The sequence below is a fragment of the Castanea sativa genome, chromosome 3, assembly GCF_040712315.1.
Source record: "Castanea sativa cultivar Marrone di Chiusa Pesio chromosome 3, ASM4071231v1".
Lineage (NCBI taxonomy): Eukaryota > Viridiplantae > Streptophyta > Magnoliopsida > Fagales > Fagaceae > Castanea > Castanea sativa.
This window is the reverse complement of record NC_134015.1, coordinates 13,599,954-13,672,042: the sequence shown is the minus strand read 5'-3', so window position 1 is coordinate 13,672,042 and position 72,089 is coordinate 13,599,954. Positions and strand designations below refer to the sequence as shown.

The 72,089-nt window shown below is 35.3% G+C and overlaps 2 protein-coding genes across 2 annotated transcripts; both read right to left on the bottom strand.

Moving 5' to 3' along the window:
* Nucleotides 1-26,908: 26,908 nt before the first annotated feature.
* Nucleotides 26,909-34,046, bottom strand: LOC142626752 (uncharacterized). Its single transcript, XM_075800458.1, has 4 exons — nucleotides 32,817-34,046; nucleotides 30,980-32,678; nucleotides 27,394-27,795; nucleotides 26,909-27,284 (listed from the first exon to the last, which is right to left on the bottom strand). The coding sequence occupies exons 1-3, from the start codon at nucleotides 34,044-34,046 to the stop codon at nucleotides 27,422-27,424; spliced, it is 3,303 nt and encodes a 1,100-aa protein (XP_075656573.1). The 3' UTR covers nucleotides 26,909-27,284; nucleotides 27,394-27,421.
* Nucleotides 34,047-61,307: 27,261 nt separating this feature from the next.
* On the bottom strand, nucleotides 61,308-68,808 carry LOC142626928 (uncharacterized). The gene is made up of 3 exons (XM_075800657.1): nucleotides 67,076-68,808; nucleotides 64,953-66,787; nucleotides 61,308-61,690 (listed from the first exon to the last, which is right to left on the bottom strand). The coding sequence occupies exons 1-3, from the start codon at nucleotides 68,806-68,808 to the stop codon at nucleotides 61,308-61,310; spliced, it is 3,951 nt and encodes a 1,316-aa protein (XP_075656772.1).
* Between the last annotated feature and the right edge of the window lie 3,281 nt (nucleotides 68,809-72,089).

Here is a 72,089-nt window from a genome sequence, read left to right as displayed (position 1 = left end):
TTACATCCCTAAATTTTGCATGATGTTTAGGGATTAAAATCAAAATTCATTCAAATTTTAGGAATGAAAATAATATTTACCATGTATACAAAAGAACATAAAGAAGTTAAAGAGACGTAGAAAAGAAAAAGTGGAAAGTAAAAGATAGAGCTCTTGTTTTGTTTTAGTTTTGACGATTTTTAGGTTTGGGAAAGTTTTATGAGCGTTATATATATATAACATCCGAATTGTTTTGAATGGAAATATTTTATTTCAATATATAAAAGGTTTGCGAAACTAAATTTAAAAATTTAAGACTTTCATTGAGAGGGTTAGAGGATTGAAAAGATTGAGAGGATAGAAAAGATTTAACTTTCCACCTTTTGTGCTTGATATGTAGAATGAAAAAGTAAAAAAGGGAAAGATAGAAGGAATATTTTGCAATTTGTTATTTCTAAATGCTATTTCTCCACCCATTTATTTCTAATTTGGATAAAAAAAAAATTGGTGGGAAACTCTAACTCCTCATTTCCTTTTCTCTTATTTTTCACTCCAATGGAATAATAGAAAATCAAAATTTCCTCTCCACTTCCTTTTTCTATTTTTCATCATTTTTCTTTCATCCTGACCAAACACGGATAAATGTGATTGTCAAAAAGGCACAAATCATGTTAAATATCCTTTTGTTTTTACTTTCTCACGTGTGATTAATTAGTTAGAGATGACTTATGAGCTATGACCATTGCTTTAATTCGTGTCTCTCTCTACTTGTCACTAATATAAAACCATTTCCTGCAGAGCTATAAATATTTTCCTGTAACAAAATTCAATCTTATAATAAATGTTCAATAAGTTTGCTGAGCTCAATTAATCCTCGTTCCCGTACCTGCTGCCTATTTGCAATGGTGAATTCTTGGAGTATTTTCTTTGACATTCTGAAATCCCAATTTCAGATCCTCACTTGGTCTCTTTTACCGGTTTTTCCTTTTTTGGGGGCATATTACCATGGCAGACGTCTCTTATGCTTTGTTTTTGTATTCTTATCTCTCTTGTGGTTAATAAATAAATTTATAATACCAATCGTATCATCAAATTAAATTAAATTAAATGATTTATTTACCCAATTTAGCACATGCCCAAATCACACAATTGCCATTGTTTCCTTGAGAAAACGCGGTGGACAAGCCAGTAGAAATTATCAAGGATTGTTTGATCGATCGTGGATGCTTTAATGCATGCAATTCTAGTTATCATGTGCAAACTTATACTAATTTTAAATAATTGTGGACTTCAGTTAGTTCAACTGCTAAAATATTTAATGGTTGAATATGAGATTTGGGGGTTCAATTTCCACCTATACCAAAAACTAACTAGTGTCTTAATCTGATGATAAAATAGCACAATCATAAAAAACAGACACTATATGTTGAAACTCTAAAAAAAAATATTAGAATAATTATTTAGTATTCTAGGAGTACAATAAATGTGTGCTACTCCATCTCACAAGATAGTTGGTCTCACTAATTAAACTCATGATAAGAACCATTAATCATGTGAGAGAGGAGAGCACACATTTTTTGTGCTCTAGGACCACTAAATAATTATACATAATATTATCATTTTACAGGTTTGTGGAACATCAACTTGTGAAGAAAATCATTGCATGAATCAAGTTAAAGATACTTTGATATCAAATAAATTGGAGCACAAAAAAATAAAAAAAAGAAAAAATATATATATATATATATATATATATATATATATATATATATATATATATATATATATCGTATATGTGGGAGCATAAAATAGGACAAGAATATAAAAAAGATTACGTGGTCCGATCTCCACATAGGAAAATTGAGTTAATAAGTCTTTTTCTCATTTGACCCATTGAGCTTTTTGTCGTGCAATATGTTTACATGTTTCAATTCTTTTGGTGAATACTCATTTGACCCCTAATACATGGCGGTTTATGACAATCTATGTGTTCTATAAAGATTATGTAACATAAAGTTTTTTTTTTAATTGGATTTTTTTTATATAAAAGATAGAAATTTTATTTTAATCTAATCTAATTGCATAAGTGTGGGAAGCTTTTTCTTGGAGATTTGAACCCCGACGCTTGCTCTCTACACCCACAAGCATTTATACTTGTGAAATAGCCATTGCACCAAAGGTGTGCGGTGGTATTATTTATTTTTATTTTTTTTAATTAGATAGTTATAAGGGATGAGGGGAAATTTGAACTCTAATTAAGGTTGTTTGAAACATAAAGAGGCACCAATTTTATTACAAGATTCTTGACAACAATTAAGTTAATTTATTTTATTTTTAAAAATCCTATAATTAAAAGCATATCCACAAATATAGCAATCCGACTGAATGAATGGACAAAGAGATAAAAACCCTCTCGTTAGCTGTCACAATCTTGGTGAGCCGATCATGTTGAATACTCGATTGGCATTTTGAGGACCAATTCAAACTGTGACCATGAACATGAAGTGACAAGGAAAGGGTTGGCAATGGCAGCGATGCTCATATTGACAACGTAGCAGCGCTAAATCTTGAACATACAATTACCTTTCATTCTTTAATAGCTCTGTGTCTTTTTGTGGTGATGGAATGCTTATTTCATTTGGCAGATAGCTGGGTGTGGGATGAACTTTGCTTATCAAATGGGTTGGAGGAAATATTGGATCGGTGGTCCTTATAAATTAGTCATTACTTGACAGTCCAATCCATATCATCATTTTTCTAACTGGCCGTGCATTTGAGGGAAGAATCATTTCACTTTCGACGAAACTGAAGTGAGTAGAACACTCTATATCAATTTATAAAAAGAGACGCTTGAACCAAATTTAAAATTTTACAAGTGATAGCTGCAAAGGCACTATTTCTATTGAATACTTTTTTATTTTTGAGCTAATATAGGTGTTCAAAGCTTTTCGAACACTTGATTGTTGGATGTTTTTATGTTTTTGTTTTAATTTTCTCTCGTATGATTCACTAGTGAAAAGGCTCTTGAAAACTAATAGGTGATGCTGTTTGCTTCCCTTTCAATTGTTTTCTTGACTAACTGGCCGTGTATTTGAGGGAAGAATTGACTGCATCAGGGAAAAGGACTGTTCTAGCCGTGTATATGGGTGAAGGAGACTTGGTCATGCATTAGAGGGAAGGGCTACTTGGCTGTGACCAACTTCCCCTACATTAGGGGAAAGCATCATTTCACAAATATGAATGAAAGACTGACTTGGACGACTGGGATGGTAACTCATGAGAATCCTTTCACAACACACATCTATACATTTGGCAACTTTCCAACTTGCCGTGCATTAGAAATGATGACTAAATTGAAGATGATGACACTATTGCAGAATTTCATTTTCATCTTTGGAAAGGTCAAAACTAAGAAATCTTTTTTCCTATGGTTGAGGACATCAATGTTTGAGACTAATACCAAAATTACTAAAACGGTGTGGAATGTCCCTCCCCGAATTTCTTTAGAAATTTATTATTGAATGTGATAGGCCAGATTTTTATGAATTTAGCCCAATGAAAAAAGCTATAGACCTCAATGATGTACGCTGCCTCTGTATTTGATCAATGCTCATCAATGGAAACATCAATATCTGAAAGTCTCAAGTTTAGTTTTTTAATTTAATTTCTGTTTTCAGAATTAAGACCACTCCTTCAAATTTTTTATTAAATTCCTCCATCACTGTGCTTAGATCCACAAAATGAACTTAATTAACTTTAATTTTAATTTAACCCTATATATATATATATATATATATCAATAGCCAAAACTATAAGAGAGTTCAATTGGAATTTAAAATTAAAATCCAACTTTGCGCTGTGTCTAAATTTATCTAGGGACTACACCATAATTATTCACTTAAGTTTGTGACATGTTTCCACTTAAGTTTTTTAATCTTTGTGTCAAGTGAGTTAATGAGTGTAAAATACTAAGAATCTAATATTAATGAACTATAAATTTTTTTTTTAAAAATCAATCACATATACTCAATAAAAATCACCACACATTCTATCTTAATAAAAATTAGAAAAAAAAATGATCATAAGTAGTATTAAATTTAGGTAAAAACTTTAATATGTGACTAATTATGTTTACTTTTTAAACAAAATAATTTGACTAATTATATATTTTTATGATAAAAATTGTGATTAATTTTAAATCAATCTATATATATATGCATTAATGCATGTTTTACATCCTATTTTTTAAAATAAAATTTCTAATTATTTATATTTTATAATAAAAATTGTGTTTAAGTTTAAATGCATCAATGTGTTTGCATGGGTTAGAACACATTCATTTGCTTCAATAGAATGTTATATATCCATCAAATATGGCAAAACTGCACCAATGAGCTAGATAATAAAAAGGTGGGAGGATAGAATACCAAGGAAGGATAGAAAGAATATCGCTGATTAAAAATTGATAGGGTAGAAAAGAAAAAAGTTGAAAGATGAAAAAATGATGTAAATTTCGTATTATTTGGTTAAAGGTTGAAAAGAAGAATGAGAAAAATGAAATTTTATTTTGTATAGACTTTTTGTTATGCTCATGAGATAAGAAAAAGTAATAGTTTCCCATTATTTTTGGATCGTGTTGAAGGTTTTAATTTTATTACAATAATGCAATAGCTTATTGGTATTTACTATTTGATTATTATTAAGAGGAAGTTGCAACCTCTCTCTCTCAATGAAACTATATGAAAACTGCATCATCCAAATTGAGTCGTGTGCAATAAGCCTTAAAAAAATAACAAGAGGCTTAGGCTAGGCTCCATTGAGTACGCTATAAAGCATAGGGCCTGGGTTTAAACATTTGGTGCTATCCACTAGGCCGGGCAAGTCTTCACACAATTGAGCCTGAATATAGGTTGAAACCAGCGCTTAACCCAAGCAGGCTAGCAAAATGAACCGGTCTATTTGTGAACAAAGGCTTATCTATATTACAGATGTGTGGATGTGACTGGAGCCCACAGTGCTCATCGAAAGACAAATTTGAATATGAGCTTGACTGCAATTGGCCTTTTGTGGCCTTTTGTCATTGTAAACTTATTAAAAGCATCAAATTCTTTTTTTTTGGGTAAAATAGTAAGTAGTATACAGTAATGATTATAAAATAATGATTTGTACATGTAATACAAGGAGCTTCATAGAGAACATTGTAAGTAAATAGTTTCGTCTATATATATACCCACACACATACTTGCCATCCGTTTTTTATTCTCCAAAAAAAAAAAAAATCAATTTTAATTTTCTCTTTCAAATATGTCATTGATTAACCGATTGTTTCTCAAAAAAAAAAAAATCAATTAGTAGAATAACTAAAAGTTTTCATAAAATACTAAAGTCGAGCGCCATTAGTAATTAATCATTCTCTAAGTAAGGGTTTCAATTCTCACACCTTATAATTGGGGATTTTGATTATTATACATTCACTATTTTTTTTTTTTGGGAACTATATACATTCACTACTTATTTGCATTAAAATATGGATATTTTCGCATTAAAATGTGAATATTTCTATATTAATTATGAATATATGTGTCAAATAGTAGATATAAATAAGTGTGAATTAATCTATTATCGCTAGAATATTGACAAGTTCTGTCTTTTTCTCGTTGCTTGTTGCTCTAGCATTAGAACTTGCGGCTGATTGGGCTGCAGCGGCAACCCCACCTGGGACTATGTTGATTTGCCCTGGTGCTTTAACTTCACTGTTTGAATAACAGCAGCATCACTCCAGTCCACAATCTTCTACCCCAGCTGTCTTGGTAGTGGCTTTGAGTGCTTCACCAATAGAGATTGCACCACCACGCCCACCACCATATTGTTCAAACATGGCTGGTGGTGCCAAGGGAGCTTGCTGATTGTATTGATCAACAACCTAGACTCATCAAAATATTAAACATTTCAATCAATTAGGTACCAAGAATTTAAAAAAAAAAAAAAAAAAAAAAAAAGTAGTTATGCAGAAGAAGCAACATAATTACATTGTTATGAACAAAAAAAGAAATGGAGAGTAAAGGCATACCCTTTTCAATGTGTGTTACATGGTTCAGAAATCAATCACAATTCACAACTACATCTTATTAATTAAGAGTAGTTGGAAGAAGGTGTAAACGAAAATAAAATTAGTTCATTTTCTATCATACTCACAAAAACGAAATCTACAAACAAGGTGCCACCCCACCTAAAAATGAAAAATTTTGTTTAGCTTCTATTGGTATTCCTTGCATGTAATAACATTGATTATTATTTTTAAATAATTTGATGGTTAGCATGGGAGCACGGGTTGGAAGCCATTGGTCTGGCCAAACTCGAATTTTGTTTCCAGTTCTTACCCGGGATCTGAAGCCGTTGTCCAAGACAAATCTGGCTGCCAATATACTTCCATGCAAAAAAATTAAAAAAAAATTTAATACCCACAAAGCCCAGAATTTCTCTATATGGATTGGATTTTCATCCAAAGGTATTTATATTTCTTGGAAAAATGGGCTTAGGTCTTTTTCATTACATAAGATTGGCTTAAAAGTTAAAAGCCTAAAGTCATCACTTCATGGAATGGGCTTAAAAGCCCAAAATTGCCCACTACATGGAATGAGCTCAAAGCCGAAAAATCTATTCCTTAATGTAATGGACTTAAGAGCCTAGATTTTGTTATTTCACGGATCCGACTTAGAACTCATAGCACTCCTCATCAAAGCTCAAGACCCTTATCAACATAAAAATGTGTTGAGGCAGAGGTAAAAATATCTTTCAACGGACTCAAGTTAACTAGGCCATTTAAGCCGTTGAGTTAGAAGGCCCACACTCAAGTTACTTCTTTGTTTTTTTTTTTTTATTTAATAAATTAGTAAAAAAGAAAAATGTAAGAGGATTACTTTTATTATCATGATGCTCTTTTCATAAAATTATAATACCACACAATTATTCATGTATTTAGATTCTTAGAAACACTAAGGAAAAAAAAAGGGCAAAAGGTTAAAAGAAGAAAGAATTTATGGTCTATAAGAAATCTCACCATATTATTATATTATTTTCTTATAACCAAGAAAAAAAAAACAATAATAAAACAAAGATACTTTGAAAAACTGCATTTTTTTCCATATAAAATTTACCTGGTTAAATTTAAAAAATTAAGTATACTTTGTTTGTTTGAAGAAGTTAATTGTTTGTTTTACTTTTTGGTAGCCTGACCTCCACAATGGGGTAATTACATTGACAAATAAAAATGACTTCTGTAAAAGCTACATTCATTCCTAGACCATGAACTGTGGTGAAGGTTATCATGAAAGAAGCATCATATAATTTGGAAGGCCTACAACAACAAACAATTAAACAAGTCATAGGAATTCTCAAATTTATTGGGACAGGAAAGACAATTAAGGATAATAACATTAAAAGATAAATCTTTTAGTTTTCACTTTCATTAACCAAAGGATAAGCATAAAAGGATTCTAAATTATCGAATTGATCTAGCCATAGATCAACATTACAGGCCCTCATTATAATTTATAAGGTATTACAAATTAATTTTTTGAATTCAACCGAAGTCCTCAACAGGTTTTAAAATCTCTGCAAAAGCATGCAACATAATCACAAACTACATTTGCTAATTGCGTGTAAATGGCAAATTGGACACAACTTCCGTTTGACAGTCTCTGTACAAGCATGAAACATACCCTTCTATATTATTATGGACTTGTCTTTAATTATAGTCTCTGTGTGTGTTGGCTGCACACCAGGGGAGTAAGAATGGAGGATTAAAAATACCAAAGTTGATCACAAAAAGAAAAAAGAAATGATAATTGCTTGAAAATAACAAAGTGATAAAATTAGTTATGGCAGATTGATGGGTTGCTGCACACCCATAATTTTAAAAAAAAATTAAAAAAAAGTTATGCAAAAAAAGCTGCATAGACAACAGAATTACATTGTTATGCATAAAATAAGAAATGGGATTATAGGATCCTAGTGCACTTGGATGATTTTTTAGTGCTACTCGTACCATGTTTCACAATAAATCGTTAAGGCATATTCCTTTCATTGTGTGTTGCACTGTTCAGAAATAAATCGTGTATACTCCTATATATCTTTAACTAAGAGTCTTGGAGAAAGATGAAAATTAAAATAAAATGAGTTTATTTTTCTATTATACTCACGAAAACTAAATCCATAGGTGGAAAGGGGGATTTGAACCTTGAATTTGATAGGTATTCCTTGTATATAACATTAATTTTAAATTAAAATTATATACTAAATGTATATAATAAGTTGAATTTTACCAACAATTAAGTCTAATCACACATTAAACTTCACAATTATATTTGAATGGTGATCTCATTAATTAAAAGTGAGATCACATTATTCAAACTCAAAGTTATGAACAAACTTTATCTTAAAAAAAATGATGAACAAAAGTTGCAGAATTTATGATGCCTGTTTACTAAGGGTATGTTTGGTTGGAGTTAAAACATGGAAGATGGATAATAAGGTAGAAAATGACATTTTCCACTATTTGGTTGAGAGGAAGAGGGAGAGAGAAAAGTGGTGGGCCCACAAGTTTTCTCTCCTCCCCTTCAAAATACAATCTCTCCAAATTGGAGTGAAAAATAGAAAAAATATTTGGACAAAACTGCCCCATCTTTTTTAACGTTTTTGGCTTCTTCTTTTTTTTCTTTTTCTTTTTTTTCTCTGCTTACTAGCGTGCTTTGGCTTTTTTTATTCTTCTCTTTCTTTGATTTTGTCTAGATGTGTTAGCTTTCTTCTTCTTCTTCTTTTTTTCTTAATTTTTTGGTACTCATATGTTTATTTTCTCATGATTTTTGGTTGGTTTTTTTTCTTTTAGAAAACAGTTTTGGGTTAATTTTTTATACTATTTTTTTTACATTAATGAAGTGTCCATCTATACACAATTTTTTTAAAGTATAATGCGATACTTTTTGTTTTATTTAATAGGGACATAATGGTAAATTTATACAAACTTTATTTTCAATCAAACAAAATTTTTTTTCATCCCTCCACTTTTCCGTCCTCCTAACCAAACACAAATGAGAGAAACTAAAATCTTTTCTATCCTCTCACTTTTCCATCTTCTCTCAATTTTCTATCCTTCCACTTTTCTATCCTCCCAGCCAAACGGACTCCAAATATTTTCAGTCTGACTTGTCCAATGACAAGATCGATAATTTGAGTTTGATTTCAATTTTTAGCGGGCCAGCAGGACTCAAAAGTCTTATGTGAAATTGTGTGTCAAATAGATGTACACGGAAGATATACAGAGATGGACACAGAGCCCTAGCCAACCTGACATTACCCAAAACAGAAGGTATACATAGTACTTCTTAGTTCAATTTGGGCTTAAAGGTTAGCTCCCCTCCAAAATTAAATTCACAACCCAGCCCAAACAACAACATCACAACCCACGAGAATAAACTTTAGTCAAACCAAAATAATTTATGTACTTACAAAAAAACTACAAATAACATTACATTATTTAGGAAAAAAAATTTCTTTCTTAAATGGATTTGATTTCTCACCTAAATGACTATTATTTTATAGAAATTTTACCAATTAAGCTAACTGAAACCCACAATGATTATCTTATTTTTTTTTTAAGAATGAATGACTATCTTATCTTATATTAACAATTAAGATTAAATATGTATGATATGTGATGGGGATAAAACAAACATGACGGTACCATTACATGTAAAAACCGTTGTGGGAAGGTGACGGGTGATATGACCAAGGTGGACGGATGTGTCGTGGACGGACAGGTAGAGTGGATGCATATAATTTCCCGTCCTTCTCCGCGTTACCTCAAGTCATATTATCTGATTAGGGCTGACGTGGCCTTGATTGTAATTCACGCCAACGTGTATATAAAGAACTCTTGCGCTACACGTTAAGCCTTAATTGAAAATTCATATAAGGAAGAGAATTCTAAGAGATCCGGATTTTCAGGAGTCACTCTCCTAGAAGGAAAGGATCACTTGACCAAGGCGAGAATCTCGGACCTACGCTACTATATATACTCCAAAACCCTCACCAAGCAAGGTACGCACATTTGACTCAACTCTGATACTTTAGGGTTGAAAAGAAATTCTAACTTGACCTTCGGAGGGTTTTTGGCCGGCACCACACCGGTGCTCTCATTTAGGTCTTTTTGTTTTTGTTTGCAGGTCTGGTTCCAATTGGAGAGTGCTCGCAACTAACTGGTGACTTTTTCGACACCATCAGTTAGCGCCGTCTGTGGGGAACGAGAGTGAAAGGAAAACTGAATTCAGCCTTTGCTCTATTCCAAAGACAAAAAGTTGCATGGTACTCACCAGATCAATGGCGACAGTCAACAATCAGGGCGAAGAACCGCATGCTACAGCGCTAGAAAGACAAGTTCAGACGCTTGCTGCTGCTGTTGAGCGCCTCACTAAGCAGAATCACGATTTGGAAGAACAACTACGGCAGATGACTGCGCGCCAAAGTGCACCACAGGAGGACCAGGAAGTCGCGAGCCCGGAAGGGAGGAATGCCGTCAGGCCTGAAGGTAGCACCGCACCGACAAGACCGGAGCAGCCGGAGACAAACCCGCCATCCGCCTCGGACTCCCTGCCACCTCATATCACAGCAGAGATGCAGGAGATGAGGGAACGCATGGATGTGATGATGAACGCCCTTAGGGGACGGGTATCCAGCAACTTGGACGACCTAGTCCATAGAACGGATTCACCTTTCACAGCGCTGGTGAACTCATGCCCCGTTCCTCTAAAGTTTCGCATGCCCCATGTGGAAAACTACGACGGATCCAAAGACCCGCTGGATCACCTGGAGTCTTTTAGAACCCTAATGCATCTTCAGGGTGTACCAGATGAAATCATGTGCAGGGCTTTCCTCACTACCTTGAAAGGGCCTGCGAGGGATTGGTACAGTAGGTTGACGCCTAATTCTATCGGCACTTTTAAGGAACTGGGCGCACAGTTCGTATCGCACTTTATTGGGAGTCATCGGCACAAGAGGTTTATTGCGTGTATACTGGGCATTAAGCAACGAGAAGACGAGACATTAAGGTCTTATATAGCCCGCTTTAACAAGGAATCCCTCTCGATAGACGAAGCAGATGACAAGATACTGGTGGCGGCATTCACAAACGGGCTACGAGAAGGTAAGTTCTTGTTCTCTCTATGCAAGAATGACCCAAAGACTATGTCCGATGTATATTACAGGGCGACGAAGTATATGAATGCGGAGGATGCCTTGCTGGCCAGGGACGACTATAAACCAAGAAAAAGGGAACGACAGGAAGACACGAAACCAGACAGTGGACGGAAAATGCCAAGAACCAGAGATCGACGAGAAGATCGAAGATCCAAACCACCTTCGGGAAGGTTTACAAGTTTCACCCCCCTCACAGCCCCAATCGACCAGGTGTTAATGCAAATTAAGGATGAAGGAGCCTTGACGTTCCCGGGCAAGTTGAAGGGAGATCCAAACAAGAGGCCCCGAGATAGATACTGCCGTTTTCATCGTGACCACGGCCATGATACGACGGACTGTTATGACCTGAAACAACAGATCGAAGCCCTTATAAGACAAGGAAGGTTGCAGAGGTTCGTGAGGAAGGAGAGAACGGATCAACATCAGGAGCAGAATCCTAGACGGGAAAATGAACGTCCCAGACCACCAGTAGCAGACATAAGGATGATAATAGGGGCAGCACTTCAACGGGGTCGTTTAAAAAAGCCAGAAAGACCTATTTGCGGGCGGTACAAAGCGTCCAGTCTAAGGGCTTTTCACAGGAAATAATACGACGAACCGGCTCCAGCATCGAGTTTTCTGAAGAAGAGGCCCGGCGTCTTCACCACCCCCATGACGACGCACTTGTGGTAAGTATACAGGTAGGAGACTTCAACGTCCACCGAGTTCTAGTGGACAACGGGAGCTTAGCGGACATCCTTTACTACCCCGCGTTCCAACAGATGGGGATTGCAAAAGAGCGCCTGATCCCGGCGTGCACGCCCCTCATGGGCTTTGGGGGAACCAGGGTCCATCCTTTGGGATCCGTCACATTGGCGGTGACAGTAGGAGACTACCCGCAGCAAATAACCAAGGATGTTTCCTTTCTGGTGGTTGATTGCTCCTCAGCGTATAATGCCATACTTGGGCGTCCCACTCTCAACGCATGGAAGGCCATCACTTCTACCTACCATCTGATGATCAAGTTTCCCACCGAACACGGAGTTGGAGAGCTGCGCGGAAATCAGGTGGCTGCGCGGGAATGCTACGTGGCCATGATGGAAATGGATGACCATGTACAGGCATTGAACATCGAAGAACAGAGAACAGTGGCAGAACCCGTGGAGAAATTGGAAGAGGTACAACTGGACGACTCGAGGCCCGACCGGACCACCAGGATAGGAACCTCGGTCGACCAAACTGTTCGACATGCGCTCCTACTTTTCCTCAAAGAGAACCAAGACGTGTTTGCATGGAGCCATGACAACATGCCAGGAATAGATCCGGCAGTCATAGTACACAAATTGAACGTATCACCTTCATTCTCTCCAGTTCGACAAAAAAAGCGCGTGTTTGCCCCCGAACGGGATCAAGCCGCAGCAGAAGAAGTGCAGAAGCTACGGAAAGCAAACTTCATACGAGAGGTGTACTATCAAGACTGGCTGGCAAATGTGGTAATGGTCAAAAAGTCAAATGGGAAGTGGAGAATGTGCGTTGACTTCACGGATCTGAATAGAGCGTGCCCTAAAGACAGTTACCCGCTCCCACGCATTGACGCCTTAGTGGACTCCACCGCTAGACATGAGTTGTTGAGCTTCATGGACGCCTTCTCAGGATATAATCAGATTAAGTTGGAGAAAACAGATCAAGAGAAAACATCATTTGTGACAAGCCAAGGGCTTTTTTGCTACAAAGTGATGCCATTCGGGCTCAAGAATGCGGGAGCCACATACCAACGATTAATGAACAAAATGTTCGCGCACCAAATCGGCCGGAACGTCCAAGTCTACATAGATGATATGTTGGTAAAAAGCGCCAAAGTATCAGATCATCTGAGGGACCTCCAGGAGACTTTCAACACCCTTCGAACGTATAAAATGAAGCTGAATCCGAACAAATGCGCATTCGGAGTGACCGCTGGAAAATTCCTAGGGTTCATGGTGTCCCAGCGGGGCATTGAAGTCAACCCTGAGAAAGTGAAAGCAATTATGGAGCTATCTCCTCCGAGGACGGTGAAGGAAGTGCAAAGCTTGACAGGAAAGATAGTAGCCCTAAACAGGTTTGTATCAAGGGCAACGGACAAGTGTCTACCCTTCTTCAGAACACTGAGGAGATCTTTTGAGTGGACGGATGAATGCCAAAGGGCGTTTAAAGAGTTAAAGGCATATCTCTCTGCCCCGCCATTGCTTAGCCCGTCCACTCCGGGGGAGGATTTGTTCCTATACCTTGCCGTCTCATCAGCGGCGGTAAGTGCAGCTCTCATCAGAGAGGAAGGAAAGATACAAAGGCCCGTGTATTTTGTAAGCCGGGCGCTAAGAGGCGCAGAGGAGATTTACCCACGGATGGAGAAACTCGCCTTCGCACTCGTAACTGCAGCTCGAAAACTGAAGCCCTATTTTCAAGCGCATACAATAATAGTCCTGACGGATCAGCCCTTGCGGAGAGCAATGAACAATCCTGAAACCGCCGGACGGATGGCTCTGTGGGCTATCGAGCTGAGTGAGTACGATATCCAATACCAGCCACGAACAGCTGTGAAAGGACAAATACTGGCAGACTTCATCGCGGAATTCACTACACCTAATGAGCAGGGGGCAGAAGAGATGCCCACATGGAGAATACACATAGATGGATCCTCCAATAAGCATGCAGGGGGTCGGAGTTGTACTCCACTCCCCGGAAGGAGATAAGGTTGAATGCATGACCCGTCTGGAGTTCCCCACTACAAATAACGAAGCGGAGTATGAGGCCCTGGTGGCAGGGTTGGAGCTTGCGATAACGGCTGGGGCTAGGAAGGCAGTAGTCTACTCCGATTCTCAAATCGTAGCCAGCCAAGTTAATGGGAGCTATGATTGCAGGAATGAACGAATGAGAAGGTACCTCGGAGAAGTGAAGGGTCTAACGAGCGACCTCCAATTCACGATAGTTCAGATCCCAAGAGAAGAGAATCAAGAAGCGGACTGACTTGCCAAGGCTGCTTCGGCCGAACCCATGATCGTTCCAGAACAGGTATTGCCCTTCGTCCAACGTTCATCGCTATTAGATAACGTTAGTATGCAGGAATTAAGCACTAAGGAAGATTGGACGGCTCCAATCGTGGCGTACCTCAAGGACGGCAAGCTGCCAGACGGCAAGCTGCCAGACAGCAAGGTAGACGCAAGGAAATTGAAGGTTAGAGCTGCCCGATTCATACTGATTAAAGGCGTCCTCTACAAAAGAGGATTCTCCCGACCGTATCTAAGATGCCTTGGCCATGACGAAGAAGACTATGTGATGAGGGAAGTTCACGAAGGAATTTGTGGAAACCACTCGGGGTCAAGGTCTCTGGTGCACAAGCTACTCCGAGCAGGGTATTACTGGCCGACAATGTAGAAAGATGCCCATATGTACGTTAGAGCTTGCGATAAGTGTCAACGGTTTGGCAATTTTATTAGACAGCCAACGGAAGAACTCACACCCATGACGGCCCCATGGCCGTTCGCGCAATGGGGGTTAGACATCATGGGTCCATTTCCGATAGCGGCAAGACAACTGAAGTTCTTGGTGGTTGGAATCGACTACTTCACCAAGTGGGTGGAAGCAGAAGCTCTCGCTACTATCACGGAGAAAAACATTCGCAACTTTTTGTGGAGAAGTATTATTTGCCGATATGGGATCCCGAGAGTGCTCGTTTCAAACAATGGGAAGCAATTCGACAACGATGCATTCCGAGATTTTTGCTCTCAGCTGGGAATCAAGAATCACTACTCGTCACCCGCCCACCCACAGGCCAACGGACAAGTTGAAGTCACGAACCGGTCCTTGTTAAAGATTATCAAGACCCCGCTCGAGGGGGCAAAGGGCATATGGCCAGACGAACTACCAAGTGTCCTATGGGCGTACAGAACAACGGCAAGAACGCCAACGGGAGAGACACCTTTTCGATTGGCGTTTGGTGCGGAGGCCCTCATACCGGCAGAAGTGGGGTTGACGAGCTACCGCGTGGAAAGCTATGACGAGAGCAAGAATGTTGAAGCATTACGTCTAGAGCTTGACCTTGTCGATGAAGTTAGGGCAGCAGCAGCCAGAGACTGGCACGGTACCAAGACATGATGGCGAAACACTACAACTCCAAGGTCCGGCACCGAGACTTCAAGGTTGGAGATCTGGTGTTACGAAGAGTGCTTGGCGCTACGAAGGATGCATCCTTAGGAAAGCTGGGTCCTAACTGGGAAGGCCCGTACAGAATCATCTCATGGCACAGGAAAGGAACGTACTACCTGGAGACGTTAGACGGAAGGAAGTTGGGCCATCCCTGGAACACGTAGCACCTGAAGAAGTACTACCAATAGTGCAGCAATCAGAAGACGATATCTACTGCCTAATTTTTTGTTTAATTTTTAAACAGTCATAGCTTTTACTTTTCAACTCATGTTTTCTTTTCCATTGACAATCTGGTTTGTTGAACTTATGAGAGGAATTTTTATTTAGAAAATACGGAATGCATGTTGTTGAAAAACCTACGAGTCCACAAAATGGACGGATCATCCAAAGGGTGAGAGACCTACGAGTCCACAAAGTGGACGGATCATCCAAAGGGTGAGAGACCTACGAGTCCACAAAGTGGACGGATCATCCAAAGGATGAGAAACCTACGGGTCCACAAAGTGGACGGATCATCCAAAGGATGAGAAACCTACGGGTCCACAAAGTGGACGGATCATCCAAAGGATGAAAAACCTACAAGTCCACAAAGTGGACGGATCATCCAAAGGATGAACAACCTACAAGTCCACAAAGTGGACGGATAATCCAAAGGATGAAAAACCTACAAGTCCACAAAGTGGACGGATCATCCAAAGGATGAACAACCTACAGGTCCACAAAGTGGACGGATAATCCAAAGGATGAAAACCCTACAAGTCCACAAAGTGGACGGATCATCCAAAGGATGAAAAACGTACAAGTCCACAAAGTGGACGGATCATCCAAAGGATAAAAAACCCACAAGTCCACAAAGTGGACGGATCATCCAAAGGATGAACAACCTACAGGTCCACAAAGTGGACGGATAATCCAAAGGATGAAAACCCTACAAGTCCACAAAGTGGACGGATCATCCAAAGGATAAAAAACCCACAAGTCCACAAAGTGGACGGATCATCCAAAGGATGAAAAACCTACAGGTCCACAAAGTGGACGGATCATCCAAAGGATGAAAAGCCTACAGGTCCACAAAGTGGATGGATAATTAAAAGATAAAAATATACTAGTCCACAAAGTGGACGGGTTTTTCAGAAGGACAAAAACCATCTATGGACGGATCCACTGAAGAGCTGAATAAATAAGCAAAAAAGCGAAATTCAATCAAAATGAACGGATAGTCCAAGACATACTGAAGATATCAAGCAAAGCATAAAACGACGGTTCAAAATATAAACGGATTACCAAAGAAGTATCAATAATACAGTGCAGTTCAATGACAAAAAGTTGAACAAATACAGAAAGTGAAATTGTTCCCTATCGCTACAAATTACATTAATCTTTAATTGTGACGGGTTCCTCAGGGCCTTCAGGCAACGGCTGGAAAGAGTCAGTGACGGTTGTCTCCTCTCTAGCTTTAGCGACTCCGTTATCATCTGGAACCTCACCAAAGAGTTCCTCTGTCCCTTCAAAGTCGACGGGGTGAGCAGGGGTTCGAGCCTCAACATCAATGGTTATGTGAGCTAAGTCCAAGTCAGGGAAGGACGCCTTCACCTGACGGATGCAGTCATCGAACCCGTCGCTAAAAGAGGAACCAAGCTCCGTCAGAAGGGCGTCGGAATCTTGGTACTCCCTGACGGCATCAATTTTTGCTTGAAGGATATTGTCGTCATGGGCTTTCACTGTCTTCCTGAGCAGCTCCACCTCCTTCTCTAAGTTTTCGCGAGTCTGCTCGGAGAGCGCCAGCTTCTTCTCATGACGGACCCTCCATAGCTTCAACTCGTCCAGTTCTTCCGCCGTCGCCTATGCCTTAGCACGTACCCGTTCAAGGGCTCTTTCCTGGGCCAGGTAACGGTCTGACAGGCCCTTGGCCATTAATACACCCTGCAACAGTTCGCATAAAAATAAGTTTAGGACGGATAAGAACGAAACAAAGTGAAAAGGACGGAATGGGCCTATGACGGGAACTAACCTGGGCTAAACTGTACAGACATGTCTCCCCCATGGTCTCGGTGGCATGGTTCCCCAGGTCTTCATAATCTTCATCGGTTATGATGGAACCAATACGACGGAGAGCGTATTGGGGGTCTTCACGAAGCAGGACGGGAGGCTTCTCCTTGACGGGGTCCGGGTTGGTCATCAAACCCTTACCTTTGCCAATTCCTAGCTTGGGCGCTGGTTTCGCCGTGCCGGACCCCTGACCGGCAGGTAGACCCGTCACAAGTTTTTGCTTCTTGGCGTGACGGTCCAACCTCTCAGAAGATGGCCTTTTAGGAGCCGTCTGTGACGGATCCACCTTTGAAGCATCGCCCCCCTGCATCTTTTTTGCTGCTTGTTGTTTGATGATAGCCCGTCTCCTGGCGTCATCCATTTCTGCAAAAGAAGACGGTCAACAAAGGAAAAACATAAAGCCAGATTATTAACGGAAGGATTCCAGAACTTACGTTTGCGAACACCTGTGTCGTATCTTCTGGCGATGGGTGTAGGTTCAGGACCGTCACAATACCAATGTAACGTGTCCAATGTAACAAGCTTCGACCAGGTCCGCTCAGACAACTTTGTCTTTTGGAAAATTCTCTCCAGAAAACCAAACTGTTCGGTTGAGATAGGTGGACGGTCCCTCGCTGTAAAAAAAAAAAAAAAAAAAAGTTAAGAAAAAGTCCATGAAAATGAAAATGAGTGACGGTTAATGAGTGGACGGACCGTACCGGACGGGGGCATTATACCCCACGTTTTATCAACCGGCATGTAGTCGTCATCGCCTGGACGACACATCCAGTTATCTCCGCGAAGGAAGAAGTAACGACCCTTCCAGTTACGATTGGAATCTGGGGTTTCGGATACTAGCCTAAGTACCGGACTCCTCGGCACGAAGCTGTACATCCCCCTTGACTTTGTAATTTCGGACGGACGGTAACAATGAAAAAATTCTTCCACTGTTAACCATCTAGCTCCGTCAGACATAACGCCGTACAATACCTCGACGCTCAGGAAAACCCTCCATGCGTTCGGAGATATCTGGGTGACGGCCAGACCCAGGTACTGGAGGAGACGACGGTGCAATGGACTTAGGGGAAATCGGAGACCCGCTTTTAGCATCTGCTCGTAGACACCGACGTCTTCAAGACCGTAATAATAGCATTTTTCTGATTTGAATGGTAGACGGATGGATATGGTGTCGGGTATTTGGTATTTTTGCCTCAGCGTGTTGAAGTGCGCTGGTTTGATGGTTGACACAAAGTCATTCACCGTCCACAAAGGGAGCAGGATGAACTCCCTGAAGCCGTCAGGACCAATGACGGATTGGACCGGGGGGTCGACACCGTCTAGGTTGTTAGTCGAGTCATACTCTGACCCGTCCATATCTTGCCCTTCATCTTCCCCATGGGAAGGAGAGCTAGCCGACGGTTCCCTCTCCCCGCTGGAGGTGTCTTGGTCTGCTTGACCTGACGGGAACACCTCTTCATAACCCGCTCCTTCGCGGGCACAAGATTGACTACTTGACGCCTCACTAGACATCTGACACCTACATATGACGGGTAAAGGAAGCCTAAGGCTCTAGATTTATACCGACGACGGGACCAACAAGGGAAATAAGGAATGAAACGCTGTATAAATAGCTTACAAGCAGACGGTGAGAAAAACTTACAAGTAGACGGCGAGACGCGAACGACGGGGAAAGTTATCACCACGTTGTTTCTCGGCTTCCAAAGGAGACGGTTGCTCTCTGAAAATGGTTGACGGTTGCGCTCTGATCAGAAAATTCTCTAAGAAGTGTAAAAAAGAATACGGTGGGTGATATATGTATAGGGGGAACGGCGCGGTAAACGAAGGGACGCCTCGATTCCAGCAAACAACCATTAAATTTCCTCCACGTGTCCCTGAGCATTTATGACAGCATTCCAGCCTGTCCGTCAGAAATTATAACCGTCATTCCATGAGACCGCTTTGGCGAGGTGACGGTATCATGGAATGAGGGGGCAACTGATGGGGATAAAACAAACATGACGGTACCATTACATGTAAAAACCGTTGTGGGAAGGTGACGGGTGATATGACCAAGGTGGACGGATGTGTCGTGGACGGACAGGTAGAGTGGATGCATATAATTTCCCGTCCTTCTCCGCGTTACCTCAAGTCATATTATCTGATTAGGGCTGACGTGGCCTTGATTGTAATTCACGCCAACGTGTATATAAAGAACTCTTGCGCTACACGTTAAGCCTTAATTGAAAATTCATATAAGGAAGAGAATTCTAAGAGATCCGGATTTTCAGGAGTCACTCTCCTAGAAGGAAAGGATCACTTGACCAAGGCGAGAATCTCGGACCTACGCTACTATATATACTCCAAAACCCTCACCAAGCAAGGTACGCACATTTGACTCAACTCTGATACTTTAGGGTTGAAAAGAAATTCTAACTTGACCTTCGGAGGGTTTTTGGCCGGCACCACACCGGTGCTCTCCTTTAGGTCTCTTTGTTTTTGTTTGCAGGTCTGGTTCCAGTTGGAGAGTGCTCGCAACTAACTGGTGACTTTTTCGACACCATCAATATGTTAAAAAAATGTCAGTTGTCTAAACCAAAAAACAAAGTGTTCAATTTTTTTTTTTAAAAACCCTTACAAAAGTATGTATCATAAATTTTCCTTTTACTTTTTAGATAAGTTAGAACATTCACACTAAAGCTGTTAGAATAACTTTAAAGTTTTCTTAACAACTCAAGTACCAAAAAAACCCCTTTATCAGTGGTGCCAAACTTAAAATTTTTTAGCAACTTACTGTAGTAAGTTGCCACTAGTAATAACTCACTGTAACAAGTTGCTACATTTTTTTAATTCTCTCTCTCTCTCTCTCTCTCTAGACTCGTCTCTCTTTTCTCTCTTCCCTCTCCTCTCTTTTCCATGACTTTATCTTTGCCGCTGGTCTCTTCTCTCTCCTCCTTGTTTTGTGTGTGTTCTATGGGTTTGGTGGTAGTGGTGGTGGTGGCTGATTTTAGGTGTGGGTTTTGTGGGTTTGGTGGCTGTAGTAGTGGTGGTTGATTTTGGGTGTGGGTTTCATGAGTTGATGGTTGTGGTGGCGGCGGCGGTTAATTTTTAGTATGGGTTTCATGGGTTGGTGGATGTGGTGGTTGATTTTGGGTATGGGTTTTGTCGATAAGTGGCAGTTGGTTGTGGTTGTGATGGTGGGTTGTTGTGGCTGGTGGTGATAGATTGTGGTTTTGCCTTAGTTTTTTTTTCCCCTTACACTGGGATATGGTTGCCACAGTGGTGTGTGAGTAGTAGTGGAGGTGGTTGTGGTTGTGGCTAGTGGTGATGGGTCATGATTTTGTTTTGGCTTTGTTTTTTTTCCTCTACAATCAGTTGTGGTTGCCATGGCGGTTGTGGCTAGTGGAGGTGGTTGTCTATAGGTTTTTGTGGTGGCATTTTTTATATTATTTTCATGAGTTGTTTATATTATTTTAGATTAAGTAGTATAAAAATAGAACATTTAATGTTAGATGTATTATAAAGTGAAATGGTAAAATAGATAAAATACATTTTTAAAAGCTATATTTTTTAAACACTTTGCTATGAATGCTCTTATTAGTCCTCCAATATATATGCATAGGATGTGGTTTTAGAACTTCAGGTTTTAGCTCAAATTGAAATTTATGAGACTAGAGCAACTAGTGAGAATGCAATATGCGTCGGATGTGTTTTTAGTATTTTTGTTACTAGAATTCTAAGTAATGTTATGTGATCGAGATTTATCTAGCAAAAACTTGCCCTTATTTTATTTTATTTTTAAAAAATTTATTTAATGTTGTTGCATGTGAAACTTGACTAGTGCTTTAGAATTAATTTTACTTAGTAATTTAGGCATGCCTATTTTTTTTCAACTTTTTTCTCAAACTTATTTTTATATTTTTTATATGACCTACAATTTGATTGATTACCCGCAAATTGAATTAGTGATCAAATATCTTGACTATTAAATTGAGTTAACGTTTGGTCAGAATAACCAACTAAAATACTTCATTATCTAAAGGCACACGCAACCAAGTTTTATGTATGAGTCTTTCGGTTTGTTTAGATTAAGTTTAGGTAAAAAAAAATAATAATAATGTTAGGATTATAACTTTTGCCACAACTTGCTCACGTGGTAAGTCGTGAGTAGTAAAGTTGTAGACTCACCACCTATAATTTACCGCTCACAACTTGTCATATAAGCAAGTTGTGATAAAAATTATGGTCCTGACATTTTCCTAAAAAATAAAATCTAAATGATTTTGAATTGTGAACTTGGTGGGTTTCTATATATATAAATTTTGTTTTCATTTTATTTTTACCCAGTGGACTGACTACTCGTTGAACTATGAAAATATTATGAGATTTTATTGATTTACTAGAAGAACTTTTCTTGTGATCCGATAACCTAGATTATTGCTTATGTTTATCTGATTCTCTTTGATAAAATCTCAATAGCTTCCTTTGCAAACCATTGAAAAAACTTTTTATCTATATTCTACTCTGTCCCAAAAGAAAAAAGAAAGATAGAGAGAGAGAATTAGAGAAATCAATAACTATGGCTTCAAGACCAAGAGGACGTCCAAGAAGGTTCTGCTCTTTTGTTATTTTCCCACTTATTTTCTTTCACTTTCTCTCATATTTTCTTTTCTTAAGTTAATTTCTTGGACACCCACATTCTGTATTTTCTGTGTTAAAACTACAGATGGCAGTGCTGATCATCATAACAGAGTTGGTGAGCTAAGGTGCATGAGACAGGCAGCAGCAAGTGCAGCACCTGATGAGCAAAGGTGCACAAGCCAAGCAACAAGGATAGCATCAGAGCCTACCTGGGTTAGCACAGACCTTCTAGAAGTAATTGAAGAAGTTCCCCCTTATCATGAGCTATTCATCCAGAGCTTTGAGGAGTTAGTTCCACGAAATTAGGCAGTTAGAGAGTTTGTTATTTCTGGATGGCACGTGTACAGTTTAGATGGTTCTGGTAACAGTTTTTCGCGCCAGATTAGGAAGTTAGTTATTTTGCTTGGTTTGAACTGTGTATAAGTAGGATTAGGCTATGTATTTCAATTCAATTGATTGTAAGACTCTTTTCTTGATCAATGAAATTCTCTCAGTTTTATTTAGATTCCTCTAAGAATTTTACACTCTCATGTTGTCACACTTTGTTTTGCAGAGAGATATTCATCTGGATGCAGCGCTCAAAGCAATGCACACCCCTTTGGATTTCCTAAGGATTTGGTTCAAGTCACTGTTAGAGAACTTTTAAAACTAAAAAACTTGATTTTTTTTTTTTTTTTGGTTATATGCTTAGAGGCTAGTATTCTTTACTTTCTTTTGTTCTTTCATGCAATTTGAATTAGAGGTCATTTACAAATGTTATTTCTTTTATTGTTACTATTTTCATAATACTAAAAATTAGATATTTATGCTTGATGTGTTCAAAGAAAAAAACAGAGAACTAAATGAGATATAACTTGCTTGGGAATCAATGTTATTCACCTTTAATTGAGCTGAGACATATATGGCTTAATTGAGGAAGATTGACTTTGTTTTCTTTTCCTTTTGCTTTATTTCTTGGTAACCAAACAGGGGATAATTGCATGATTGCAGGAATGGAGAAAGACAAAAGAAACATTTGTGACTTAACTTGGGCATTATGCTAATTACTTTAGGCTTACTAGCAATGAATGTGTCCATTTCAGCTTACATAGCATCTGTATGTAGAAATGCAACAAAGTGAGTGGACTGTCAAACCAGTTAGTATGCATCTTGTGAATTATCCCAAAAGATTTTTGGCTATTGCATTTCTAGAGTCCTGAAATCCGTTAATCGTTCGTTCGTTACATTCCATGATTTCCCTTGTAAGTAAAGAAACATACAGTAATTTTGTTGTTCACTCTTATTCCAAAGGGGGTTGCAATTTTGTGAGATGTTCCTATGCATTTGGGAAACGAATCTATTCTTTTGAAACAACGTCTGCAAAAGGAGTATTGCAATAAATCTTCAATTAGGAGTTAGGACTACATCACCATGTCTTGAGCAAGCCATGTTCATTATTTCATATATTCTGTCGAAATTTAGGAACACCTACTTAAATGTTTCCCAAATATCAAAGGCGCCAAAAGTCACGTGGTCTTGTATTAAGGTTTTAGATTATTTATTTTTCTATTCTATATTTAAAACTGTAGATTATAGATAAGGACAATTATCTATTCCTTTCAAGATTCTATAAAGTTTTGATAAGGATAATAATTAACTACCCCTATAATTAAGGATTCTAATAGAAGTTAGACAATATCAACCAGGGGATGGTAACTCACATTATAAAAAGGGTAATCAAGTCGGGCATAAAGGATTCGAACTACATAGTTAGCAGCATATTGTAATTATCTCTTAAAAAAAAGAGTCAGGCATAAACCCTAATTAGAACCAATTTAATGGCTCCCAGAAAGGAAGAAGCGTCTTTAGTAAAGACAACCATCTTTCCCACCATATATAGATCTAAACCAAAATTACAGCCTAAGTTTTTTTCTCATTTTTTTGAATTCTTTTTTGTTCACTCTTGACACACACCTTCCCCTAATATTATTTTTCGCAATTATTTTCTAAAGCTATTGTCTCACAATTTCTTGAAATTTTTTTGACATTCATATTTTCTTAACCTACTTTCTCGTACTTCTCTTTTTCTTGACTTATTTTCTCACAACATCATCTACTTCTAAGATCACCTCTGGAAAGTTATAATTACTCTTAAAACATTTTTTTCCCAATTTTTAATGGGTTTTAATTTTTTTTCTGCATTTACTCTCTCTTTGTTTTCTATTTGATTTTTGTTTTCTGATTTTTTTGGTTGTATTTATTCTTTGCTCATTGGTTATTTGGAAACGAAAATATGTGTTATCCTTTTACTGGAAGTAAAATATAATGAGGGTTTGTTTAGATTTAAAGTGGGATGATGGATGTCTCTTTATTAGAGAAGTTTGTTACATATTTAGCGTATAAAACATTCCTGGAAAACAACATTATACTTTGTGTAGATCGAGATACGTATTTTATAACTTGCTAGTTATTTTACCCTTTAATTTTGATACAAATGTAGCGGACCTCTAAATGCTCTTTTAGTTGCTTTCGATTCATATATATATATATATATATATATATGTCTCTTTGAACCTGAGGATCAGGTGATGGCTTGATGGAATTCTCGTTTATGGAGAATTGACTCAAATGCAATTTACATTTTAGCCCCCCCCAAAAAAAAAAAAAATTAACACTCTGACTGACTCACTGAATGCATTGGTTATTTTGTTGACCCTCAAAGTTATTAGTATTGGTATTAACTAATATTCCAAATATATTAGGCATCTGGAACAAATGGATTGCCCATTAAATTTTGATGTACAACCTTGTGCTGAATCAATCTTCTGTGCTTTTTTTAATCTTTTTTTCTTGAGAAATGATATACTACAAGTTTTAATTGTTCAATAAAATGCTATAATAATACTTAAATGTGTTAATTAATAGATACATAGACCCTTCCATAAAAAAATAAAAAGATTTTAACCAAAAAAATATAAAGTATAAACAAAGAAAAGGGAACACCAAGAATTTACGTGGTTCGGCTTTTGGCCTACATCCACAGGTGACAACAACAAGAAATTTCACTAACAAATTTGGAGAATACAAAATGATGTAGAGACATTCTCACAAAACTCAAACCCTAATACACCCAAAATTATTCTCTCTCAAAGACAAAGTTTACTACCTCCATAAAATGTTTGGGATTGAATACAAAATTTGAGGCTAAACCTAAAATAAGTAGAAGATTTCCCTTCTCTGGAATTCTTGCACAGCAATCATTAAAGTGGTCTCTCACTTTGACCTTTTGCCACACCTTTTTGTATCACCCAACTTGTTAGGCTCGCTACACAAATCAAATAAGAGAGAAATATATATATATATATATATATATATATATATATATATATATATATATGACTAAGAGAGAATACAAATCATTTGTACCATTTTTTTTCCTACCAATTTTTCACCATTTTTTTTTTTGTTGTCCACCAATTATGATATGTCATGTGTTCTCTTTTTTTCCATTTTAAAGTTTAGTTATTTTATAAGGAACATAAAAAAGAATACATGGTAAGAATTAGTTTTCGATCAAGAAGAAACCAAAGTCAACAAAGGAGAATATGTTGTTATGCACACAAAAGATATGCAATTAAAGCATGAATGAAACAAAAGTGACACATCTCCATTGTAGCTTGAATTTAATCAAACCACCTAAATGAAAAATCCTCCTACTCCTCCATCAAAGTCTCCATAAATTATCTCAAATTGCAACCCAAATCAATTCAAAATATGAATATAAGGAAAAATCTAATAATCTTCACCATAATTAAAATTCCACCTAGCAATCTTCCAAACAAGTCAAAGAAAGAATTTCTAAAATTCTCCTACACCTCCATCAAAGTCTCTATGGATTATCTCAAATTGCAACCCAAATCAATTCAAAATATGAATATAAGGAAAAATCTAATAATCTTCACCATAACTAAAATTCCACCAAGCAATCTTCCAAACAAGTCAAAGAAAGAATTTCTCCTTAATCCGAAAATAAAGAATTACAAATTGCACCAAGCTTTTCAAAAATTATCCACAATGAAGACTTTTTGTAGATCACCAAATTTAATCAAAATCCTCCCTACCTTGTAGAGACTTCTCTCAAGCCACGATTACTTGAGGTGCCAAATCAAAACGAAGCCCAACCAAAAGATCAAAGTGCAAATCATCTCAAGCTACTTCCAAATATGCCAATAGGCGCCAAATGCATCCAAAAATAGTGTCAAAACCAATTAGAGCCCAACCAAATGAACAAAAGGCATATAATCCCAAGCAAACTCCAAATAAAAACCTTTTTGAACTTATAGTTTATTCAGTATCCACCTCTTTATTCCCCCCCCCCCCCCCCCCCCCCCTTCACCCCCCCAAACACACACACACACACACAAATCAATTTACCATGAATGCTTCTTGATGCAATAAGACAAACTATTTGTCCAAAATCAATCAAACAAACAATCCTATTAAAGAAGAGCTCCAAAAGACCAATTTCCCTGTATATTAATTCAATACTGACTGAAAAAAAAAATGCTTGCTTCTATTCAAGGCAAGAGTGAAGATACCTGTGGCAAAAGCAAATGGGGTCTCTTAAGAAGAACTAATTCTCTAAAACTTGATAACCTTATACAAATGTGTAGTGCCAATGTGGAAGACCTTCAAAATAGTGAAAAGAGCAATTTCTAAAATCTTAACTATTTTTTATTTATTTTACACATGAGGCAGATCTAGGAGAATATATAGTACAATCCAATATGAATCTTTTCACAAAATTGGGGTGACCTCATGTAATCATGTTGATCTAATCAGCAAAAAGTAAGCATCCATTTTTCCCCTTCTCACCCTCTAATTTCTCGACATCTCACATAGAAATAATCTCAAAAAAAAAAAAAATCAATAAGAAATATAAATAAAATATAAGGAGCCCAATGAACACATCATGATAAGTTTGAAGACAATGTTCTGATTGACCTTAACCAGTTTGGTTTCCCACACTTTAAGAGCTTTTGACCGAAAACATAAAGTAGAAGAAAGCAAGAAAGAACTTAGCATCCTTTAAGCTTGAAGCGCTTAGTTGGGCTTGGATTGGTCTAGAGATGGAGGCTTGGACAGGTTGAAGCTGGTGTTCTTGCCGTACTAGATGAACATTGAAGCGGCCAAAGATTGGCGCTAGGCATCACAGTAGAGTAGAGATTCAAGCTCAATGCCGACAACTGCAGAGGAAATGAACAATCATGCAAAATTGTGGTTTTTTAAGTTTTAGCTTTATAAGTATTTAAAACTATACACGAGGAACGAATGCACACAAACAGGATAGCGTACTTGAGAATATGTAAAACACTTGTGAAGCTTAAATCAGATTTTCGAGACCATCAAGCTCTCTTAATGTGATCATGCCCAAAGGCTTTGTGAATGGGGATTTCCAAGTTGATAGCTTCTGATAAACTTGTTGCATGGTCGGACGAGAATGTGGATTGGTGTGCAAGCATGCCAATGCTATCATTGCCACTAAAACCACCTTCTCCGCAACTTGCCCTGTAGGCAACGCAAGCCGTTGATCCAATACATCTTCTAATAGCACATCATAGGAAGATGATGCAAATGAGGTTGATAGAAATGATGAGATCAAATCACCCGGATGCCTTCCCATAATTACTTCTAATGTGACTACTCCAAAGCTATAAACGTCGCACTTTTCACTTACTTCCATTGTGTAAGCATGTTCTGAAAGTAAAAGATCAGAGTTTTACTATTCTTTCACATTGTAGAAGGAAGTTTGTAATAACATTTCTATTCATATAGTAAATTCCTTTGGAATTAGGTGGAGGGGGCAACTAAAGGAATTGAATTCTGCTAAAATTTTGAATGTCAAATAAGAAAAAGGGAATTCTTTTTCTTAGAGAGAGAGAAGGGGTGGGGCTACCTATGTATTATGTCATCTTAAAAAATTTTCCTTGAACGCAGGAGTATTACAGGTAGTGCAAGCAAAATTTTCATTTAAACTATTCACCAAATAATTAAATCTAGTTTGAAAGAATTGACTAGTTGGAAAATGAGGCTGACTCTGTAAAATGTGATTCTTCAGTAAGTACAAATTAGTTGGATGTATTTATGCACAATTACTATGTAAAAAAAAAAAAAAAAATCTCAACAATTGAAATTAAAAAGAACATTTTATTTATTGTAATAGTGATTATACCCCAAATAAAGGAGGTAACCATATAAATCATCAATGATTGTGACCTCCAATCTCGTATTTTTATTTTTTAATGCCAATCAAGATGATATTGAAAATAATGTTTTCATTCATAATTTAGCAAAGTACTCTAATTACTAAGGACAAAGTTTAGCTACAAAATTGGTTATAGCCTAAGACTACAACCTTACTCAATAAAATAAAGGCGAAAATATACTTTTGGTCCCTACATTTTAGGTTGATTGTCATTTTGGTCCCTATTTTAATTTTACTACTATTCTAGTCCCTTAAAACATAAAATCAATTCTATTTTGGTCCCTACCGCCAATTTACTAACAGAAAATGCATATGTGGCAAACAAAGTGCTCTGTTGGTAGGCTTTGCAATTAAAAAATAAATAATTGATCCTACGTGTCATTAGCCACACATCCATGTCATATCCACATTAGCAAAAAAAATTCAGTAGGCATTTAAATAATGCTATGTCAGCATTTTACTTATTTTTTTAATTAATTTTTTTAAAAGACAAAAAACAATAATTAGTTTTTTTTTTTAAAAGCTAAAATTAGTTTAAATTTATTTTTCTTTAAATTAGTTAATTTTATTTTTTGATGTTTTCTCAAAAAAAAAAAATCATTAGATTGAAATAAAACCCTCTGTCGTTTATCCTAAAAAAAAAAAACCCTATACTTAACTCTCTAGAAGTGCAAAAATGGCAATCAAGTGAAAATGGTGAAGAAGTAGTCGTCGTTGGAAGCATTGTCGTTGGTGTTGGTGTTGGAGTGGGTGCAGAGGAGGTCGAATTGGAGGTTGGAGGTGGCGATGGTGTTGGAGAAGAGGTTGTAGCCGCAGGCTCTCAAGGCAAAAAGCATTGACTCCATGTCGCTCCTAGAGATTCAATGGACTAGTTTCACACCGCCGGGGAGTGATAGTAGTAGAATCACCATGCCTAGAGTGAGAGTTAGAGTCACAATCTTGATCACCATTTTTGCACTTCTAGAGAGTCAAGAGTCACTATTTTGATTTTGTTGCTGGCTGAGGGAAAATTTTGGAAGACTTTGGAAGATTTGATTCGGTTGTGGTGCTTTGTTGGTTGATGGGTTTCTAATCTTTTGGTTGGGTTTGATGTTCATGTTCTTTGATTTGGTGATGGTGATTTGGGGGTTTTTGTTTGTTTTTTCTATGGGTTTTTTTTTGTGTTTGTTTGCTAAGAAAATTTATGGGTTTGGGGTTTGGTTGAGATATGGGTTTGGGGTTTGGTTCTTTGCTAGAGATTGATTATGGGGCAAGAACATTGGGGAAGAGCACAAAGAACATGAACATGTTCTTCTGAAAAAATAGCAAAAGGAATAAAAAAAAAAAATACAAGAAAGAAATTTAATTAATTAATTATTTTTTGATATGTTTGGTTATAAAGAAAGTACAAGAAAGACAAAGAAAGTGATAAGAAAATAAAAATTAATTTGCTAAGAATATGAATCATATCTAGGAAGAACACAAAGAACATGAATATGTTCTTCCAAAAAAAAATTGGAATAAAAAAATCATTTTAATTAAAAGAAAGTAAAATTTTTGTTTGAAAGAACTTTTTTTTTGTTTTAAATTCTTTTTAATTAAAACTAAATTAAATTTGAGGAATTAATTTTTTTAAAATCTTTTAATTTAAATGCTGATGTGGCATTTAAAAAATGCCAAATAACTTTTTTTAAATATATTTTAATGTCCACGTCAACGTCATGTCAGCAAGGTTGACCCTGCGTCTGCCAAATAAGACTTTTCAGTTAGTGAGTTGACGGCAGAGACTAAAATAAAATTGATTTTCTGTTTTTAGGGACTAGAATAGTAGTAAAATCAAAATATGAATGAAAATGAGAATTGGTCCAAAATATAGGGATCAAAAGTGTTTTTTCGCCTAAAATAAACATTACTACATATTTTGAAAATCTAACTGTTGAATTGCATGTTCACACTCTTAATACACATGTCAAATTTTGTGTCAATCGGATATTATTTACTATATGATCTATAAGCTTATATTTTAAGTATAGTTTTAAACTACAAAAATTAACAATTAGAAAATTTTATTGACGCCATACTTATTAATCTTTAATTTTATTGAAATTTTGCAAATATAGAGGATATAAGAAAATGATATAATCCATTGGTGAAATTTTCAAAACTCACCTCTAACAAAAAGATATTGATTAAGGTTGAAGCCTAAGGCTACAATCAATTTTTTAGCTAAACTTTGTTCAATTATTAATCAAACCTACTAGCTCAAACAATGACAACTGTACACAACATTATGCGGTTAAACAAATTTTAAAGGACAAATTAAAGTTTGGAGGAATTTCCTCCAATTCATTAAGTTGTGATTTATAAGACTATCCACATGTATTATTTAAACAAGTCACATAACTTATTATAAAAAGTAATGTGTTTAAAAGTACATGCGGGTAGCCTCTTTAATAGCCACTTAGCTAGTTCGAGGAAGTTTCCTCAAAACCAGTTTGGGGGTAAACTTTTTCCAATTTTAAAAGACAAACAATGCCAATTGAAATAACATTAATAAGACGAGACACAACAATAGTCACAATGCATGTGATTGTTGTTAATAACAGTTGAGTTAGTAAGTCCATGTAAAAATTTATGTTACTTCAGTCATAAGATTGTGAAAATTTTAACGTCCCTAACAATACTTAAATAACATACCAGGAGCGGCATACCCAAAAGTGCCAGCAAATGAAGTCCAATAAGATGCGTCAGAACTCATAATCCTAGCAGTGCCAAAGTCGGAGACATGAGCTTCATATTCCGAATCTAGCAGAACATTCTTGCTTGATATGTCACGATGAATTATTGGATGTAAGCAGTCATGATGCATATAAGATAGAGCACTTGTAACACCTTTGACAACATTTACCCTCTTAGCCCAATCAAAGTCTGATGCTAATTCACCATTGTTTAGTATTTTTTTCAAGCTCCCTCCTTCCAAGAACTCATAAACTAAAAGCAAGTGCTGTGGATGTGAGCAAAAACCATGAAGCTTTATAATGTTGCGGTGTCGTATTTCGGTTAAACTATTTATCTCACTGGTAAAAGTGTTTACATTGGCCACACTATCTTCTGAGAGTGGATGAAGTTTCTTTACAGCAACAACTTGACCTGTTGACAACTCAGCTTTATAGACAATTCCATACCCCCCAACACCAATACAATGTTTGTAATCAAAATCCCCTGTTGCCTCAACAATGTTTTCATAAACCATTTTTCCATCATAGCTACACATTGAAAACATCGCTTGATGTTCTTCTTCTTTTGTCTCATTTTTTGCCTTCATCTTTTTAAAACAAATATTTAATGTAATTCCGACAATGATACATACAAGAAAAACAATGCCCAAAAGAGCTAAAATTAGTGTCATAACATTATTCCCCTTTTTGACATGAACATTTTGGCTATATGTAGAGGGGCAAGCCTTCAAACCAGTAGCATTGCCACACAAACCTTTGTTATTTCTAAATGCTTCTACTCGTGCCTCACGAAATGCTTTAGTATTTGGAATAGGACCACCCAATTGATTATAGGACAAGTCAATGGATGTCAAGCTTAACAATTGATTAAAACATGATGGAATATTACCAGAGAGTGCATTGTGGGAAAGATTCAAGATTTCTAACATTTTCAAATCTCCAAGTTGTTGTGGTATCTCTCCTGTCAGAAAATTTTTGCTAAGATCAAGATTTTGGAGATACTGCAAATTGCCAATTTGAAGTGGGATATATTTGCTTAAGTGATTGTTGCTCAAATTTAACATCCGCAACTTTTTACAATTCCCTAAGTCGGGAATAAGACCACTTAGACTATTTTTGGCAAGATTAAGTTGCTCTAGATTTGATAGCATCCCTAAATTGTAAGGAATGTGTCCATAAAATTTGTTATTGTCTAGATAAAGATCAAACAAAAATGTCAACTTACCTAATTCCTTTGGGATTTCCCCATTTAGCTTATTTGAGGAGAGATTGAGCACATGTAATTGAATTGCTTCTCCAAGCTCAGGAGGTAATCTACCTGAAATATCATTGTTAGATATTTTTAGGCTTGTCAAGTTTTGACATTGGCCCCAGTTAGTTGAAAGTTCACCATAAAATCTATTATAACTCAAATCCATGTATTTTAAGTGTGGGTATACTCCAAAAATTTCTCCTATATTTCCATTAAGTTGATTTCCATCAAGTCGAACTCTTCTGAGGCTAGTACAGTTTCTCATTGATTTTGGTATTGAACCAATAAAATGATTGTTTTCTGCGGTGAATTTCTCAAGCGATCCACCAAGGAACACATTGTTTGGTAAGTGACCACTGAGTTGGTTTTCTGATATTTCGAACTCCTTCAATTGAGTAAAATTGTTCTGTTCAAATGAAATGAGATCACTTAACTTATTACTGAATAATCTAAAACAAGTGATTTTAGTTAAGTTTCCTATAGAAGCAAAACTTATACCTAGGAAATTGTAAAATGATAACTTAAGATCACTTAGAGAACTTACAATTCCAAATTCTTGAGGGATGGAACCAGAAAGTTGGTTCATATGAAGATATAGATAGCTGAGGTTGCTTAAGTTTCCAAGAGAAGCAGGGATGGTGCCTATGAGATTGTTCATTGATAACGCAAGGTCAGTCAGAGAACTTAGCATTCCTAATTCTTGAGGGATGGAACTGGAAAGTTGGTTCATATGAAGATATAGAGTGTTTAGGTTGCTTAAGTTTCCAAGAGAAGCAGGGATGGTGCCTATGAGATTGTTCATTGATAACTGAAGGTTAGTCAGAGAACTTAGCATTCCCAATTCTCGAGGGATGGAACCAGAAAGTTGGTTCGTATGAAGATATAGAGTGGTTAGGTTGCTTAAGCTTCCAAGAGAGGTAGGGATGACACTTGTAAGATTGTTTAATGCCAACACAAGGAAACTTAGAGAACTTAGCAGACCTATTTCTTGAGGGATGTGACCATAAAGTTGGTTCCCACCAAGATCTAGAATGACTAGGTTACTTAAGTTTCCAAGAGAAGTAGGGATGGTACCATAGAGATGGTTCTTCTGAAGACATAGAATGTTTAGGTTGCTTAAGTTTCCAAGAGAGGTAGGAATGACACCCGTGAGATTGTTTGTTGATAAATCAAGCTCACTCAAAGAAGTTAATCCTCCTAGTTCTAGAGGAATAAGGCCACTCATAAGATTTACACCAAGGTAAAAGACGTGAAGACTTGTCAATTGGCCTATTTCGGAAGGAATTATTCCAGTGAATTGATTATAAGAAAGGTCTAGAACTGAGAGTTTAGAGAGGTGAACAATATTTGTGGGGATGGTTCCAAATAGTGAGTTGCAAGAAAGGTCAACACTGAGTAGATTGGGGAAGGATTGAAAGCTTAGATCGTGAAGTGTACCTTTCAAACTGTGACTTGAAAGGTTTAGATGGGTGACACTTCCAGACTTGTTGTCACAATTTATTCCGACCCAATTGCAAGGATTGCTTCCAGCCCAAGAGGACAAGAAAGACTGGCTTTTACTGTGAAGGTTAATTTTCCATTTTAGAAGAGCCTTTGCTTCCTTTCTTTCTTCTGCTACCTTAACCTTATTGTTAGTGTAAACGAAAGGAGAAGTTACAGAGGAAACAAAAGCAGTGGATGAAAAAATGAGATCAAGGATGATGACAACAAGGAGGAAGAAGACCAGTGATGAAATGAATTGATTGAAGAGTGGTTTGTTTGAAAGGGATGTCATTATGTTGGTGGACGAAGGATGAACTTTTACACTATGGTTGGAGTAGTGGATGAGTGATTTCAAATGGATTGAGAGTTATTTTATAGAAGGGATTGGAATATTTGGTTGGCTAAATTTTTGGTTAAATATATTTAGAGGAATCTTCTTGCCTGTTCGGTTATTATCTAGGTGTGCTTTACTGCTTTTATCATATGACCGTTTAGTCCACTAAAATGATCGTGTGACAAGATTGACTTAAATGTCCTGATTTAAATGTCTTGGCCGACTATTGCCGAATTTTCCATACAGACAATAAATTGGAGTAGAAACAATATTAACTGTTGCTTACTTTTCCATGTAGGCCATACTAAGGAAATTGATTACAAATTATTTGGAACATTTCAACAGGAATGGGGCGGTCATTAGGACCGGATTTAAATATTTATAAATTAATATTTATTTAATTTTCTGTATAATTTTCTTAAAGTAATAATGTTGGATTTTAGTAATGACTTTGTAGAGAGAGAGAGAGAGAGTTTATTGACTGTATTCACCTTCTTCTTCTTTGTGTGTTTTGGAGATTGGAAATTTGCACTCTAAAAGTGCCGCAAATAGAATAAAATGGCTTAATACTAATAGAGTGCCCAACATTTGAAGAAGGATTGTTTTTTAAAATAATTTTTATTGATTAAAATTTTAAGGCTTCATAATTCTTTTTTCAATGTTAGATATATATAGAGATTGAAAGTTCAAAATGGGTGTAAAACACCTTTGAACGTTTAGACCCTCAAATTACAAATTACCAATTCAAGCTTATTGACAAACAATGTACGTGCGGAAAATGTAAATAAGTTAAAACAGAATTGATAACATAATCTAAACCAAATAAAATCACATCCACAGCAGAAATTAAATGGCAAAGATTAAAGGAAGAGAGATGCAAACACAAGGACAACACAACGATGTGTTATTGAAGAGGAAACCGAAGCCCTCGGCATAAAACCTCTCCGCCGCCCTCCAAACGGTTAATAATCCACTAAAGAATGTAGTTGGGATACATGGACAACAGAAGACCCTTCAAGCTTAATCTACCCAATGTACCTAAGCCCTCCAAGCTCCTACTCCAATGAGGTTGCGCCGAACCTATTTTTTCTTTAACTTACCAGATTCCGCTATAGCCCATAACATCAACCAATATGAAATTGGTCCCTTCTTAATTGCTTCCCAAAGCACCAAACAGTCTTCTCACAAATATGGGTATGGTGAGAAAAGGTTTTGGTAATGTACTTCTCAAGGATGTAACAATGGAGAGGAAGAGAGTAGAGGAATTTGAAGAGTCTCTATGTGAAGATTGTGGATGAGTCAATCTTGTTTTTCTCCAGGGTTTTTCTCTCAAAATTCTCTCTGGAAGCTCTCTACATTTCGTGGGTATAAAGGGTATTTATACTGGAGAGAGAAAGGAATGTAAAGAGTTAGTTTTTCAAAATAGAGCTGACTAGTGACTTGGCCTCGCAACTTGACTGAGTCGCAAGTTCAAGCCCGAGCAAACAGGATGGCAAGATTCGACTTTTTGTCCTATAGTGCTCCAGCTGGCGTGACTGTTCATCTTTTCAGCATGCTTCACTTGTGTGCATCATTTGGCGGCTTGCAAGCCACGAGCCACCCACGAGATCCAGCCGCGAGTCCCTACTTCACTACACAGTCTTGAGCACTTCTTCACACTTTCTTACACACTACCATTACATGAATCCTACCTAAATACAGGATTTCTAAGTGCTGAATTACAAGAAAATTGGCATGGAATAAAGCCAACGAAATGGTTGATAAATTTCAACCTTACAATCTCCCCCTTTGGCTATTCCGTGACAAAACCCTAAAACAAACTCTAGACTTAACATGTGAGTTGGGAACAGTTGAACAAAACTCACTCACACCTAACTCTAGAATATGTGTAGCTCTTGAATCATAAGAACAAGTGTCTCCTGAAACACAACAACATATGATCATTACATGCAGAAAAACTTGTAATGCATATGAGACAAGCACGATGCGATCAAGCACAATGGAGTAAAATAATAAACCAAAACTTGACCATACAAGCAATCACTATAAAATAGTAACCACAATGCTCATTCACACTTGGAATGAACATCCGGACATGCAAGCTATTAAGCTTAAATGTAAAGAATCATTTGCATGTCCAACACTCAACCAATGCACAATACATGAAGTATATGCATCTAGGAACAAGATCCTATTAGGGCACAAGAGTGATGTACTTAAAGTAGTGCATAGCATAACAACAAGTACATAAGCTAGGCTATATAAGCATAGTACAAACCATCAAAGCCTACAAACTATAGAAAACAAACCCTAAAAGCTTACAAAAGCAACATGGGTACAGATCACGACATAAAAACTAAAAAACCAACTCAAAAATATATAGCCAAAAGTAAAAAAATCCTTGAGCTTAAATCAGCAAAAGACAACCAAAATATTCAACAAAGTATTTAGCAAATCCATAATTAAACAATTATCCAAAACACAACACTAGAAACTATAGAACAAAATTATAAAGTAAACTGCTTAAGATAAGTTTTTGGCATGCTCCCTCTCAAACAGACACTTCCCCTTAAGAGTTGCCCTTCAAAAAATTCTCCCCCTTTTTGACCGGAATGGCCAAAGGGTCACTATTGGGTGGAGAAGCTATCAAACTTTGCTGAGAGGATGTTCATCCGATCCTATAGTGCAGCCAGCCTATTAGATTGTTCATTCTGGACATCTCTGAGCCCATCAATCCTCTCTAGGATGATCTGGAATGCATCTGAACGTACAACTGATGAAGATGAAGCTCTACTCCTCTTGCCATGACCTCTTGAGCTTGAAGCTTGTTCGGCAGCCTCTGTCTCAATGTCCATGGGTTCACCTTTAGCTTATTCACCTTCCTCTTCATCACCTGGGAGGCGAACTTGTATCCTTGTGATGGTTAGTTTGTTGATGGCTGAGGGTATAGACATGGGACTGATATCTTGAGGGATGGGACATCTTTCAATTTGGAAAGACTCATAAGAAGGCTGGGAAAAATCAGCTTGGCCCTAGAGGTTGTTCTAGTCTCATCCACAATGGTGTCAAAGATGTGAGAGCTAATATCTATGAAGGTGTTTTCCCGCTCCATGAGAAATATAGCTCTGGCATTATTGATTGTAGTTAGCTTCCTAATTGGGTACAAATTGAACATCATGATGGTGGTTAGATAATTCATGTCAGCAAGGAAGGCTGTAGTGTTGAGGCATCACCCCTCTCTTGCTCCACCAATGCGAGATTGGACGGTCTCTATGGATAGCATCCTGTCCTTGAAGTTGGTGAAGTCATGGTCATCTATACCTTCAAGACCTAGCACCACATCTATATCACCTGCATCTATAGTGAATTCGTTTCCTCTTATCCAACAGTTTAACTCATCTTCACTTAGTACAGCATTTGCATAAAATTCTTTGATAAGAGACTCACACACTACAGGTAAGTCACCCAGCAACTTTTCCCAACCTCTGCCCTCAAAAAAATTTGGAATGAAGGTGTCCTTCAAATCCACCAAATCTACAAATCTTTCTCGAATGATGGGTGCCTTTAAGAAGAAATCTCTATATCTCTCAAAGTGTTGAGTTGATCTAAACTTGGTGTTGTCCATTTTTAGCCTTTTATCACCCTTCTTGGCAGTAGTTTTCTTCTTGGTAGGAGTCATCTGCAACATAGTAGAAAAGGCCACACAAAAAAAACAGAGCACAATAGATGGAGATTCAACCATTGGTAACATGGTTAGTATAACAAAAAAGAGCATAGAACAATACTAATGCATAACACAATGTGATAGTGACCACAACTACTCAAAAAGGAACACTCTAAGGCATATTCCCAAGCACAGACCTCAACATGCAATAAACAGCTGTTATTGAAATAGCGTGTACCACAATCAACCAGAAGAAAGCATATGTCTATGAGACATATTTTAATGAGTATGAGATAAACAAACAAACACAGAGCAGACAATATCCTCAAGGCAGAAGAAAAACACATGATAACTAAAAGTTCAAAAAATAATAATAACCCAACCATCAAAACTCAACCATATTGAACCAAACTTACTCACACAGAGAGTCAAACACAATAATCCAAAAAAAAAATGTCAATAAGACATATCATAATGGGTATGAGATGCACAAACCAACACAGTAAAAACAAACTCAAACAATGAGACTAAATCATGATAACACCCATAACTTGCATCATTAAACACAAGGTCAATCAAACCCAAACACCAAAACTTGACAGACATAAACCCAACCCATATTCGAAACAACAAATCTCAGCATCAACTCATAGATCCAAGAAAACAAGGCTATAAACATGAAAAATGTAATGAAAATAAGAAAATCCATATCTTTTCTTGAGGATTGAAGTTGAGATGATGAAGAACAATGGTGGTTTTTGTGAGAAACACGGTGAGTTTGAGAGAGGTATAAATGGGGGAGACAATGAATAGTCACAAAAGTTCGAGGGAAAACTGGAAAAAGGTTTAAAAACTGACCATGATACGCAAAACACGCGTTTTTCGCAACTGAGTCAAGTCGCGTGCAAGTCGCCAGTCTCAGTCGCCAAATCACTTAAAGACAAATTTTGAAAATTTTGTTTAAGTGTTTTTCGTGACTGGAAGTCCTACCCGCGAGGAAGTTGCGAAGTAAGCTGTGAAAATCTTTGTGTACCCCTTGCGACTAGACCTTCCACCCACGAACAAGTCACCACTCTGAGCCGCAAAAAACATAAAGACCCAAATTTTGAAAAATATTCTAAGTGTTTTTCGCAACTGGGACGTTTACCTGCCAGTGAGTCGCGAAAAATATCTGTATGGGCTCGCAACTGGGGCATGCGACTGGACCAACCCACGACTGAGTCGCCAAAATAGGGCAACACTGTTTTTGAAATTTGGACATTTTTTGAAAGAACAAAATACTTTCCAAACACAACTTAAAACACTCAAAAATCTTTTTGTGTTTGATCAACATAGATTGAGCATGTGAAAACACATTTAATCAAGTACAATCACACAAATGAATATGTCATTCATTGATCATAGGCTTGTGTGATGTGTGTGGGTATCAAAAATGAGATAGTCCTTAATCTAATGTGAAGCTTTAATGATCAATTCAACCGAGGCATACACAATCAAGACCAGATAATGTGACCCATCTCAATTATAGAAATATGCATATATAACCTCCCATAAAACTTGATAGCATAAGATTGAAGCTTTTCATTTGGCTCCATATACAACATATCATTTGATCTTTTTGAATCAATACATTTCATTGTGAGATCGATGTCAGAAATTTTGATATTTCAATTGATGAGACAGCCTTTGGCTTTTTGGGCATCATATAATTTTTATAAAGTCACTTTCCCTTTTTCCTAGTCAAATACTAGTATGTGCGACAGGCTTTTGCAGCTCAATATCTCTTTTCATTTGAAGATTTACATTTAGTGAGCTCTTGTAAGCAAAAAAATTAATAAAGGAGTGGGAAGATATATAGGCACAAGTCTATGCATGACTCAAGATCGACAAAACCATTCACTAATCATTCATGACAAGTTTGAAGATCTATTTACAACAGTCACATAGATGTCAAGATTTCTCCCACAATGATATGAGTACATAGGAAACAAGCTATGCTCGTAGATGCACAAGGCCATTAGTACAAAGGTACAAGGCAAAACATGTTTTGAGACAAAACTCAACAAAGGCAATCAAACTTTTAGGATTTTCTACTTTTTATGTGTTTTTGGATTTTTGACACAAAAACAAGAAAAGATTGATAAAAAACATCAATGTGAAAACATTTAAAGCGAAAACAAACAAACAACCAATAAGCATACAATCAAGCATATTCACACAACATAGGAAGAATTGATGCATGGACATGTTGTAATGCTTATGCATGAGTACCCTTTTTCACCCACACGTCACGTGCGTTTGGGGTGATATCCCTATAGGATTGGGTACAAGAGTTAGGACTTTCAAACCTTATTGTGAAGCTTTCTAAGCAATTGGTGAATGCACCAATCATCTTCATCACGTCTATCATTCCGAGATCACCATTTCGACCTCTTGATGGTTCAACAGCCCAAGTTGTCTTGTCGTTTCTCGGTTCTCTTGACCTTTTATCACTAACATTCCTTAATGCTCTCAGCTTATGACAATTTGGTCGGGTGTGCCCTTGAAGTCCGCAGTGATGACAAACATGGTTTGTTCTAGGACCTCTTTGCGATCGTGGAAGAGATTTTGCTTTGGCTTCAGACCTGACCATAGATTGATTATGGGACTTGTTCAACACCCGTTGGTCAGCCACATTCTTCTTCTTCTCAACCTTTGCCTTCTCCACAGTAGGGGCAACTACAGCAGACTCTTTGGCCTTCACAAATCTTTGGAGGTATTCACAGTTGAGCTACTTTCTTCGGTGTATCCTAATCCAGTTTTGTTAGAAAAAGTTTTTGAGAGGAAAGGACATCATCGAGCGTTTTTGTGGATACGCTTTCTATTTTGGCATTTGCTTGAACCACCTCAAGCTCAAGGAATTTCACCTTGGAGTAAGCTTCGGTTAGTTCGCCGTTTAGTATCTCAATCTCACACTTGGCCTCCTTGTATCTCACCAGGAGACTTTGATAGTCCTCTGCTTTCTTCATCTTCTTTACAGTCACCTTGGCCACCCTTGCATACTCTCCCAACTTCCCAAGGAGTGAATTGTAGTTCTCTTAAAGACCAGCTGTATCTTCATCTTCTTCAACATGTATCTTCATCTTCTTCAGCATCCGATTCTTCTACAATACCCATGGATTCCTCATCACTATACTCCCCAAGCTCTTGCACAAGCAAATTGAAGTCCTTTGAAGACTCAGTATGAGCAATAGTCATGAACACCGAGAAATTCCCTTCTTTATCACAGCTATCCTCCGAATCAGAGGTGGAAGAATCTGAGTCACTGAGAGTGGTGGCATAAGCCATCCCTTTTGATCTCAAATAATTAGGACATTCCTTTTTGAAATGACCATGCCCATTACATTCAAAACAAGTGACTCCTTGGGTAGATTGGGACTCCTTCCCGACTTTCTTTTTGAAGTCCTTTTTCCCTTTCCCGGAACTTGTGAACTTTCCTGTATCACCAAACTTCCCACTGTTCTTGAACTTCAGGAATTTTCGGAAATTCTTTGCAAGGTAAGCAACATCCTTTTCGACTGCATCCTCATCCGATGAGTCATGTGCTTCTACCCTTTCATTTATCGTCTTAAGAGCAAGTGATTTGCTCTTTCTTTGATTTGGCAATGAAAGCTCATATGTTTGGAGAGAGTCAATCAGCTCTTGGACTTTGATTTCATCAAGGTCTTTGCTCTCCTTGATTGCAGTCACCTTTGCACGGAAGCTCTCTGGCAATGAACGAAGAATTTTTCGTACAACTTTCGAGTCCTCTATTTTCTCTCCCAAGTTAAACTTGCCGATGACCACTTCATTCAGCTTACTATAGAAAGAGTCAAAGGACTTATCCTTACTCATTTTTAGCTCCTTAAACCGAGTGGTCAGCATCTGCAACTTGGTGTCCTTAACATTCTTTGTTCCCTCGTACGTGGTCTCCAATATCTTCTATGCCTCCTTGGCAATGGTTATATGAGATATCCAGTGGAACTCATCTGGAGATACACCACAAAAAATAGTGTTAAGTGCTTTGCTGTTCGCATTAGACGCTGCGAGGGCTGCCTTATCCCATGTGGATTTGGTTGCCTCCGGCCTAGTCTAGTCGACATCAACAGCATCCCAAACAGATTCATCTATTGAACATAAGAATGCTCTCATTCATACCTTCCAAAAGGCATAATTGCTACCATCAAAATATGGTGGAGCATTCAAAGATTGAGATCAATCCATCTCAATGCGGGGTCAAGGATCGCACTAAGGTATTTAAACCATAAAGAGTGCACCCGCTCTGATGCCAAATGAAAGTTCAAAAAGCGTGTAAGACGCCTTTGAATGTTTAGACCCCCAAATTGCAAATTACCAATTCAAGCTTATTAACAAACAATGTACGTGCGGAAAATGTAAAGAAGCTAAAACAAAATTGATAACATAATCTAAACCAAATAAAATCACATCCACAGCAGAAATTAAATGACAAAGATTAAGGGAATAGAGATGCAAACACAAGGACAATACAATGATGTGTTATCGAAGAGGAAACCGAAGCCCTCAGCGTAAAACCTCTCCGCTGCCCTCCAAGCAGTCAATAATCCACTAAAGAATGTAGTTGGGATACATGGACAACAGAAGATTCTCCAAGCCTAATCTACCCAGTGTACCTAAGCCCTCCAAGCTCCTACTCCAATGAGGTTGTGCCGAACCTATTTCTTCTTTAGCTTACCGGATTCTGCTACAGCCTATAGCATCAACCAATATGAAATTGGTCCATTCTTAACTGCTTCCCAAAGCACCAAACAGCCTTCTCATAGATATGGGTATGGTGAGAAAAGGTTTTGGTAATGTACCTCTCAATGATGTAACAATGGCGAGGAAGAGAGTAGAGGAATTTGAAGAGTCTCTATGTGAAGATTGTGGATGAGTCAATCTTGTTTTTCTCTAGGGTTTTTCTCTTAAAATTCTCTCTGGAAGCTCTCTACATTTCGTGGGTATAAGGGGTATGTATACTGGAGAGAGAAAGGAATGCGAAGAGTCAGTTTTTCAAAACAGAGCTGACTGGTGACTTGGCCTCGCGACTTGACTAAGTCGCGAGTTCAAGCCACGAGCAAACAGAATGGTCAGACTAGACTTTTTGTCCTGTAGTGCTCTAGTTGGTGTGACTGGTCATCTTCTTAGCATGCTTCACTCGTATGCATCATCTGGCGGCTTGCAAGCCGCGAGCCACCCGCAAGATTCAGCCGTGAGTCCCTGTTTCACTACACAATCTTGAGCATTTCTTCACACTTTCTTACATACTACCCTTAAATGAATCCCACCTAAATATAGGGTTTCTAAGTGCTGAATTGCAAGCAAATTGGTACGGAATAAAGCTAACAAAATGGTTGATAAATTTCAGCCTTACAGAGATTTTATTCCATTTGTCAATAGAGAACATTATTTATTTATTTAATGCCAAGTGAAGGGGACGTTAAATAAAATTTCTACACTTTAAGATACATACATAGGATTATATTCTAATAGTATATAGAGTGGATCCTTCTTTCATTTAGGGGCCTTAGGCCAATGCCATTGCCTAAGTGAGCTAGTGTTTGAATAAAAAAATTCCAAAATTTAGCTGATAAAGAAAGAGTAATGTAAATAACTGCTAGGACGATCGGTATTAGTAATTACTAATTAGTTCAAAAAATGGGTTTGGATCTTCTAGAGTTTGTAAATCATGACTCTCTTAACTAAAATTTTTAGACAATGATTTTAGAACATTAGATAATACTCATGTCTTGAACTCTGTCTTTGGCTCTCCACAACTTTTGTTTTTGTCCCAACAAGGTCAATTGAATTGAAGACATAGTTTCTTCTAAAAAAAGGAATTGAACACATAAAATTAAATAATATATTATTCAAGCTTAACAGACGTGTAGGTCTCACATGACGTAGGAGTCTTCTTATGATATCATTTTTTGATTAGGAAGAGAGAAGAAAGATATATATATATATATATATATATATATATATATATATATATATATATATATATATATATATATATATGTGTGTGTGTGTGTGTGTGCGCGCGCGCGCGCGCACTCAAGTCACCAAGAGACTTATAGCTCAATGAGCATTTCTTAATGTTCCAAACAGAGACATGTATACAGATTTAAATTCTTTCACCCCAATTATCGATATAGAAGGGAAAATATATATATATATATATATATATATATATATATATATATATATATATATATATATATATAGATATTCTGGCTTAGCGATAGATATTTTGCAATGGTGAATTCTTGGAGCATTTTCTTTGCTTGGATTGTCACCTGGTCTATGTCGCAGCTCCGTATTGGTTGTACGTATCTAGTGTCCATTGTTTATAACCTCAGTCTACAACTACAAAAGTTAGGACATTTTGTAGTTGTGCTTTAATTATGTAATGTATTATAAACCCGATTTAAAACACTAATATTATTATTTTCGTGTATGTTCTAATAAGTATTATTGTTTACTTAAAAAAAAAAAACTCAATTGTTATCTTTTATTGTAATTCCTCCTAAAAAAAAAATCAGTATATTATAATTATTTCTCAATAAAAATGATTACCTTTTAGTATTTCTAACAAATAGCAAACAAACAATTGCCACTGCTTCTTGGAGAAAACTAGCTGGTAGAAATTAATTATCAAGTTCGGGTTTGATTGTCAATGGCATTGCTTTAATGCATGCAATTCTAGTGATCAAGTGTAAACTTATATTGTTGGTGATGCAAACATTAAATTGATTACTATAGTTACAATTATATGGTTGCTTTCACATAGTTGGCAGCACGCCAAGAGCCTTGCGGCTTAACTTGTTGACACCTCCAACCCTGTTATAATTATAGGTATACTAAAAATAAAGATTACCCATAATAATGGACCTGCCATGTCTATGAAATATCAAGCATATTTGCATTAAATATTTTTATAGTATATAAGAACATGATGATGTAGCGCATAATTCATGCTTTCAATTTCTTAAGCCACGGCCAATTCAGTCCTCTCTAATGCAAGACCAAGTCAAGTTCCTTTACCCAAACACCAAGTTAGTCCTGCCCCTAATGGCCACTTTGTCAAGAAAACAATTGAAATTAAGGGCAGCAAACATCATAAATCTATTGACAAGTAGAGAGAGGCACGAAGTAAAGCAATGGTCATGAGTCTTTTCTTCTAGAGAATCATACTTGAAAAGGCAAAACAAAAACATCATAGAGTGCACAACATTTGAAGAAGGATCGTCTTTCAAAATAATTTTTATTGATTAAAATTTTAGGGCTTCAAAAAAATTTGTCAATGTGAAATATAGAGTGCATTCCATTTGTCAATAGAAAACATTATTTATTTATTTATTGTCAGGTGAAGGGGACCTTAAATAAAATTTCTACACTTTAAGATAGATACATAGGAGTATATTCTAATAGTATATAGAGTGGATCCTTCTTTCATTTGAATAAAAATGGTCCCAAAATTTAGCTGATAAAGAGAGACTAATGTAAAACTGCTAGGGTTATCGGTATTTGTAATTACTAATTAGTAAGAACCGACTTCATATCAAATTTAGAAAGGTATTATTTGGTACAGAGAGACTTTCAGGCAAAACTTGGGTTAGACTTTGGTCATGTAATGGTAAGCAGATTCACTTATTGGACGCTATTTCTGTGATTGTTTTCTCTAAACTAATGCGTATAATTTTCAAACTGTTTTTATTCAAATATTTTGTATGCAAAAATTTTGAACATAACAAACTGTAATTGAGCTTAATGATTCCATGCACTTATCCCTAATAGGAGATACTATTGGGCCAATTTATTCTTTTATTTTGTATTGTATTAAGTAGAATTTAATGAATAGTGATTGTGAATTGATATTGTATATGTAGTATCTAATTGTGATTTTTAATATTATATATTTAATAGCACTATAATGAGAATTTTGGCATAACCAATATCATGAAAATTGCAAGGAAAAACCATTTTAGTACTTTTAAATGTCTTAGTCAAACTAATGTCCTATATATTTAATAACTTAAGTTAACATCAACAACACTACTATAATTTATCATTCTCGTGTGTTAGTACGGGTTACATACTAGTCCATATATATAATAATAGGTAAAACTAAGAGAAAATCCAATTAAATTTTAAATTGGAATTAAATTATAATCTAATTTTACGTCATGTGCCCCATCTAATATAAGTTTTTCAATTTTTTTTTTCCATATGAGTTAATTCAATGTAAAAATTATATTTCAATTAGAGTTCAATTTTGTGCCATGTGTCCCATCTAATTTAAGTTTTTTAATTTTTGTGTCAAATGAGTTAATTTAGTGTAAAAAACAAGGAGTCCAATATAAGTAAACCATAAATAAATAAATAAAAATTGAATGATTTTATATTTATGAGTCTTTTATTTGTATAACTAAAAGCACTTCAAGTTTATAAGTTATATATATATAGCCAAGGCTAAGAGAAAATCCAATTAAATTCTAAATTAGAGTCTAATTTTGCACCACGTGTCTCATCTAATTTTTAAATTTGTGTGTCAAGTGAATTATTAAGTTCAAAAATTAAAGAGTTTAAATTCAATTAGATTCTAAATTGAATTTTAATTGAAGTTCAATTTTGCGCATGTGTTCCATCTAATTTTTTAATTTTTGTGGCAAGTAAATTATTGAATGCAAAAACAGAAGAGTCTAGATCTAATTAGATTTGAAATTATATATATGTAATTGTAATTGTTTTTAAATGTATCTGTGCATGTGCATGGGGTTGCATAGGCAAAGCTGAGAGAAAATCTAATTAGATTTCAAATTGGAATTCAAATTAGAGTATAATTTTGCGCCACATGTTCCATTTAATCTAAGTTTTTAAATTTTTGTGCAAAGTGAGTTAATTCTGTGTAAAAATTAAATTTCAATTAAAGTTTAATTTTGTGTCATGTATCCTATCTAATCTAAGTTTTTTAATTTTTGTGCCAAATGAGTTAATTTAATGTAGAAAACAAAGAGTCCACATAATTAAACCATAAAAAACCTAATTATATATCTAAATCTGTATATAACCATATAATTTAAAATCTACATATTTTATAAGCCTAAGTACAATTATTGAATTAATACCTGCAAGCTTAGTTTTACGTAAACGCGTATCAAGTGCACTTGCATCTATGGACATAGCAACATCACCACTAAGCCCTACAACCGTGTGATTGAAAACGTTTATAAGTGGAGGGGTTGCTGAGTTGATCACCATAAACTTTGAAGTCATTAGGCTTTTTACTCCTATGACTTACACCTTCAAAAAATTTCATAAGCAATTTAGCTCTTGCATCAACTTTGAGATTCTTTTTAGTGTTTATTGAATATGAAACCACAAAAAACAAAAATATGAAACCACAACTTTGAGAAAATTTTATTTTCTCAAGCATGATTGGCTAGAGTAGACTCCCTACTTGTCATTTATCATTTGTCAATAATAGGTTATTTTATGATGTTTGGTGTCCTCTCAATTGCTTTCTTGACAAATTGGTCTTTAGGGGCATATGACTAATTGGCCGTGTATTTTGGGGGAGGACTTTCTTGGTCGTGTAATGTATATTAGTGGAGAACAGGAGAAGGACTAACTAACCGTGCATTTGGGGGTGAAGGAGACTTGACTTAACTTCCAGTGCATTAATAGAGGCATCATTTCACGTACAAAAAATAAAGCACCGACTTGGGTCGTGCATTAGGGGACGCACTAATTGCGCAATGACAGACTTGTTGTAGTGCATTAGGAGGTCAAATTTTGTGTATGTAACATAAGAAGTTATAAGTAAATATTGTACTTGCAATTGGTTTATATGCAGCGCATTAGGCGGTAGAATTTGTTGACTTCAATTAGCCCAACAAAACCATTTCCTGCAGAGCTATAAATATTTTCCTGTAACAAAATTCAATCTTATAATAAATGTTCAATAAATTTGCTAAGCTCAATTAATCCTCGTTCCCGTACCTGGTGCCTATTTGCAATGGTGAATTCTTGGAGTATTTTCTTTGACATTCTGAAATCCTCTCAATTGTTTTCATTAAGTCAACTAAAATGATCGTGTGACAATTAAATCGTTCTGTGATCTAAAAATATTCATGGATATATATTAACTCAAAAACCTCATTTACCAGATGAAGCTGGCGAAACCCAAGATATTGCTTACTTTTCCATACAGACCATACTAATAAATTGAAGTGAGTAGAAACAATATTAACTATTGCTTACTTTTCCCTGTAGACCATACTAAGAATTTTTTTTCTTTTTCTTTTGAGAGTGACCATACTAAGAAATTGATTGCAAATTATTTGGAACATGTCAACAGGAATGGGATAGTCATTAGGACCGGATTTAAATATTTATAAATTAATATTTTTTTAAGTAATAATGTTGGATTTCAGTAATGACTTTGTCTAGAGAACTATGAGAGAGAGAGCAAGAGTTTATTGACTTTTGGTGGATTGGAAATTTGCACTCTAAAAGTGCCACGAATAGAATAAAATGCATTAATACTAATAGAGTTCCCAACATTTGAAGAATGATTGTTTTTACCACCGCACACTCTTGGTTCGATGGTCACTTCACAGGTATAAATGCTTGTGGAGTGTGGGGGCAAGGGCCGGGTTCAAGTCTCCAGGAGGAAGCTTCACACACATATACACTTAGATTATGCTAGAGTAGAAATTTTATCTTGTATATAAAAAGAAAAAAGAAAAAAAGAATGATTGTTTTTTAAAATAATTTTTATTAATTAAAATTTTAAGGCTTCATAAAAATTTGTCAATGTTAAATATATAGAGAGTGCATTCCATTTGTCAATAGAGAACATTATTTATTTATTTATTGGCAAGTGAAGGGGACCTTAAACAAAATTTCTACACATTAAGATAGATACATAGGAGTATATTTTAATAGTATATAGAGTGAATCCTTCTTTCATTTAGGGGCCTTAGGCCAATGCCATTGCCTAAGTGACCTAGTGTTTGAATAAAAATGTTCCAAAATTTAGCTGATAAAGAGAGGCTAATGTAAGTAACTACTAGGGCCATTGGTATTAGTAATTACTAATTAGTTCAAAAAATGGGTTTGGATCTTTTAGAGTTTGTAAATCATGACTCTCTTAACTAACATTTTTAGACAACGATTTTAGAACATTAGATAGTACTCACGTCTTGAACTCTGTCTTCGGCTCTCCACAAGTTTTGTTTTTTGTCCCAACAAGGTCAATTGAATTGAAGACATAAAATGAAATAATATATTAGTCAAGCTTAACAGACGTGCAGGTCTCACCTGATGTAAGAGTCGTCTTATGAGATCATTTTTTTATTAGGAAGAGAGAAGAAAGATAATTTTTTTTTTTTTTTAAAGTATGGGGTTGGGCACTCAACTTGAGGGCTAAGGGAAAAGAAGACAAGAAAACCGAGGGTAAAGGAGGGTTAGGCTTTGTGCTCGATTAAAGATCTTTTAGATTAAAATATTATATACGTTCCTAAAGTTTGCATAAAATTTTAGGGAATAAAATCAAAATTCATTCAAATTTTAGGGATTAAAATAATATTTTACCATATATACAAAATAAGTTAAAGAGAAGTGGAAAGTAAAAGAAAGAGCTCTTGTTTTGTTTCAGTTTTCGATTTCTAGGTTTTGGAAAGTTTAATGAGCCTTTATATATATATAACATCTGAATCGTTTTATATGGAAATATTTTATTTCAATGTATAAAAGGATTGCAAAACCAAATTTAACCATATTTAACACTTTAAGACTTTCATTGAGGGGGTTAGAGGATTGAAAATATTGAAAGAACAAGAAAGATTTGTACTTTCCACCTTGTGTGCTTTATATGGAGGATGAAGAAGTTCAAAAGGGAAAGTAATATACTATTATACTCTTAATATATAAATGTGGAAGGATGAAAAAGATGAGGGAAGATTTTGCAATTTTTTTTTTTTCTAAATGCTATTCCTCCACCCTTTTTATTTTTTTTTTTTTCTAATTTGGATTAAAAAAAAATGGTGGGAAACTCTAGTACCTCATTTTCTTTTCTCTTATTTTTCACTCCAACAGAATAACAGAAAATCAAATTTTCCTCTCTATTTTCTTTTCCTATTTTTCATCTTGACCAAACATGGATAAATGTGATTGTCGAAAAGGTACTAATCATGTTAAATATCCTTTTGTTTTTATTTTCTAATGTATGATTAATTAGTTAGAGAAGAGTTATGACTATTGCTTTAATTCGTGTCTCTCTCTACTTGTCACTAATATATAGGTTTGATGTTTGGTGTCCTCTCAATTGTTTTCTTGACAAATTGGTCTTTAGGGGCATATGACTAATTGGCCGTGTATTTTGGGGGAGGACTTTCTTGGTCATGTAATGTATATTAGTGGAGAAGGACTAACTGGCACCTTCTCAAGCATGATTGGCACTCATGGGTCATTTCCATTGCTTTAATTCGTCCCTCTACTTGTCATTTGTCAATAATAGGTTATTTTATGATGTTTTCTTGACAAATTGGCCTTTAGGGGCCTATGACTAATTGGCCGTGTATTTTGGGGGAGGACTTTCTTGGTCGTGTAATTTATATTAGTGGAGAACAGGAGAAGGACTAACTGACCGTGCATTTGGGGGTGAAGGAGACTTGACTTAACTTCCAGTGCATTAATAGAGGCATCATTTCACGTATAAAAAATAAAGCACCGGCTTGGGTCGTGCATTAGGGGACGCACTAATTGCGCAATGACAGACTTGTTGTAGTGCATTAGGAGGTCAAATTTTGTGTATGTAACATAAGAAGTTATAAGTAAATATTGTACTTGCAATTGGTTTATATGCAGCGCATTAGGCAGTAGAATTTGTTGACTTCAATTAGCCCAACAAAACCATTTCCTGTAGAGCTATAAATATTTTCCTATAACAAATTCAATCTTATAATAAATGTTCAATAAGTTTGCTGAGCTCAATTAATCCTCGTTCCCGTACCTGGTGCCTATTTGCAATGGTGAATTCTTGGAGTATTTTCTTTGACATTCTGAAATCCCAATTTCAGATCCTCACTTGGTCTCTTTTACTGGTTTTTCCTTTTTTGGGGGCAAATTACCATGGCAGACGTCTCTTATGCTTTGTATTTGTATTCTCATCTCTCTTGTGGTTAATAAATAAATTTTTAATATTAATCGTATCATCAAATTAAATAAAATAAAATGATTTATTTACCCAATTTAGCACATGCCATGCCCAAATCACACAATTGCCATTGTTTCCTTGAGAAAACGTGGTGGACAAGCTATGCCTTGTTGGATCGATCGCCAATGTTTTGATGCATGCAATTCTAGTTATCATGTGCAAACTTATACTAATTTTAGATAATTGTGGATTCCAGTTAGCTAAACTGTTAAAGCCTTTAATAGTTAAATATAAGTTTTGAGAGGTTAACCCCCACTTACACCAAAAAACGATTAGTGTCTTGGTCTGATGATAAAAGAGCACAATCATAAAAAACTAACGCCATAGGTTGAAACTCTAAAAAAATATATATATTAGAATAATTATTTAGTGTTTTAGCACAATAAATGTGTGCTACCCCATCTCACAAGATAGTTGGTTTCACTAATTAAATTCATGGTAAGAACCATTAATCATGTGAGAGAGGAGAACACACATTTTTTGTTCTCTAGGACCACTAAATAATTATACATAATATTATTATTAAACAGGTTTGTGGAACATCGATCAACTTGTGAAGAAAATCATTGAATGAATCATGTTAAAGATACTTTGATATCAAATAAATTGGAGGAAATATATATATATATATATATATATATATATATATATATATATATATATATTTTTTTTTTTTTTTTTTTTGTATATGCGGCGGAAGCATAAAATAGAGTAGAACAAGAATATAAAAAAAATTATGTGGTTGGGTCTCCACAGAGGAAGTTTGAGTTAATAAGTCTTTTTCTCATTTGACCATTTAAGCTTTTTGACGTGCAATATGTTTACATGTTTTAATTATGGATTCCTAGAAGAAAAAAAAAATGTGCGTCAAATCTGTATGGTATTCTTTTTTCTTTTTTTTTTTGGACCAGAAATTTGTATGGTATTCTTTTTTCTTTTCTTTTTTTGACGTGGATAAAATTGCTAATGTGCTGATGTGGCATTTTTTAAAGCAGTAATTAATTTTTCAAAATTATTTTATAAGCTACTTGTGCGTCAACGATGCACACTCTTTGTCATGTAGGCATATTTCGTTAGTAAGTTAACTATACGAACCAATTTGATTGTAAGTTGAAAATAACACTGACCAAATTTACTGCTATCAAAATGTAGGGATCAAATGGATTGTGACCCCAAAATGTAGGGACCCCAAAATGTAGGGACCAAAATGGTATTTTAGCCTAAAATATTATTTATGTCCCTAAAGTTTGCATAATGTTTAGGGATTAAAATCAAAATTCATTCAAATTTTAGGGATGAAAATAATATTTTACCACATATACAAAAGAAGTTAAAGAGAAGGTCAAAAGAAAAAGTGAAAAGTAAAAGAAAGAGCTCTTGTTTTGTTTTAGTTTTGGATTTGTAGGTTTGGGAAAGTTTTATGAGCGTTATATATAAGGGAAAGTATATTCTAATAGTATATGGAGTGGATCCTTCTTCATTTAGAGGCCTTAGGCCATTGCCTAAGTAACCTAGTGTTTGAATAAAAATGTTCCCAAAATTTAGCAGATAAAGAGAGACTAATGTAAATAACTGCTAGTGTCATCGGTATTAGTAATTACTAATTAATTAGTTCAAAAAATGGGTTAGGACCTTTTAGAGTTTGAAAATAATGACTCTCTTGTCTAACATTTTTAGACGATGATTTTAGAACATTAGATAATGGTCAAATTGAACTCTGTCTTTGGCTCTCCACGACTTTTGTTTTTTGTCCCAACAAGGTCAATTGAATTAAAGACATAATTTCTTCTAAAAAAAGGAATTGAAGATATAAAATGAAATAATATGTTATTCAAGCTTGACAGACGTGCAGGTTTGACATGATGTAAGAGTCTTATGAGATCATTTTTTGATTAGGAAGAGAGAAGAAAGATAATATATATATATATATATATATAATTAAAAATACGGGGTTGGGCACTCAACTTGAGGGCTAAGGGAAAAGAAGACAAGAAAACCAAAGGTAAAGGCGGGTTTGTGGCTTTGTGCTCGATTAAAGATAATTATTTTAGGTTAAAATATTATTTAAGTTCCTAAAGTTTGCATAAAGTTTGGGGATTAAAATCAAAATTCATTCAAATTTTAGGGATGAAGATATGCAAAAGAAGTTGAAGAGAAGTGGAAAATAAAAAGAAAGAGCTAGCCTTGTTTTGTTTTAGTTTTGGATTTGTAGGTCTGGGATATATGTCTAACATCCTAATCGTTTAGTATGGAAAATTGGAAATATTTAATTTCAATATGTAAAAGGTTTGCGAAACCAAATTTAACACTTTAAGACTTTCGTTGAGAGGGTTATAAGAGGATTGAAAAGATTGAGAGAATAGGAATGATTTGTACTTTCCACCTTGTGTATTTGATATGGAGGATGAAAAAGTAAAAAATGGGAAGTAATTTACTATTAATTATACTCTTATTTAATATATAATAGTCGAAAGATAAAAAAGATGAAGGAAGATATTGCAATTTTTTTTCTTTCTAAATCCTATTTCTCCACCCATTTCTTTCTAAATTGGATAAAAAAAAGATCGTGGGAAACTGTAACCACCTCATCTTCTTTTCTCTTATTTTTCACTCCAACAGAATATAATAGAAAATCAAAATTTTCTCTCCATTTCTTTTTCTTATTTTTCATCCTTTTTCTTTTCTTCCTAACCAAATACGTATAAATGTGATTGTCGAAAAGGCACTAATCATGTTAAATATCCTTTTGTTTTTATTTTCTCACGTATATATGATTATTTAATTAGAGAAGAGATATGACCATTGCTTTAATTGGTCTCTCTCTCTACTTGTCACTAATATATAGGTTTGATGTTTGGTGTCCTTCCAATTATTTTCTTGACTAAGTGGCCTTTGGGGGAAGGATTAATTATCCGCGCCCAATTTCTCTTGAATGAAAGTATCATTTCACGTATATGAATAAAACACGAACTTGTCTTGCATTAGGGAGGTGATATTTTGTGTATCTACAAAGTAGCGTTAAATCTTGGCGCATATGAACTTGCAATTACCTTTCAGCAATTCTGTCGTTCTTTAATAGCTCTGTGACTTTTTTGCGGTGGTGGGGGTGATGGACTGCGTATTTCAATTGGTATATAGTTGGGTGTGGATGAGCTTAGCTTTTCAAATGGGTTGGAGGAAAAATTCGGTCCTTATAATTAATTAGTCATTATTACTTGACACTCCAATCCATATATATCGTCATTTTTCTAACTACCCATGCACTAGAGGGAAGAAAAATGTCACGTTCGAGGTCATTGAAGTGAGTAGAAACAAGATTTGACATAAACGTCTCAGCCAACTATGGCTGACTTTTCCATGTTGAATGTGGAAAGAAATTGAAAGCAAAATTTATGGAAGATGTTAAGAGGATTTACACGAGTCTCTCTTCATCAGCTACATTTTGGAAATATTTTCATTCAAACACCTAAAGAATTATGGGCTTAATAAAGTTTGGGAGCTAACAAAAAATTACAATAGTTTCACAACATTTCAAATTATCCCACCACCTGTTCACCACAATCTGCAATTTAATTTTTTTTTAATGACCCATATATGAGGTGGTACACTGATTTAAAATAATTGTAAATTTTATTGTGTCCTGCACAAGCATGTTCTTATGTATGCGTGCTTGATATTTTATTGATGAGAGGTGCTACGTCCACAACATTTTTACAATATTTTTACAACAAATCTTAGGTGGTTAGTTGTTATTGGTTCAAATTTGAACCTAACACTAAGATTACTTTTTTGCCCCAACAATAACAACCAGTAACATCCTGCCACTTAGGATTTGTTGTAAAAATGTTGTAAAAATGTTGTGGACATATCATTTCTCTTTATTGAAATAGCACGTCAAAATTATTACAAGATCCTTTATTTTCAATACTGATAATTACTAATTAGTCCAAATAAGATGGGTTAATACTTAGTAGTTTTTGGTCTTTTAAAGACATCAAGGGTTAAAATCTCACCGTTGTAACGATCAAATTATAATTAATTAATTAAAAAAAAGAACAAGTAAGATGAGTTAGATCTTCTAGAATTTGCAAATCATTTTCTACGAGAGTAATGTTTTTCTAACTAAGTAATAATCATATTTTTCTTTAAATAATAAAAATAATAATAGCGTCTGGAACTGTCTTCAATAATGTACAATGCCTGTACATTTGGTGATGATGAGGCTACTGCCCAATACTCATCAATGGAAACATTAATTCTGAAAGGCCCAAGTTTACGTTTTAATTTAATTTCTGTTTTCAGAATTAAGACTACTCCAATTTTTTTATTAAATCCCTCTATCATTGTGCTTGGATCCACAAAATGAACTTAATTTTAATTTACTCCCATATCAAATAAGCATAAAATGCACTGTATATAACTATACTTGATAAATCTAGTTTGGGCATCAGCAGAGCTTTCAGCACTGGTTGCACGTCAGTTTCCAAAAAAGCCTCTAGGATCCCAGTTTCCAGAGCAAAGGAAATAGCTCGAATAGCACAAAAATGCAGTTGCTTCAGCCATACCTAATAAGAAAGCTCCTCTAGATCGAGCACATAGCAGCTGATGACATTTCCTTTGTCATCGAGTATATACACACCCAGCCTTACGCATTCCAAAAATCCTGCATTATAACTGCAGCATCCCAATTAATTTTATATCCCCCACAAGGAAAAGATTTACATCTCACTTCTACAATAGGATGCTATTGTTGTACTTCCAACCTTGCCATAGAAGCGTGTTGTCTAAAATTTTGCATCAAGCAACTGGCTACCCATGAATGGGAGTGTTTCATTGATGCCAAAAGCACCCGGCCGTAACAACAAAGGCCTCTAGACTTGCACTGCACCCACCAGTTTCTGCAGAATTAATAATATGAATAAAAAAAAGTGGGTAAGTCAGCTTGATATGTAGCCTATTTTTGGAAGCTGATTGTCCTAGCAATTACAAACAACATTAGCAGTGATAATGGGTCTTTTAAAAATGTAGGATTTCAAGAGCGATTAAAGCATTACTCGTGATGAGTGTATCTGGAAGTAAAGAAGAGTTCAACCTGTTGGATCATAATTCATAAGACTTTGGTGGGCTTGATCCGTATATGATTCAGCAGTCACACCCAGCCCATTAGTTTGCCCATGGTCTACAAATGAGGGATATTAGATTTGGTCCCCAAATGCTTCAAACAGGCCCCTCGTTTTTACATAAGTCGTCGATTTTTTTTTTTTTTTGTTTTTCACTGATATACAAAATCTTTCTCCATGACTAAGAAAAAAAATCTTTCTGATAGTTTTCTTTTGTTTTTTAAAGCTATATTTTTCATTTTACGGACACGATATTTTTTTCAAAATAACAATTTGAAAGCAATGCTAATGGAAACATAACATCTTCCACTTTCAAGTTTCAACCAAGGTTTAAAAAACAAATTATCTAGTTGAGGAACGATTACATAGTGCAAACTCTATTGTTGTTCCATCAATAGAACCCCTCAAGTTATGAAAGAACCATAAGTTGAAAAAGTTAAATGACTGATATATGTCAGAATGCTTGGTGTCAAAAATGGGTTCTACCCCATAAAACTTCTCAAAGACATGAAATGGTTTAGGTGGATTAGGATTTTTTTTTAAAGTAAAATTTTACTACCACTATTTTTCTAGCTCTAGTACCAAATGTTTTTAGATGTTTATTCATTTTTGGAATTGCTGATATATAGGAACATTTTTTTTTTACAATGTCCAAATTCTTTTATTATGAAAATTAACTATGACGCTGAACTAGGGAGTGCAAAGAGATATAATACTCTTGGTGCCTAATATGCACTAAAATGACAATTCTTGTGCATATCCTTGTGTACATTAAAACATTATAAAATTGTTATTTGTATAAACCACAATGACGGTCAATAGTAAAATCATGTGGAATTTGTGGATGTTTCTTGGGAACCTTTTTCAATTTTTGATTAAGCCTTTACAACATTAATACTTCTACGGCTATAAATTGAAAAAACTTCAAAGTTATTATTATTTGAAAGAAAAACTATAATTCAAAGGTATAGCTATCCCAATTACCAAATTAAAAAAAAAAAAAAAAAAAACTATTAATAAAAGGTAAAATTGTATTATAAATTCTTTGCAAAAATTTATACAAAAACTTTAGTTGTTGTAAGTCATTAATGTTGTAAAATATGAATTATAGATATCAATTAATTGTAAAAACTGAAGATCTATTATTAATTTGTTATAGGAAGCGACCTTTAGATAGCATTACCATACAAGATTGATGGCAAAGTATGGTTTATAGAAAAACATCCAAATTAAATAATACTGTAGGAATGAAAAAAAAAAAAACCAAAAGGAAAAATAAATACAAACACACAAAAAAGAATACCAGGATTTACGTGGTTCAGCCTTTGGCCTACGTCCACGGGCTGCAACAAGAAAAAATTTCACTAATAAATATAGAGAATACAAAATGGTGTGGAAGCATTCTCACAAAAGCCAATCCCATTACACCCAAAATTATTCTCTCATACAAGTAGAAGCTCTCTCTCTCAATACAAAGCATAGGGCTGATTGCAAAGTTCAAGACTGCACCTAAAACAAGAACTTTTTGCTTCTCTAAAATTGCTGCACAGCCTCCTTCACACAGCCCTCTTCATAGAGATCTTTCACACTCGCATTTTGCCATGCCACTCCAGTCCTTTACAATTTTTGCTACACAGCCTACACCCAAACTGTTAGACTAGCCACACAAACCAAATAAGAGAGCATCAGATATATATTTAATCAAGAGGAAACCGAAGTGAACAACGACGGATGGGCTGCTGTACACACAAAGATATGCATTTAATGTAGGCTTGAAACTAAAGCCACGCATGAATGGTCAAGCCAAAATTTGACAAAACTACAATTCAATCTGTTTGGGGGCCAAGTTTTGCTTGGCTTCAAAGTCAGTCCAATCAGTTGAAGACAATCTCGGACCTGGTGGGTATTGTGCAGTCCGTTTCAGCTCGGCTTGACATGTTTGCAATGGTGGCTTGGTCCGTCTGGTGTCGCAGGAACAAAATAAGGTGCAACGAACAGACCGTGCCAGTTAATAAAGTTTTTGATGCTGCTGTGGCGATGCTGACCGAGTTTCAACAGAAACTCCGTGGCTAGATGGAAGCCTCCAGCAACAGGGGAGCTGAAAGCAAACTTTGATGGGGCAGTGTTTGCTGACACGGGTGAAGCTGGTATTGGGGTGGTAATCCGGAATGAATTTGGGGAAGTTATGGCAGCCCTATCTGAAAAAATTGCCCTTCCGTCATTGGTGGAAATTTTAGAGTTGTTAGCAGCAAGAAGAGCAGCCGTGTTTGCAGTGGAGCTTGGCTTACAGCAAATCAGTTTTGAAGGAGATGCTGAAGGGGTGATAAAAGCTTTGTCATAGAAGGATGTAACACATTCACCAGTTGGCCATTTAGTAAAAGACTTCAGATCTATAGCAAGTTCGCTAGGAACTGTCTCACTCTCCCATACTAGGAGGCAAGGGAACAATGTTTCTCATGCCTTAGCGCGAAGAATTCGTTTTTCTTTTCCTTTGTTGGTTTGGATGGAGAATGTCCCACCAAACATTTTACATTATGTTCTTGCTGATTTCCTAGTTAATAATAAGCCCTCGCGGTCTTGATTCTCATAAAAAAAAAACAAAAAAAACTTGTATTCAATCAAACTTGAAAAGAAAAAAAATCCCGTCACCTTCGTCAAAGCCCCTATTGGTTATCTCAAATTGCAAACTCCAAATATTCAAAATATGAATATAACACAAAATCTAACAAATCTTCGCCATACAATCGTTTAGACAAGTTAATTAAATAATTTTTCCTTAATTCAAAAACAAAAATTACAAATTTTGACAAACTCTACAACCATTCTCCACAATGGAGAAATTTTTAGATCACCAATTTTAATCAAATTCTTGTCCACCTTGTAGAGACTTCTCTCAAGCCACAAATGCTTCAAATGACAAATCAAAACTAAGCCCAACCAGAAGACCCAAGTTCAAGTTATTTCCAAATATGCCAATACGCTCCAAATGCATTCAAAGATGATTTTCAAACCATATTAGAGGCCAAACAAATGAACAAAATGAACATAATCCCAAAGTAACTCCAAATATGCCAATACAAGCAAAATGCATCCAATTACGCTCAAACACGATAGTTTTAGCTTCTTAATATCCTTTTGTACTTATTAATTTTGGAATTATGGTTTATTTAGTATCCACCTCTTTTCCCAGGACTTCATCCTTTTAATCTAATCCTAGCTTCAACATTGTCTATAAAATAGCTATGACCGCAGGGACGGAGGCATTCATTGACCAAGGGGGGCAGTGGCCCCCCCTAATTTAAAAAAAAAAAAAAAATTATATATATATGCATTAATTTTAGCAATTTTGTTCTATAAAATTACATTTTACCCTATTAACAATATTATTGAATCTTTTTAGAGTAACGTTAAAGATACAAACTTATTTACAATATTTTTATAAACTGTTGAGGTACAAATTCTTATTGGTTCGCATCTGGGTTTATTACTTGCATAACTTTTTTACTTATCAATAATCACTCATTATATCATCAATATACTTCTAGCACTTTTCTCATTTTAAAGGCCATTAAAATTTTATAGATCTAAAATCTAAAACAACATATACTAGCCCAAAAACATTTGTACAACAACAAAAATCACCAATAGCAAAGCTAAAAAAAATTAAGTCTAATTAACCAATTTTACTCAAATAAATAATTGCCCTTTAAAAAGTTTTAAATAGAATAATTTTGTCTTTACCTAGCAAATGCACACATTAAAAAATTTTTAAAAAAAAACCTCCACAACTAAGAAGCTGCCAAACTAGAGGTCAAAGTCGCCCCCCTTAACTTAAAATCCTGGCTCCGTCCCTGTATGACCGCCTCCACAAAAACCAATAAAAAAAACCAATTGAAGAAAAACTCCACAAGGTCAAAAACACTAATACAACAACCAAATCTAGAATAAATTTCTAGCTCCAATCTCATGGCAGGAGTTGACAGAAGTAAAAGATTTACATTTAAAGATGGGATTTAATTTTTTTTCTTCTTAAAATCCTTTTGTAGCTCAAAAAAAAAAAAGTTACTAGTTGTTGGGCAGTTACGTGAGAGTTCTACACTACTAAAATTCTGTCATCCTAATTCTAAGACTATTTGGACAAAAGAAAAATTTTGATAATTTCATACCACCCATTCATAAATAAAGCCAGGACATTTAAGTTTGTCTTGATAGCTTGTCCAAGTCTAGCCATGTGCTTCATACAAATTGCACGCTCCTTGTGTTTTTGTATTCCAATCTTCTCAGGCTTGGTTCACCTGCACCCCAAACATCTATTGTAAAACTTGTTACAGTTCTTGATCTAAAAATATATATAGAAAAAACTACCTGGGCTGTAAAAGGATCTCAATCAATCAAAGTAGGTAATTCATGCGCAATGCTTCCCATGCCTCCACTAGTGAACCTCTTCCCTCCACTGCTGCCTATTTAAATTAAGGCTCCCCATTGTAGTTTAGTTTTGCCTGTTTCCTTGGCCTTATCTTTTGAGTTTCTTTCATTTCATTCCCATTGGAAGAAACTTTCAATGCATAATTGTCTAGCTGTTCGGAATCCCATTTTACATAGCCATAGGCCTAAACGAATTACTTTTGGCATGTTTTGGATAGCAACAACGAGGGGGGAAGTCCTGTTTTTATTCCTGTCTTGTCGATGAGTTGTATGGTCACAAACAATGAAAGCAAGTGTGAAGATACCTACGACATTGGCAGAGTGAGACACTTGAGAAGAACTAATTCTCTAGAACTTGATACAACATCTCAAATGGCAATCTCGTATAAACATAATCAATAAGAACTGCAATAAAATAGAAGGAACCCAAAGAACATACCATGATAAGTTCGAAGCCAGCGTTCTGATTGACCTTGACCAAATATGTTTCCCACACCTTGAGAGCTTTAGGACCACAAAAAGAGAGAGAGCTCGGCTTCCATTTGGGTTGAAGACGTTTGGTCAACAGGCATGGAGGCTCCGACAATAAGATGGAGGCTTGGATGGGTCGAAGATGAACAATGAAGCTACGGAAGATGAATAGTCATGTAAATTGTGGTTTTTGAAGTATTGGCCTTATAAGTATTTAAAACTTTACATGAGGATGGAATGTATATAAGAAAAATACCATACATGAGATATGTAAACACTTATGAAGCTTCATTCAAATTCCCGTGATCAATGAGCTCTCTTAATGTGATCATGCGCAAAGGCTTTGTGAAAGGAGATTTCCAATTTAATAGCTTCTGATAAACTTGTTGCATGGTGGGACGAGATTGTGGACTGGTGTGTAAGCATGTTAATGCTATCTTTGCCACTAAAACCACCTTCTCTGCAACTCTATTTGTAGGATGTGCAAGACGTTGATCCAATACATCCTCTAGTAGCACATCATGGGACGATAATGAGAATGATGATGATAGAAATGATGAGATCAAATCACCCGGATGCCTTCCAATAATTGCTTCCAACGCGACTACTCCAAAACTATAAACGTCACACTTTTCACTTACTTCCATTGTATATGCAAGCTCTGAAAGTAAAATATCAGAGTTATGTTCTACTTTCACCAAGTAATTCAACTTACCACACAATCTTTTGGTTGTGGTACATGTACTACTTCTTAAGTTTATACAAATTCGTAATATATGCTAACATATATATTGATATAGGAACAACTCTACAAGTTAAGCTGAAAGTACTAAACTCTTGAAATATTAGAATTTTGGAATTAGGAGGGGGAGGCAACTTCTAAGGGAATTACTAGCTGATGCTAAATTTTTTGAAGGCCACATAAGAAAGAGCAGGGGAAGAACTGCACGTTCAGATTTAAGATAAGGTCACATGGTGGTTTGAACCAGATTTAGAGAGTTGTGTGAGGCCGAGAAAGAAATAAGAGAGCTTTGTGTTCAAAGACCACCGTCGATGGTGGCAGCGGCAAGCAACATTGAAGGGGCTTACAGAGTTTCAGTCATGCATGCTGAGCCAATAGAGAGAGACAACACAGAGAGAGTAAAAGTGAATTATAAAATGTTGATTTTTTTTAATTACCATGTGGCGTTTGTGTGGAAGTCTAGGTGGCATAAAAAATAATATTTTAATTTGGCCGTTAGTCATGTCAGTATTTTCCATCCATCACTTAATGGTAAGAACTATTTTGACACAATACCAAAAGGTTAAGGACCAAATTGATATATAACCTAAAGGTTAGAAACCAAATATGTAGTTTACTCAAAAAGATTTGAATATATTTCAACAGGTTCAGTGTTCTATTCCAAAATCCAATTATTGATAAGTATATATTTTGCAGGTGACAGGTCCCAACCGAGCTCTAGCTTAAGTGACACTTCCTCCTCCCCAAATAATGAAATGGAGGATGAGATCATGAGTTAAGACCCAGAAGTAATTAACCTAGGGGTAATACTTTTTTATTTTTTAGAGTGAGCAAGGGTGGGTCTCTATGTCATCTTAAAACTTTGCATTGAACCTAGGCTGTATAAGAAATAATTATACAGTTTGAAAGAATTGTACAATTAGAAAACAAAGCTTCACGAAGCAAAATGTGATTCTTTAACCATGAATTATTTGGGGTATTTGTGCACAATTAACTTCATCTAAAAGGATTCCAAAAAAAAAAAGCAGGTACAAGACTTAGTCAAATAGATTAAAACCTTAACTAAATTTAAACATAACTTTTTTTTTATATTGTAATTGTGATTATTGAAAGCTCAATTAGTGTGAAACACTAATGCTTGTTTAGACCCCCAATTTTAAATTACGGCTTAATTGCTTTACTATAACTTAGGTAAGTGCAAAATAAAAGTAAATGAAGCACAATAAACCAGAACTACTCTAGTGCATAAACATGAACAATAAACAATAAATGTATAGCACAAAGAGTAAGGGAAGAGAAATGCAAACACAAGATAACACCAAGACGTGTTATCGAAGAGGAAATCAAAGAACTTAGCCAAAAACAAAGCTTCACGAAGTAAAATGTGATTCTTTAATAATGAATTATTTGGGGGTATTTATGCACATTTAACTTCATCTAAAAGGATTCAAAAAAAAAAAAAAAAAGACTTAGTCAAATAGATTAAAATCTTAACGAAATTTAAACATTAATTTTTTTTTAATTGTAATTGTGATTATGATGACAAATAAAAAAGAATGAAGTGACTGTATAAAATATCATAGATTGCAACTACCAAATTCCTTAATGCCAATCAAGATGCTACAAAAAATATATTTTTCATCAATAAATAAGTAGAATACTCTAATTATTAATTGAACCTCTGAAACATAATTATTAATCGAACCAATTAGCTCAAATTGTAACAACTATACATCACACTATGTAGTGCGACGAATTTCAATAAGGCCTCTTTGAAGGCAAAGAATGCCAATTGAAATAACATTAATATGAACATGGTTATCAAAACATGAATTGTATCATGAATTGAATTTTGCTTTTTTTATATCGTGTATCGTAAGATACATGAACACCCAATATAATTATAAAAAAAATTATAGATATACATATATTAAAAAAATTATAAATATACATACATAAAAGGTATATTCATTATAAATTTGGAATATATTCAATTAATAACCAATTTAATGATTACTTTTTTTGAAAAATTTAATGATTACTTATGTAATGATATTTAACAAAGCTAACTAAATAAATCAAATTAACTTTATAACATACACAGAAGTGATAATACATGATATATGAGCCAAAATAATAATTTCTTTTCATCATCTTGCCTAATCAACTCCATCTAAGTCAATGTTATTATCATGTACATCATTTTGCAAAATTATTTTTTCATTGACATTTTCTTCATTATTATCAACATTTACTATATTTTTTTCATTCTAATAAATTTTTCTTTATATTTTTTCTTGGCATTCTAACTTTTTAGACTTATAACAATAATAATAATAAATAAAAAATAATTATATTTTTATTTGATACATTATTCATAGCATAAAAAAGAAATTTACCAATATGAAAGTGAATTGTCATGTGTATAGTCCAAATTTTGTAGGAGAAAGAGAAGAGGGGGAAAAAAACTCATGGACATGTTATTTTATTAGACTCAATTAAATTTCCCAATAATTTTTTGTTTAAAAAAATGTCTAAGAACTTGTATTCCCAATAATTGTAAGTCTAACAATATTTACGCATCATACGTAAAATTCACTAATATTATACGATTTATACAATACACACCTAGGTATCAGATGATTCATGAGCACTTCTTACGATACAGAATTTTTTGTACATGATACAATACACATCGTATGATAAATATCATGTATCGTACAATACTGACAATTATGAATATGACTAGAGACAATAATTTACATAACTTGTGATTTAAAATACTATGACGATTCATGAATACTTACAATACAATTTTTTTTTTGTACACAATACGATACACATCGTACGACACATATTGCGTATTGTACGATACTGATAGCTATGAATATGACTACAGACACAATATTTTACATAATTAGTTATTTAAAATACTATAATTGGTTCTAAAAAAAGCGGTGTTAGAAAGTCTATGTAAAAGCTAAAAGCCTTGTAGTTGAACTGACATCTTCTGATGTTTCCAACTAAAACACCTAGCGTTCAAATTCCCTTAACCCTGATTATCAATTATCTAATGCAAGAAAAAAAGGATTTATGTATAAGTGATGTTACTTCAATCATAACTTATCATATTAGCAATTGTGAAAATTTTAATATTGCCAACATTACTTAAATAACATACCTGGAGCAGTGTATCCAAAGGTACCAGCAAACGAAGTCCAATAAGATGTGTCAGAACTCATAATCCTAGCTGTGCCAAAGTCAGAGACATTAGATTCATATTCTGAATCTAGTAGAACATTCTTGCTTGATATATCACGATGAATTATTGGACTGGAGTAGTTATGATGCATATAAGACAGAGCACTTGCCACACCTTTAACAACATTTACCCTCTTAACCCAATCAAATTCCAGTGCTAATTCATCATTGTTTAGTATTTTTTCCAAGCTCCCACCTTCCAAAAACTGATAAACTAAAAGCAAGTGTCGTGGATGTGAGCAAAAACCATGAAGCTTTACAATGTTGCGGTGTCGTATTTCAGTTAGACTACGTATCTCACAGGTGAAAGCTTTTAGATTGACCACACTATCTTCTGAGAGTGGGTGAAGTTTCTTTACAGCAACAACTTGACCTGTAGACAATTTAGCTTTATAAACAATTCCATGGCCACCTACACCAATAACATGTTTGTCATCGAAATCCTCCGTTGCTTCAATAATTTTTTCATAAACCATTTTCCCATCATAGCTCCATACTGCAAACATATTTTGGTGTTCTTCTTTTGGCTTAATTTCTGTCTTCATCTTTCTTGAGTGAAAACAAATCGTAATTCCAACAATGATAAATATTAGAAAGACAACGCCCAAAAACACTAAAATTAGTTTCATAACTCTATTCCTCTTTTTGACATGTGGATTGTGGCTAATAGTAGAGGGGCAGGCCTTTAAACCTATGGCGTTGCCACACAAGCCCTTGTTATTTCTAAATGCTTCTACTGTTGCCTCACAAAATGCTTTAATATTTGGAATAGGACCCTCTAGCTGATTGTAGGACAAATCAATGAATCGTAAGCTTAACATTTGATCAAAACTTGATGGAATAGAGCCCGAGAGTGCATTGTGAGAAAGATTTAAAAATTCTAATGTTTTCAAATCTCCAAGTTGTTGTGGTATCTCTCCGATTAAAAATTTTTGGCTAAGATCAAGATATTGGAGAAAGTGCATGTTTCCAATTTGAAGTGGGATATATTTGCTTAAGTGATTATTGCTCAAATCCAACATCCACAATTTTTTACAGTTCCCAAGTTTGGGAATTAAGCCACTTAGACTATTTCTAGAAAGATTGAGCCTCTCCAAATTCGATAGCATTCCAAAATTGTAAGGAATGTATCCAAAAATTTTGTTATTACCTAGATTAAGCTCTATCAAAAATGTAAGCTTACCTAATTCCTTTGGAATCTCCCCATATAGCTTATTTGAGGAGAGGTCAAGTAAATGTAATTGACTTGCATCTCCAAGCTTAGGAGATATTCTACCTGAAATATCATTATTAGAGATTTTCAAGCTTGTCAAGTTTTGACATTGACCCCAATTAGTTGAAAGTTCACCGTAAAATTTATTATAACTCAACTCCATGTATACTAAGTGTGGGTATACTCCAAAATTGTCTCCTATATTTCCAGTAAGTTGATTTCCTTGAAGTCGAACTCTAAAAAGGGTAGTGCAATTTCTCAATGATTTTGGTATTGAACCAATAAAATGGTTATCGCCTGCAGTGAAGTTCTCAAGCAATCCACCAAGGCACACATTTTCAGGCAAATGACCGGTGAATTGGTTGTGTGCTAATTGAAAATCTTTTAAGTGAGTGAGATTGTTCATTTCAAAAGGAATGGAACCAGAAAGTTGGTTTGTATGAAGATAAAGACTGGTTAGGGTGCTTAAGTTTCCAAGAGAAGCAGGAATGGTACCTGTGAGATTGTTTATTGATAGCTTAAGGTCAGTAAGAGAACTTAACCTTCCTAATTCATGAGGGATGAAACCAGAAAGTTGGTTCTTACTAAGATATAGAGTGATTAAGTTGCTTAAGTTTCCAAGAGAAGCAGGGATGGTACTTGTGAGACTGTTTATTAATAACCTGAGATCAGTCAGAGAACTTAGCATTCCTAATTCTCGAGGGATGGAACCAGAAAGTTGGTTTGTATGAAGATATAGAGTGGTTAGGTTGCTTAAGTTTCCAAGAGAAGCAGGAATAGTACCTGTGAGAGTATTTACTGATAGCTCAAGGTCAGCAAGAGAACTTAACATTCCTAATTCTTGAGGGATAGAACCAGAAAGTTGGTTCATATGAAGATGTAGAGTGGTTAGGTTGCTTAAGTTTCCAAGAGAAGCAGGAATGGTACCTGTGAAACTGTTTTTATATAGATCAAGGTCAGTAAGAGAACATAACATTCCTAATTCTTGAGGGATGGAACCAGAAAGTTGGTTCATATGAAGATATAGAGTGGTTAGGTTGCTTAAGTTTCCAAGAGAAGCAGGAATGGTACCTGTGAGATTGTTTATTGATAGCTTAAGGTCAGTAAGAAAACTTAACCTTCCTAATTCATGAGGGATGAAACCAGAAAGTTGGTTCTTACTAAGATATAGAGTGGATAAGGTGCTTAAGTTTCCAAGAGAAGTAGGGATGGTACCTGTGAAACTGTTTATTGATAACCTGACGTCAGTCAGAGAACTTAGCATTCCTAATTCTTGAGGGATGGAACCAGAAAGTTGGTTTGTATGAAGATATAGAGTGGTTAGGTTACTTAAGTTTCCAAGAAAAGTAGGAATGGTACCTGTGAGACTGTTTACTGATAGCTCAAGGTTAGTAAGAGAACTTAACATTCCTAATTCTTGAGGGATGGAACCAAAAAGTTGGTTCGTATGAAGATATAAGGTGGTTAGGTTGCTTAAGTTTCCAAAAGAAGTAGGGATGGTACCTGTGAGATTGTTTATTGATAACCTGAGGTCAGTCAGAGAACTTAGCATTCCTAATTCTTGAGGGATGGAACCAGAAAGTTGGTTCGTATGAAGATATAGAGTGGTTAGGTTGCTTAAGTTTCCAAGAAAAGTAGGAATGGTACCTGTGAGACTGTTTACTGATAGCTCAAGGTTAGTAAGAGAGCTTAACATTCCTAATTCTTGAGGGATGGAACCAAAAAGTTGGTTCGTATGAAGATATAGGGTGGTTAGGTTGCTTAAGTTTCCAAGAGAAGTAGGGATGGTACCTGTGAGACTATTTACTGATAGCTCAAGGTATGTAAGAGAACTTAACATTCCTAATTCTTGAGGGATGGAACCAGAAAGTTGGTTCTTATAAATATATAGAGTGGTTAGGCTGCTTAAGTTACCAAGAGAAGTAGGGATGGTACCTGTGAGATTATTTGACGATAAATCAAGTTCACTCAAAGAAGTTAACCCTTCCAATTCTTGAGGGATAAGGCCACTCATACGATTTGCAGCAAGGTAAAACATGTGAAGACTTGTCAATTGGCCTATTTCAGAAGGAATTCTCCCAGTGAATTGATTATAAGAAAGGTTTAGAATCGAGAGTTTAGAGAGGTGAACAATATTTGAGGGGATGGTTCCAAATAGTGAGTTGTGAGAAAGGTCAACACTGAGTAGATTGGGGAAAGATTGAAAGCTTAGACTGTGAAGTGTACCTTTCAAATTGTGACTTGAAAGGTTTAGATGGGTGACGCTTCCAGACTTATCATCGCAATTTATTCCGACCCAATTGCAAGGATTGCTTCCAGCCCAAGAAGACAAGAAAGACTGGCTTTTACTGTGAAGGTTGGTTTTCCATTTTAGAAGAGCCCTTGCTTCCTTTCTTTCTTCTGCTACCTTAACCTTATTGATAGTGTGAACGAAAGGAGAAGTTATAGAGGTAACAGAAGCAATGGATGAACAAACGAAATCAAGGATGATGACAAGAAGGAGGAAGAAGACTAGAGATGAAATGAATTGGTTGAAGTGCAGTTTGTTTGAAAGGGATGTCATTATGTGGTGGATGAAGGATGGACTTTTACACTATGGTTGGAGTAGTGGATGAATGATTTCAAATGGATTGAGAGGTATTTATAGAAGGGATTGGAATATTTGGTTGGCTAAATTTTTGGTTAAATATATTTAGAGGAATTTTCTTACGTGTTCGGTTATTATCTAGGTGTGCTTTACTGCTTTATCATAAGTCAACTAAAATGATCATGTGACAATTAAATACGTTATGTGATCTAAAAATATTCATAGATATATATATATATATATATATATATATATATATATATATATATATATATATATATTAACTAAATTGCACTCAAAAACCTCATTTACCAAATGAAGCTGGCGAAACCCAAATTATTGCTTACTAACCATACAGACCGTACTAATAAATTGAAGTGAGTAGAAACAATATTATTTATTTATTTATTGCCAGGTGAAGGGGACCTTAAATAAAATTTCTACACTTTAATTAACATAGATACATAGGAGTATATTCTAATAATATATAGAGTGGATCCTTCTTTCATTTAGGGGCGTTAGGTTGTCTCTCCTTCTGTCACTAACTACCATTCTGCTTGACTTGCAGTCTGATTCACGTTTTAGAGAATGCAATTTCATTGGAAGATTGGTCGTTGAGTGTTAAAAAGTATCGAATAATATACAATAAAAAAAAGTAGGTATACTCTTTTTTCCCCTCATTTTCTCCTTTTTCTTTTTCTTTTTATTTTTTGACCGGCCCCTCTTCTTTTCACACAACTTTTCTTCTTTTATGTGCAAAATGTATTTATAATAGTATAGCGGTGATAACAGGACAAGGGGTAAGTAGGTAAGAATAGGTTGTTTGCAAGAGTGGTTCTAAGACTAAAAACTATTCTACATTTTTTTCCCACAATTCTAATGTGGCAAATTATAAGAGTTTTCATATCACTTGTATATAGACTTACCAATTTTTTTTTCTATTACTTACATTCTACCACGTTACAGTTTTGGCAAAAAAAATTGTGAAATGGTTTATATTTTTTCGCTAAAGAATAGTGTTTTGGGCCATCTAATCAATGTCAACTTTTCTTCTTTTCACACACTCGCAAGTGGCAAACAATTAATTAGGCTTTCAATTGGTTTGGCTACTTAAACCATGATTACTAACTTAATGTGGCATTGTTTGGGTCCAAACCCTATCTGATTTTTTATATCTATCAATTTGTTAGCTTGTTTGGTTACATCAACTTGCCAAAGATTTAGGAGAAACTAAGGGTTCATCGTTACCATGTGGCATTATTTTATTAAAATTGATAACATTTAATTTACTTAAAATAAGGTTAATTAACAGGATCCCCAATTTGCCTAAAATTGAGCGTTATTCGACTCAATTATTATACTCAACAGTTTAACAGTCTTCTACTCGGCTTATAGTGGTTGTGTGTGTTTGTGTGTGTGTGTATATATATATATATATATATATATATATATATATATATATATATTTTTTTTTTTTTTGTGTTTGTATATAATTATGTATGTATTTATTTATTTATATGTTTTATAAACATATAATTTAAAATCTTGATATTTTATAAGCTTAAGTACAATTATTGAATTAGTACCTGCAAGCTTAGTTTTACGTAAATGCATATCCAATGCACTTGCATCTATGGACATAGCAACATCACCACTAAGCCCAACAATTGTGTGATTGAAAACATTTATAAGTGGAGGGGATGCCGATCGAGTTGCTCACCATAAACTTTGAAGTCATTAGTTTTTTTACTCCTATGACTTACACCTTCAAAATATTTCATAAGCAAGTTTAGCTCTTGCATCAACTTTGAGCTTCTTTTTAGTTTTTATTGAATATGAAACCACAAAAGACAAAAATATGAAAATATTAAATTCAAAAATTAAAGTTGACAAAGAAGAATTTGGAAAAAAAAAAAAAAATTGGTAATACAAGTAGGAGGTAGTTTTATTTTTAAAATGTTGCTTAATGCACAAACGAGGATAAGCATGAAAATATTAAAGCTTATTTTGTTTGTGATTTCATTAAGAATGTCTATTGAACAACCATAATCATTAATTAATCAACTGTATCAAAGAGTTTTCACAACACCTTGTTACTGACAAAATCAACATATACTCAATCATAGAATATATTTTAAAGACATCCTATATATGTGTATGTATATAGGCTAGGTTAGATTAGCTTGCCCATCATAGCTGTAAACTAGGGCTCTTAAGTCTTAATCCATTCCTTAATTATTCATGAAAATCCATCTATTCTTTAATTATTCATGAAAATCCTTATTAGGGTTTATATCCTTTATATTCATAATTGAGGGCTTATTCTCCATGAGGTTCTATATAAAAAAATTTGGAGAAATTTCTAAGGGAGTTTGTGTTGTTGATCTCCGTAACATTTCATAACTACAAAAGACTTTTTTTTTTTTTTTTTTTGGACAAGTAAAGGTATCTAGACATCTACTAGTATCTGATTATTCCCATAGATATATGCAGTCTGTCTCATGCACACCAGATTATTATAAGAAGTAATCCCTTAAGGGTGGTCCCAAAATGATGACATAGAGTTTCGTACTCAAGATCTCATGGATATTATATAGCTCTAAGAAATTTCTTTTCTTTACATAAAATAATATCTTCTTGCTTCTTTTTTTAGGCTTGGTAATTAATTCATGCACGCATTAAATGGGAGTTGAAACTATGGTTTCACCCACTACGTATTTATAGACCAAGGTGGTATTAGGCCCAGAGGTCAGTAGTGAACAATGGCAACATTAGTAATGATCTAAAATTTTCGAACTCCACAATAAGCAACCTGTGATAAACTGTATCTCTGAACTCTACTTTTGATAAAACTGAAAAATGTCACCCTTTTCACAATAACTAATGGTTTGATAGAGAAAATGTGATGAATAAATGCTTCTTCTTCTTTTTGTAGTTATTTGGGTGAAGGAGGCTGGTCAAGCATTAAAGAGAAGGACTAATTGGCCGTGACGAATTTCCCGTGCATTAGGTCCTGTGCATTAAGAGAAGGTAACTGGGGAGACAGTGTCATGAGACAACCCTCTCACAGCATGTAAGAACCACATATGTAAAGCACACATATGTGCATTAGAGGGAAGCATCATTTCACATATATGAATAAACCCGAGACAGTATTAACAGAGACAGACAAATAGAATTTCATTTTCATCTTTGAAAAGGTCAAGCATGAACTAAGAAATGTATTCCCTGTGGTTATACTTTTTTTTTTTTTTTTC

What these genes read in the sequence shown, in the direction of transcription:
- LOC142626752 (XM_075800458.1), bottom strand. Translation starts at nt 34,046, where the DNA reads ATGACATCCCTTTCAAACAAACCACTCTTCAATCAATTCATTTCATCA. An exon ending in TCCCTCAAGAATTTGGAATT is followed by an intron (nt 32,679 to 32,816) that starts GTAAGTTCTCTA and finishes TCATTTGAACAG; the next exon opens with AACAATTTTACTCAATTGAA. An exon ending in TTTTGGGTATGCCGCTCCTG is followed by an intron (nt 27,796 to 30,979) that starts GTATGTTATTTA and finishes TTTTACTTTCAG; the next exon opens with AACATGCTTACACAATGGAA.
- LOC142626928 (XM_075800657.1), bottom strand. Translation starts at nt 68,808, where the DNA reads ATGACATCCCTTTCAAACAAACTGCACTTCAACCAATTCATTTCATCT. An exon ending in ATCCCTCAAGAATTAGGAAT is followed by an intron (nt 66,788 to 67,075) that starts GTTAAGTTCTCT and finishes TGAATTAGGAAG; the next exon opens with GTTAAGTTCTCTTACTGACC. An exon ending in CTTTGGATACACTGCTCCAG is followed by an intron (nt 61,691 to 64,952) that starts GTATGTTATTTA and finishes TTTTACTTTCAG; the next exon opens with AGCTTGCATATACAATGGAA.